The 71,004-nt window shown below is 47.6% G+C and overlaps 3 protein-coding genes across 7 annotated transcripts in view; 2 read left to right on the forward strand and 1 right to left on the reverse strand.

Annotated features, from left to right (window-relative positions):
* Positions 1–251, forward strand: part of dlk2 (delta-like 2 homolog) — a 13,243-nt gene extending 12,992 nt beyond the window's left edge. For both annotated transcript variants that reach the window (XM_031901847.1, XM_031901848.1), the window contains one exon: positions 1–251. This exon is cut by the window's left edge and continues 622 nt beyond it. In XM_031901847.1, coding sequence (XP_031757707.1) covers positions 1–90 — 90 coding nt within the window. In that variant the 3' untranslated portion in view covers positions 91–251.
* A 2,221-nt stretch (positions 252–2,472) lies between these two features.
* Positions 2,473–34,285, reverse strand: abcc10 (ATP binding cassette subfamily C member 10). Of its 2 annotated transcripts, none has more exons than NM_001142122.1 (22): positions 34,105–34,285; positions 22,932–23,127; positions 21,558–22,818; positions 20,836–21,063; positions 20,372–20,528; positions 19,146–19,267; positions 18,731–18,810; positions 18,460–18,631; positions 16,772–16,870; positions 16,424–16,613; positions 16,128–16,217; positions 15,821–16,012; positions 15,570–15,711; positions 14,166–14,355; positions 12,503–12,846; positions 10,884–11,053; positions 8,794–8,954; positions 7,598–7,851; positions 5,674–5,819; positions 5,510–5,607; positions 3,126–3,238; positions 2,473–2,786 (listed from the first exon to the last, which is right to left on the reverse strand). In NM_001142122.1, the coding sequence occupies exons 2-22, from the start codon at positions 23,090–23,092 to the stop codon at positions 2,651–2,653; spliced, it is 4,506 nt and encodes a 1,501-aa protein (NP_001135594.1). In that variant the 5' UTR covers positions 23,093–23,127; positions 34,105–34,285; the 3' UTR covers positions 2,473–2,650. The 2 variants fall into 2 exon arrangements, 1 of the variants encoding a protein (NP_001135594.1); XR_001923682.2 differs by having other exon boundaries at positions 2,693–2,786; positions 7,598–7,847; positions 34,105–34,278.
* A 100-nt stretch (positions 34,286–34,385) lies between these two features.
* znf318 (zinc finger protein 318) lies at positions 34,386–53,005 on the forward strand. 3 transcript variants are annotated; one of them, XM_004914824.4, is made up of 11 exons: positions 34,386–34,828; positions 39,988–40,106; positions 42,567–42,813; positions 45,007–46,527; positions 47,541–47,640; positions 47,826–48,094; positions 48,228–48,713; positions 48,867–48,960; positions 49,049–49,167; positions 49,524–51,768; positions 51,938–53,005. In XM_004914824.4, exons 1-10 carry the CDS (start codon positions 34,412–34,414, stop codon positions 51,753–51,755), a joined length of 5,604 nt encoding a protein of 1,867 aa, XP_004914881.2. In that variant the 5' UTR covers positions 34,386–34,411; the 3' UTR covers positions 51,756–51,768; positions 51,938–53,005. The 3 variants fall into 3 exon arrangements, with proteins under 3 accessions (XP_004914881.2, XP_004914880.2, XP_002943133.3); XM_004914823.4 differs by having other exon boundaries at positions 49,524–53,005; XM_002943087.5 differs by having other exon boundaries at positions 45,010–46,527; positions 49,524–53,005.
* Positions 53,006–71,004: the final 17,999 nt, after the last annotated feature.

Raw genomic sequence — 71,004 nt, forward strand, 5'->3', positions numbered from 1 at the left:
CATCATGGCTACGGTTTATCAGCGGCAAAGACACAATATCAGGAATGCCAGGGCTCCTCCCCCGACCATCGTAAAACCACAGAGTTGTGATGCCAGGAGAGGGAGGGGTGAATATAATGGGGAAAAGTGACCAAGAATCTGTGTGGGTACGGGCTGAGCTGCCTCAGCCCCAATAGGAACCTCCCCCTGGGTAAGTGAATCCAATCTCCCCCAGTACTTACCCAGGTACAGAGCTCTGATTCTCTGTACTTCCTGCTCCTGGGCTGCTCTCTTTCCCATGGTCAGGCAGGAACCTCCCCCTGGGTAAGTGAATCCAATCTCCCCCCAGTACTTACCCAGGTACAGAGCTCTGATTCTCTGTACTTCCTGCTCCTGGGCTGCTCTCTTTCCCATGGTCAGGCAGGAACCTCCCCCTGGGTAAGTGAATCCCCCCCAGTACTTACCCAGGTACAGAGCTCTGATTCTCTGTACTTCCTGCTCCTGGGCTGCTCTCTTTCCCATGGTCAGGCAGGAACCTCCCCCTGGGTAAGTGAATCCCCCCCAGTACTTACCCAGGTACAGAGCTCTGATTCTCTGTACTTCCTGCTCCTGGGCTGCTCTCTTTCCCATGGTCAGGCAGGAACCTCCCCCTAGGTAAGTGAATCCAATCTCCCCCCAGTACTTACCCAGGTACAGAGCTCTGATTCTCTGTACTTCCTGCTCCTGGACTGCTCTCTTTCCCATGGTCAGGCAGGAACCTCCCCCTTGGTAAGTGAATCCCCCCCAGTACTTACCTAGGTACAGAGCTCTGATTCTCTGTACTTCCTGCTCCTGGGCTGCTCTCTTTCCCATGGTCAGACAGGAACCTCCCCCTGGGTAAGTGAATCCAATCTCCCCCCCCCCCCTGTACTTACCCAGGGAAAGAGAGCAGCTTAGGAACAGGAAGTACGAAAAAGCTGAACTCTGCACTTATGTAAATAATAGGGGAGACTTACCCTTCCTGACCATGGGAAAGAGAGCAGCCTAAATAAGACGAGCCAGGTTTTAAGCTAAGAGGATGTCCCCATTAATACCCCCGCACAGGGTAGGTTTCCTGCGTGAAGACGGATGCAGGGATGGGACAGACTGTGGGTTCACTATATACTGTGACACAAAGTGACAGGAGAGGGTCGGTCACAATGTTACGGAGAGACTTTCCCCATGCCCTGGGCCCAACTCTGCCAGTGGAAAGGGCGCCCCCAGCTGGCAGTGCAGAAAAGCAGCCACTAGCACCCCACACTGCCAGGCTGGAATCTTCTGTACAAATACAGACTCGACTGAATCCCGTGGGCATTGGGCAAGTGCATTCCCCGGTTACAGAGCTGGGCGCCCAATGGCAAAAGGACGTTCCAAGTGCAGATGATTTCATATGATACCTGTGTGTGGATCTGTCATGTTTTTATATACCGATACTTGCACTCACACTCACACAGGTATGAGTACTTACTGTAAAGCACAGGACATTTCCTTACAAAATACTGTTTTTCCTCTGCAGGAAATTATTGCATTTTTTTTTAATTACAAAATAAATTTATAAAGGAGAAGGAAAGGTACAAACTCAGTAAGGTCTGTGTAAATACAGCCATAAGCACTCACAACGCTGCACTGAGTCCTCTATCAAAAGAAACAGGATTTCTGGTCTTCCTTTGTGTCACATGTTCTTCTGTGTCAGACTTCCTCTCTCAGAAATATCCTTCATTCCCGGGGGCCAGAGTCTGCGCAGCTCTCTCCTTCTCCCCCTCCCTTAGGAATGTGTATTCTCAGCTATAAGGGCCAGAGCTGCAGCAGGAAGCTATGAAGACCAAGCTAAAATGGCAGCTGCTATCTTAAACAAACAGAGGGAGCTTCTAGGACTGTTACTCAGGCAGGTAAAGCTTTCTGCAGAATAAATATAGGGTTCTAGGTGGCACTAATGTGGCGAATCTATTGGCAGTAAAATGGCAAAATTACTTTCCTTCTCCTTTAACCAGTAGAAGTTGAATCCAGTTCGTACAGCCCACTAACTGGCATGATTATGGGTAACCACAGCTAGTTTGTCTCTACACCCAGTGGAGTGCGCCCTCTACTGTTAAGGGAATATACGGGTTTATCATTGGTAGAATATAACAGGGCAGGGTAACTTACTGTAGCAGCAGGACCCCCTTAGCTCGCCATTTATATTAAATGACAGCCATTTTGCTTTAATCAGCCATGATAAACTCTTCCCAGACACTGTGGCAGCAGCACCCCCCAATGGTGTAGACCCCCAGCACTATAGAGACTGAACCTTAACATATGGCAACTTCGGTTCTTTCATATATAACATGAATCTCCCACAAACATAACAGAGAATATCCTGAGCAACAATCCCCTATGATTTCACCCTACAATAACATTGATACTGCCCAAGGGGAAGTAAACCCAACTCATGAACAGAGGAAATAAAGAGAGTTCTGGGAAATGAGGAGACCCTTATTCACTGGCTGTCAGTTTAAAGGGGAAGATAAAATATGGACCACCTTAAAACAGGCGGATCCTATAGAGAGGGCCAGTGTAGGGGGCCCAGGGGCAGCTGCTCTCTTGTAAACCACGCAAGCTCCACCCCCACTTAATAAAGGCCCCTCCCTCATCACCCTGCTCCCAGGATCTGTACTTATAGCTGCCCGCTGTGTATTAGTCGGTAGAAATTAGAGTCTTCCCTTTTGCTGAGGTTTGCTGGGGAGTCCAGTTCAACCAATTTCCCAGCATGCATCACCAGCACTCGGTCGGAGTCCATTATAGTGTTCAGCCTGTGGGAAGATAAATGGGCCTGTAAATGGCAGTTATATAACATTCTGTGTGGGTTAAAGGGTTAACAAGCCATGGGGAGGAGGTTACCGGATCAACCCACAACATGGTGAATGTGCTCAGAGATGTGTTTGGTGCGGTCATAGGGGAGAGGGCGTGGCTTTCTGTCATGTGGGAGGGACTTAAGCAGAGGAGGAGTTTTCTTATGCCCGGGGTGTACCACTGTGTTAGTGAGGGAGAGACTTAGCACCTAGGCTGTGCCAATGCATTGTGGGTGGTCAGCTACTACAGGGGCATCTGGGTACGGAGGGGCTGGCCCTGCAGAGTAAAGGGAAAGTAACCTGTGTGCAATGGTCAGCACCGTGCGCTCTCGGAACCTCTCCCGGATAGTTCTCTGCAGAAGCTCGTCTGTCTGGTGATCCACACTCGCCGTGGCCTCATCTATGCACAGAATCTGCACCGGGCACAGAGGAGACACAGCATAAAGAGAGAGAAAGGACCCCATGGGGGGGGGGGGGGGGGGGGGAAAGAGGGAGGAAAATAGATAATAAATCTAAATAAAGCCAATTGGGGTGGAGCTACAAATGCTGAGAGGTACCAAATGGGTTCAAGCTTTCCTGATGGGGGTCAGGCTCATGAGTCTGGGTTAAACCAAAGGGGCATACCTGTCATTATTAACCGCCTTCAACACTACTCCTGGATAAGTAACTTTAGAAAACCTTGCTAATTACTCTAATATGCTAATGAGCCATGCAGAAAATGAGTAAAGAACCAGTTATAGCGGTAACTGTACAGTGACTGGCGGGGCAGTAAGGCTTGCTACCCTCCTACAATCAGTTCTATTAACACCCTATTTGTGCTATTGCACTGCAAATGGTGGAAATCCTATGTCCATTAGGGGTTAATATGGCTTAATCAGCCTGCTGTGGCTCTTTGTACCCAGGGCCCAAGTACTAACCTACCCAATTGCTCCATCACTGGCACCCGAGTACTAACCCACCCAATTGCTCCATCACTGGCACCCGAGTACTAACCCACCCAATTGCTCCATCACTGGCACCCGAGTACTAACCCACCCAATTGCTCCATCACTGGTACCCGAGTACTAACCCACCCAATTGCTCCATCACTGGTACCCGAGTACTAACCCACCCAATTGCTCCGTCACTGGTACCCAAGTACTAACCCACCCAATTGCTCCATCACTGGTACCAGAGTACTAACCCACCCAATTGCTCCATCACTGGTACCAGAGTACTAACCCACCCAATTGCTCCATCACTGGTACCCAAGTACTAACCCACCCAATTGCTCCATCACTGGTACCCAAGTACTAACCCACCCAATTGCTCCATCACTGGTACCCAAGTACTAACCCACCCAATTGCTCCATCACTGGTACCCAAGTACTAACCCACCCAATTGCTCCATCACTGGTACCCAAGTACTAACCCACCCAATTGCTCCATCACTGGTACCCAAGTACTAACCCACCCAATTGCTCCATCACTGGTACCCAAGTACTAACCCACCCAATTGCTCCATCACTGGTACCCAAGTACTAACCCACCCAATTGCTCCATCACTGGTACCCGAGTACTAACCCACCCAATTGCTCCATCACTGGTACCCAAGTACTAACCCACCCAATTGCTCCATCACTGGTACCCAAGTACTAACCCACCCAATTGCTCCATCACTGGTACCCAAGTACTAACCCACCCAATTGCTCCATCACTGGTACCCAAGTACTAACCCACCCAATTGCTCCATCACTGGTACCCAAGTACTAACCCACCCAATTGCTCCATCACTGGTACCCAAGTACTAACCCACCCAATTGCTCCATCACTGGTACCCAAGTACTAACCCACCCAATTGCTCCATCACTGGTACCCGAGTACTAACCCACCCAATTGCTCCATCACTGGTACCCAAGTACTAACCCACCCAATTGCTCCGTCACTGGTACCCAAGTACTAACCCACCCAATTGCTCCGTCACTGGTACCCAAGTACTAACCCACCCAATTGCTCCGTCACTGGTACCCAAGTACTAACCCACCCAATTGCTCCATCACTGGTACCCAAGTACTAACCCACCCAATTGCTCCATCACTGGTACCCAAGTACTAACCCACCCAATTGCTCCGTCACTGGTACCCCAAGTACTAACCCACCCAATTGCTCCATCACTGGTACCCAAGTACTAACCCACCCAATTGCTCCGTCACTGGTACCCAAGTACTAACCCACCCAATTGCTCCATCACTGGTACCCAAGTACTAACCCACCCAATTGCTCCATCACTGGTACCAGAGTACTAACCCACCCAATTGCTCCATCACTGGTACCCAAGTACTAACCCACCCAATTGCTCCGTCACTGGTACCCAAGTACTAACCCACCCAATTGCTCCATCACTGGTACCCAAGTACTAACCCACCCCATTGCTCCATCACTGGTACCTGAGTACTAACCCACCCAATTGCTCCATTACTGGTACCCAAGTACTAACCCACCCAATAGCTCCTTCTACGCTAACAAACAGATAACCCACCCACAGCTCCATATCCAGAGCCTAACACACTAATGTCTATCTACAGAAGACAACAGATATCCCACCGAATCCTCCATTATGTTAAACCTCTATAGCATGTAACATACAGAGCACCTCATGTGACTAATCAAACGCATCCTGACGTTTGTTCCCCAGGAGACCTTACCTTGGCATGGGTAAGGAGGGCTCTGGCGAGGCACAGGAGTTGCCTCTGTCCTAGAGAGAAGTTTTTCCCTCTGTCTCCAACGTCAGCATCCAGGCCACCTGCAGGACACACGGATTAGGGATACGTATGGAGCAGTCTAATTCCCTGCCCACACTCACACTCACCAATGCGCCTCACTACATCCTGAAGGTGACACTGATCCAGAACTTTGAGAATTTCCACATCTGTGTGATAAGACAGAGGATCCAGGTTGACGCGGACACTCCCACTGAACAAGAAAGCATCCTGGGGAATAATAGCCAGCCGGGACCTGGAGGGGCAGTGAGCAGAGAGGAATGAAGCAGCAATAACCAGGATATAAGTCACATGTACATTTATATACCTGTATATATTATATACATACAGAGATACCTGCACAATGTATTCAGCTGCTTATGTTACACTGTTACTAGGCAGCACAGTACTAGACTAATGAACGTTCCTGTTTATGGCTTGCTATGACTACTGTACAGTACTAGACTAATGAACGTTCCTGTTTATGGCTTGCTATGACTACTGTACAGTACTAGACTAATGAACGTTCCTGTTTATGGCTTGCTATGACTACTGTACAGTACTAGACTAATGAACGTTCCAGTTTATGGCTCGCTATGACTACTGTACAGTACTAGACTAATGAACGTTCCAGTTTATGGCTTGCTATGACTACTGCACAGTACTACACTAAGGAACTTTCCAGTTTATGGCTCGCTATGACTACTGCACAGTACTAGACTAATGAACGTTCCTGTTTATGGCTTGCTATGACTACTGCACAGTACTAGACTAATGAACGTTCCTGTTTATGGCTTGCTATGACTACTGTACAGTACTAGACTAATGAACGTTCCTGTTTATGGCTTGCTATGACTACTGTACAGTACTAGACTAATGAACGTTCCTGTTTATGGCTTGCTATGACTACTGTACAGTACTAGACTAATGAACGTTCCAGTTTATGGCTTGCTATGACTACTGCACAGTACTACACTAAGGAACTTTCCAGTTTATGGCTCGCTATGACTACTGCACAGTACTAGACTAATGAACGTTCCTGTTTATGGCTTGCTATGACTACTGCACAGTACTAGACTAATGAACGTTCCTGTTTATGGCTTGCTATGACTACTGCACAGTACTAGACTAATGAACGTTCCTGTTTATGGCTTGCTATGACTATTGCACAGTACTAGACTAAGGAACTTTCCAGTTTATGGCTCGCTATGACTACTGCACAGTACTAGACTAATGAACGTTCCAGTTTATGGCTTGCTATGACTTACTGCACAGTACTAGACTAATGAACGTTCCTGTTTATGGCTTGCTATGACTACTGCACAGTACTAGACTAATGAACGTTCCAGTTTATGGCTTGCTATGACTACTGCACAGTACTAGACTAATGAACGTTCCAGTTTATGGCTTGCTATGACTACTGCACAGTACTAGACTAATGAACGTTCCTGTTTATGGCTTGCTATGACTTACTGCACAGTACTAGACTAATGAATGTTCCTGTTTATGGCTTGCTATGACTACTGTACAGTACTAGACGAATGACATTCCTGTTTATGGCTTGCTATGACTACTGCACAGTACTAGACTAATGAACGTTCCAGTTTATGGCTTGCTATGACTACTGCACAGTACTAGACTAATGAATGTTCCAGTTTATGGCTTGCTATGACTACTGCACAGTACTAGACTAATGAATGTTCCAGTTTATGGCTCGCTTTGGCTACTGCACAGTACTAGACTAATGAACGTTCCAGTTTATGGCTCGCTATGGCTACTGCACAGTACTAGACTAATGAACGTTCCAGTTTATGGCTTGCTATGACTACTGCACAGTACTAGACTAATGAACGTTCCAGTTTATGGCTTGCTATGACTACTGCACAGTACTAGACTAATGAACGTTCCAGTTTATGGCTCGCTATGGCTACTACACAGTACTAGACTAATGAACGTTCCAGTTTATGGCTCGCTATGGCTACTGCTCGGGGCAAATACAAAGCCTGGAGCACAAGAGAATGTAGAAGCTCTCACCGCAGCAATTCCAGATTCAGCAGGTGGGAGGGTACGTTGTCAATCAGAATACTCCCCTCCTTCAGCTCCATCATTCGGAACAGCGCCAGGAACAGAGTGGACTTCCCAGAGCCGGTTCTACCCACAATCCCAATCTTTTCCCCTGGAGAGATGGTGAAACTGATACCGTCCAGTGCGTTGGGAAGCCCCAGGCGATAGCACAGAACCACGTTCCTGAACTCAATATGACCGTTAGTGGGCCAGTCCAATTCTACCTGATTAAAAAAGGTCTGTATGTTACATGTACTGGCTTGGACTCATCTGATGTGTGATGTGTGTGAAGTGCCTTTGGTGGTCCAATTGTTATAAGAAAACTGTGAACTTAAATCTCCCCCCAGTACTTACCCAGGTACAGAGCTCTGATTCTCTGTACTTCCTGCTCCTGGGCTGCTCTCTTTCCCATGGTCAGGCAGGAACCTCCCCCTGGGTAAGTGAATCCAATCTCCCCCCAGTACTTACCCAGGTACAGAGCTCTGATTCTCTGTATTTCCTGCTCCTGGGCTGCTCTCTTTCCCATGGTCAGGCAGGAACCCCCCCCTGGGTAAGTGAATCCAATCTCCCCCCAGTACTTACCCAGGTACAGAGCTCTGATTCTCTGTACTTCCTGCTCCTGGGCTGCTCTCTTTCCCATGGTCAGGCAGGAACCTCCCCCTGGGTATGTGAATCCAATCTCCCCCAGTACTTACCCAGGTACAGAGCTCTGATTCTCTGTACTTCCTGCTCCTGGGCTGCTCTCTTTCCCATGGTCAGGCAGGAACCTCCCCCTGGGTATGTGAATCCAATCTCCCCCCAGTACTTACCCAGGTACAGAGCTCTGATTCTCTGTACTTCCTGCTCCTGGGCTGCTCTCTTTCCCATGGTCAGGCAGGAACCTCCCCCTGGGTAAGTGAATCCAATCTCCCCCCAGTACTTACCCAGGTACAGAGCTCTGATTCTCTGTACTTCCTGCTCCTGGGCTGCTCTCTTACCCATGGTCAAATACAGTAAATTCAATCTCAATCTAGATGCTGCTGTACTATGTACAAATGCACAACATTACACAAGACCTGTAGGTGCTGTTTGCCTTCTGAAGAACTAAGCCTTCTGGTCACATGATCCAGTGATGTTAATTCCAGTGATCTTTTATTTTAAATGAAGGGTACAAAGTACTCACTCACCTGCAGGGAACCTTCTGCCGACTCAGAGGGGAGAGTAGTGGAATATTCCTCTGTTCTCTCCACACTCACCATCATGGCTTCTGTTTGGGTGAAGGAGGAAATGAGGCCGGAGAGGATGCCGGTGATAGAGAGAGCATAGGACAGAGCCAGTCCCACCAGACCTGGAGAGAAATATTAGATAAATATATTGGAAATAGGAATTTACTTCCATACAGAGCAGATTGGGTTCCTGTTCCTATTGGAGTTGGCATTAACATTTCAATAATAAACATTCTACCAGTCAGTCTGGCAGCTCCTCTAGTTCTGTAAATCAACTGTAAAACAATTAAGTTAAGAAGGTTGTATAGCTTTGATTGGCTGTGAGCTTTAGCCCTGTGTGCTTGCTAAATCTCTGATTGGCTACAGGCCATTAGAAAAAATGTTTGCCCAATTATCCAAATAAAGAATAGCCAGAACACTACTGCCTGCTTTCAGCTCTATAACCTCTTAGTCAGTCACTGGGGCTCATTTATAAACACTGGGAACATTTGCATTTACCCATAGCAACCAATCAGCGGTTACATTTTTCCAGCCAGCTGCAGGTTAAACACTGAAAGCAATTATCTGATTGGTTGCCATGAGTAACTGGCCGGGTGCAAACTTGCTGAGTGTTTATAAATGACCCCCAGTGACTTTAGAGAGGGCCACATGGGACACAACTGTTAAGCTTCAGTTAGTTTGTGAGCCTGCAGGTAAGATTCAGTAGCAAACTAACTGAACAGTTATGTCCCATATGTCCCCACCTCCCAACAAGTCACAGATTGGTTACTGGCTGCTAACAGCTTAGAGAGCTGTAAAAGGAGAAAGTAGCAATCAGCCAAAGATGTATCAGATAATGTAGAAGGTTCAAATACCTGTGACGGATTGCACCTCAATGGAAGGGGGTCCGCTGTGCTAGTTGAGGGAATGGCTAAAAGAATGGGGGAGTGTTTAAACTAGGCAAGGTGTAGGGGGTGAGCTAGAGTTTTATGGGAAAGCTAGTGTAGAGGGGGCAGTGGGATGAAACATGAAACTGGGTGGGGAATTTAAATGGTTACACCCTGTTTAGGAAGGACAGAGAGATTAAAAAGGGTGGAGGGGTTTGTCTTTATGTAAAGTCAGATTTAAAGCCATGTAATAAAGACATTACCAGGAGATTTCAGTAGGGCTGAAGGTTACAAACAAAATGATCATTGGTGTATGCTATAAGCCACCCCGTATAGATGAGGGGGATGAGACCCAGCTACTGTTGCAAATGGAGGAGGCTTCACAACTGGGTCACGTTGTTATTATGGGGGACTTTAATTATCCGGACATTGACTGGAGTAATGGGGCGGCTAAGTCAGAAACAGCTAGTAGGTTTGTAACTATGCTAAATGGCAACTTTGTATTTCAGGCGGTTCAAGAACCCACTAGGAATGAGTCTATTTTGGATCTGGTGATATCTAATAACACTGAACTCATCTCTAAAATTTGTGTGGGGGGGGGGGGCATTTGGGGAACAGTGATCATTGATATAATGTTGCTTTGCAGGTATACAGGTCAGTATATTCCCCTTGTAAGCAAGGAGAGGCATCGCAAAGCAAAACCTTTATGGCTGAATAAAAGAGTTAGTGTCGGGGTTGGTAAGAAAAAACCTGCTGTTAAAGCATTCAATTTAGCTGGGGCAGCTGGGACTTTCATCCAGTACAAGGGGGGCAAATAAAACAGCAAGATGGAAAGGGGAATTGCAGCTAGGGGTAAAAGGAATCCAAATATGTAAATAGTAAAAAAAAAATGAAGCAAGAAGGGGTGGGAACCTTATTATCACGGGGGGGTAAGTTGGTTGATGAGAACGGGGAAAAAGCAGAAATTTTGAACTCTTATTTCCCATCTGTCTATACATCTGAGGAGCCAGATAATGAAGGCTTCCCCTTTAATATACCCAGTTCTAGTAATTTAGCTACTGACGCGTGGGTCACTCGGGAGGGAATTCAATAGAGACTGGATCATGTAAAGGGAAACAAAGGTCCAGGACCGGATGGGTCTTTTTTCAACCCGATGTAACTATGTAAGATCTGCTCGCTCCTTACCTGGATCCCCTGATTTTCTCTGGTGCTGGATTATAGCAATAACGGAAATAGCTGCCACCACCATGACCCCAATCATCTGCAGACGGATGTCTAACCACTGCACGGCTGCATTACTGGCAAACATGCAGCGCTGATTAACCTCCAGCCGAGACACACACTCAGCCTCAAACCTGCACAGAAATAGGGGAGATTTAAAGCAGCGCACAAACAGCCACAAAAATACACGCGCAGTGTCCATATGTGATAAAATCTAGGTCCCATTTCCTGTAACCAGTATAATCCCCATTACTTACCCATAGCTACTGTAGCAACTAGTACAGAACTCTGACTCTGTGTATTTTCTGCTCCTGGGCTGCTCTCTTTCCCATGGTAAGTCTGTGGTGGAGCATATTAACAAAGAGAAACCACTCGTAAAGAGAGCAGCCCAGGAGCAGGAAGTACAGAGAATCAGAGCTCTGTACCTGGGTAAGTACTGGGGGGAGATTGGATTCACTTACCCAGGGGGAGGTACCTGCCTGACCATGGGAAAGAGAGCAGCCCAGGAGCAGGAAGTACAGAGAATCAGAGCTCTGTACCTGGGTAAGTACTGGGGGGAGATTGGATTCACTTACCCAGGGGGAGGTACCTGCCTGACCATGGGAAAGAGAGCAGCCCAGGAGCAGGAAGTACAGAGAATCAGAGCTCTGTACCTGGGTAAGTACTGGGGGGGATTAGATTCACTTACCCAGGGGGAGGTTCCTGCCTGACCATGGGAAAGAGAGCAGCCCAGGAGCAGGAAGTACAGAGAATCAGAGCTCTGTACCTGGGTAAGTACTGGGGGGAGATTGGATTCACTTACCCAGGGGGAGGTACCTGCCTGACCATGGGAAAGAGAGCAGCCCAGGAGCAGGAAATACAGAGAATCAGAGCTCTGTACCTGGGTAAGTACTGGGGGGAGATTGGATTCACTTACCCAGGGGGAGGTTCTTGCCTGACCATGGGAAAGAGAGCAGCCCAGGAGCAGGAAGTACAGAGAATCAGAGCTCTGTACCTGGGTAAGTACTGGGGGGAGATTGGATTCACTTACCCAGGGGGAGGTTCGTGCCTGACCATGGGAAAGAGAGCATCTCAGGAGCAGGAAGTACAGAGAATCAGAGCTCTGTACCTGGGTAAGTACTGGGGGGTGGTTCCTGCCTGACCATGGGAAAGAGAGCAGCCCAGGAGCAGGAAGTACAGAGAATCAGAGCTCTGTACCTGGGTAAGTACTGGGGGGAGATTGGATTCACTTACCCAGGGGGAGGTTCCTGTCTGACCATGGGAAAGAGAGCAGCCCAGGAGCAGGAAGTACAGAGAATCAGAGCTCTGTACCTTGGTAAGTACTGGGGGAAGATTGGATTCACTTACCCAGGGGGAGGTTCCTGCCTGACCATGGGAAAGAGAGCAGCACAAGAGAAAGAAGTACAGAGAATCTGATCTATGTACCTGGGAATATATAGGTATGAATGACTGGATTACTTTACTAGGGGTATGGGTTGTATCCTTGTAAGAAAAAATTAGCAATAGCTTTATTCCACCTAGAAATACCCTTTAAAATGATTTTCATATTAGTGTATAAGGAGTGACCTATGTGGCCTAATTACCGGTCCGCATGGCGAGTCGCTCGAATTGTGGTAAGTCCAGTCAGCGTCTCAGAGAAATGTGTGTATATGGGAGACAGAGTTATGCTTTGCAGCCTCTTCAGCTCGCGGGAGGAGTGTCTGTAAAAGCGCTGTAGGTAATAGTACAGCAAACAGAGCGGGAGAAGTACCGGCAGGATCCACGGCAGGCCGTAACTGATCATAACCAGCATTCCCAGCAAGCCGAACGTAAAGGCCAGGAATATATTGAGGACAAAAGGCAGAGAGTCATCCACACAGTACAGGTCCGAGGAGAAGCGGTTAATGATCCGGCCTATGGGTGTGCTATCGAAGAAACTAACTGTGGCCTGAAAGGGAAACACATATACATTAAATATGTTACTATTAAAATCTGGTAGTAGTACCATTAAAGGGGAACGGACCCAAAAACACGTCACTGCCATTAGTACAGTTTGGGCCTAGGGGGGACTGACCCATAAACACGTCGGTACCATTAGTACAGTTTGGGCCTAGGGGGGACTGACCCATAAACACGTCGGTGCCATTAGTACAGTTTGGGCCTAGGGGGGACTGACCCATAAACACGTCACTGCCATTAGTACAGTTTGGGCCTAGGGGGGACTGACCCATAAACACGTCGGTGCCATTAGTACAGTTTGGGCCTAGGGGGGACTGACCCATAAACACGTCACTGCCATTAGTACAGTTTGGGCCTAGGGGGGACTGACCCATAAACACGTCACTGCCATTAGTACAGTTTGGGCCTAGGGGGGACCGACCCATAAACACGTCGGTGCCATTGGTACAGTTTGGGCCTAGGGGGGACTGACCCATAAACACGTCGGTACCATTAGTACAGTTTGGGCCTAGGGGGGACTGACCCATAAACACGTCGGTGCCATTGGTACAGTTTGGGCCTAGGGGGGACCGACCCATAAACACGTCGGTGCCATTGGTACAGTTTGGGCCTAGGGGGGACTGACCCATAAACACGTCGGTACCATTAGTACAGTTTGGGCCTAGGGGGGACTGACCCATAAACACGTCGGTGCCATTAGTACAGTTTGGGCCTAGGGGGGACCGACCCATAAACACGTCGGTGCCATTGGTACAGTTTGGGCCTAGGGGGGACTGACCCATAAACACGTCACTGCCATTAGTACAGTTTGGGCCTAGGGGGGACTGACCCATAAACACGTCGGTGCCATTAGTACAGTTTGGGCCTAGGGGGGACTGACCCATAAACACGTCACTGCCATTAGTACAGTTTGGGCCTAGGGGGGACTGACCCATAAACACGTCGGTGCCATTAGTACAGTTTGGGCCTAGGGGGGACTGACCCATAAACACGTCGGTGCCATTAGTACAGTTTGGGCCTAGGGGGGACCGACCCATAAACACGTCGGTACCATTAGTACAGTTTGGGCCTAGGGGGGACTGACCCATAAACACGTCGGTGCCATTAGTACAGTTTGGGCCTAGGGGGGACTGACCCATAAACACGTCGGTGCCATTAGTACAGTTTGGGCCTAGGGGGACTGACCCATAAACACGTCGGTGCCATTAGTACAGTTTGGGCCTAGGGGGGACTGACCCATAAACATGTCACTGCCATTAGTACAGTTTGGGCCTAGGGGGGACTGACCCATAAAGACGTCGGCCTTACCTGTAAGACGCTGCTCAGCAGACGCCTATGGATTACGACAGCTGCATGTACGGTGCCCAAGGCAAAGAGAAAGGCCCGTAAGGCAGTAAAGATGGAGTTCGCTACGGCAATCCCCCCATACACTGAGAGGTAGAAGGTGATATCCAGAGAGCTGTTCTTCTCTGCAGAATGAACTGAGCTGATGGGGGATCTGTAGAAAGAAAGGACAAGTGTGAGACAAGCACAGGCGCTGTTCCAGTCTCAATCCCACACAATCCAGCAACCCAAGCTACGGAGCCACTGGATACAGCACCTTGTAAATGTGTCTCAGCCCCTATCCCTAGCCCATATCTCAGGTCCCTATAACATTCCCATCAGTCCCTGCCCCAGTGAGCTTACAATCTAAGGCCCCTATCCCATTCCCATCAGCCCCTGCCCCAGTGATCTTACAATCTAAGGTCCCTATCACATTCCCATCAGCCCCTGCCCCAGTGAGCTTACAATCTAAGGTCCCTATAACATTCCCATCAGTCCCTGCCCCAGTGAGCTTACAATCTAAGGTCCCTATAACATTCCCATCAGTCCCTGCCCCAGTGAGCTTACAATCTAAGGTCCCTATCCCATTCCCATCAGTCCCTGCCCCAGTGAGCTTACAATCGAAGGTCCCTATAACATTCCCATCAGTCCCTGCCCCAGTGAGCTTACAATCTAAGGTCCCTATAACATTCCCATCAGTCCTTGCCCCAGTGAGCTTACAATCTAAGGTCCCTATCCCATTCCCATCAGCCCCTGCCCCAGTGAGCTTACAATCTAAGGTCCCTATCACATTCCCATCAGCCCCTGCCCCAGTGAGCTTACAATCTAAGGTCCCTATCCCATTCCCATCAGTTCCTGCCCCAGTGAGCTTACAATCTAAGGTCCCTATCACATTCCCATCAGCCCCTGCCCCAGTGAGCTTACAATCTAAGGTCCCTATCCCATTCCCATCAGTCCCTGCCCCAGTGAGCTTACAATCTAAGGTCCCTATAACATTCCCATCAGTCCCTGCCCCAGTGAGCTTACAATCTAAGGTCCCTATAACATTCCCATCAGTCCCTGCCCCAGTGAGCTTACAATCTAAGGTCCCTATAACATTCCCATCAGTCCCTGCCCCAGTGAGCTTACAATCTAAGGTCCCTATCACATTCCCATCAGTCACTGCCCCAGTAAGCTCACAATCTAAGGTCCCTATCACATTCCCATCAGTTCCTGCCCCACTGAGCTTACAATCTAAGGTCCCTATCACATTCCCATCAGTTCCTGCCCCACTGAGCTTACAATCTAAGGTCCCTATCACATTCCCATCAGTCACTGCCCCAGTAAGCTCACAATCTAAGGTCCATATCACATTCCCAGCAACATAAGACTGCAATAAATGGTACTTACACAAGCCCACCCTGGGAGAAGAGAAGCAGTGATGCAGATGGAAAGGAAGAAGGGGTCAGGTTTGTAAGGGACACATTTCTAGGGGAATCCTGTAGACTGGAGATCCAGTGTGACAGCCACCAATCAGATATGTTTCTTGAGGCTGTGGGTAGGAAAGCCATAGTATGCTTAGACAGAGAACTATCTGCAAGTACCATAGACAAGACTAGTCCCAGACTGGCAGCCAGCAGCTGTATGTAGCACTCACTTACCCTGCATCAGAAACAGCGCCAGAAGTACTGAGCCAGCAAGACAACCTCCTACTGCTTTCCAGTATGCCCAGTAAACCTGCAGGGCAACAGCACCTTCTTGCTTCTCCTCCTGGCCCACTTCTGCAGTAATAGGTTGGATGGGGTTACCTTCATTTTCTGCCTCCTCTTCATCTTCCTCCAGGCTCTGTTCAGCTATATATCATTAAATGGACAATGAAAAACAAACTTAGCTATTTTTATCACAGGATCCTGATGAAAAATGTGGTTACAATTCTTCTGTCTGTGTATAATTAGCAGTACACCAAACCTGCTTGAGAGATATGATTCATTTGTGTCTGTCCACGAGACCCTCGGTTTCGGGAGCTTTCCACCAGAGGTAGGATTTTGTCTGGGGTACCTGGAAAATCAAAGTAATAGAGGATGAGAAGTACATACAGAAAGGGACAATGACAAGCAGAGGTAGTGAATGAGTCAGGGAGGCCTGTGATTGATTTCTGGGTCTCCTCCTTGTGACTTGGGGCGAGATACTTGATATAACCTGTGCCCCAATCACTCAGCACTGATGACAAACACAGAATCAATGAAGTCACATGGCTCACTCACCGCTGCCCACCATCTTCCCCCCCTCCATCAGCAACACTATATCTGCTTTGTCCAACAGCTCAGTCCTGTGTGTGCAAAGGATTCTGGTCTTGTTCTTTAGAATACCCAGGATGCATTTCTCCATGAGATGAGCAGCAACATCAGCATCTACGGCGGCCAATGGATCATCAAGGAGATAAATATCCTTGTCCTTAAAGTAAAGTAGTCAGTAAATAAGAATGGAATTGAACAAGATGTATCCTTTCATCAATAAATGGGATACAGCTTTTCCCTGCTAATAAAAAACTAAGGCTGGACATTTCTGAGATTCAGCTTATTGCAAGGTTTCCTGCAATGAAATCCTTCTACCTGGTAAACAGCTCTGGCCAAAGCCAAGCGGGCCTTCTGTCCCCCACTCAGGGTAACACCATTCTCCCCAACTTCGGTCTGATCTCCGGATGGCAGAATCTGGAAGAAGGAATCAGCACACTCTGTTTTTTTAAGCAAAGGGTATAAATAACTTGTTAAATACTCACATCAAAGTAAAACAGCAATTTCAAGTCTGAATATGGGGCCAGGCTAAAGGCCAATTAGGTTTATCTCTAGCTCAGTACGTAGGGCACTGTCTTAAAGGGGTTGTTCACCTTTGAGTGTGATGTAGAGAGATGTTCTGAGCTCTCCAGTTTGGAGTTTCAGCAGTTATTTGGTTGCTAGGGTCCAAGTTACGTTAGAAGCTAGGAAGTGGTTTAGATGAGAGACTATTATGAATAGGAGAAGGCCTGAATAGAAAAAAAAGTTACATCTGTACCACTGGGACAGAATGCTCTGTTATACAGATAGCTAGAATTTCAGACATAAATCTCAGCCATAAAGCAGGGCAGGACTGCTGCTTACAATGGGGGGCAGTCAGATAGGATCTGTGCCACTGTGACAGAATGCTCTGTTATACAGATAGCTAGAATCTCAGCCATAAAGCAGGGCAGGACTGCTGCTTACAATGGGGGGATCAGATAGGATCTGTGCCACTGTGACAGAATGCTCTGTTATTCAGATAGCTAGAATCTCAGCCATAAAGCAGGGCAGGACTGCTGCTTACAATGGGGGGATCAGATAGGATCTGTGCCACTGTGACAGAATGTTCTGTTATACAGATAACTAGAATCTCAGCCATAAAGCAGGGCAGGACTGCTGCTTACAATGGGGGGATCAGATAGGATCTGTGCCACTGTGACAGAATGCTCTGTTATACAGATAGCTAGAATCTCAGCCATAAAGCAGGGCAGGACTGCTGCTTACAATGGGGGGATCAGATAGGATCTGTGCCACTGTGACAGAATGCTCTGTTATACAGATAGCTAGAATCTCAGCCATAAAGCAGGGCAGGACTGCTGCTTACAATGGGGGGATCAGATAGGATCTGTGCCACTGTGACAGAATGCTCTGTTATACAGATAGCTAGAATCTCAGCCATAAAGCAGGGCAGGACTGCTGCTTACAATGGGGGGATCAGATAGGATCTGTGCCACTGTGACAGAATGCTCTGTTATACAGATAGCTAGAATCTCAGCCATAAAGCAGGGCAGGACTGCTGCTTACAATGGGGGGATCAGATAGGATCTGTGCCACTGTGACAGAATGCTCTGTTATACAGATAGCTAGAATCTCAGCCATAAAGCAGGGCAGGACTGCTGCTTACAATGGGGGGATCAGATAGGATCTGTGCCACTGTGACAGAATGCTCTGTTATACAGATAGCTAGAATCTCAGCCATAAAGCAGGGCAGGACTGCTGCTTACAATGGGGGGATCAGATAGGATCTGTGCCACTGTGACAGAATGCTCTGTTATACAGATAGCTAGAATCTCAGCCATAAAGCAGGGCAGGACTGCTGCTTACAATGGGGGGGGGGTCAGATAGGATCTGTGCCACTGTGACAGAATGCTCTAGCAAGAATTTTAGCCATAAAGCAAAAAACTGCTGCTTTGTTATCTCAAACAAAACAAAAAAACACATTTTCATGTGCAAACTTTATTGCTTTGAGGACTTTTCTAACTCACGCTTAGATCATCATTCAGCGCACATGCTTCTAGAACACCTTGATAAAGTTTTCCATTAAATTCTTTCCCAAATAATATGTTCTCCCTAATGGTAGCGAACTGGATCCATGGTTCCTGAGCTGCAAAACCAAAACCCAGTTCCTGATGGGAGGCAAACAGCTCCCCTCCTGATCTGTAAAAAAAAAAAAAAAAAAAGGACAAATTAGGGCACAAGGTGCATGTTATCAAGGGATGATATAGCCTTCAATATAGAGGCACGAGAGGCTCTTACCTGCTCAATTCTCCTGTCAGTGCTGCCAACAACGAGCTTTTACCACAACCAACTTTGCCGACAACACCAACCAGTACACCCTAGGGAGATAATATCTTATATTCCTTTTCTGTATATTGTACATTATATTTTATATATATATATATATATATATATATATATATATATATATATATATATATATATACACACATACACCATTTGGACTGTTGGTGTGCTGAAAACCTACAGATTGTATATGTATATATTATATACACGCACACACATACATACATACATATATATGGGTGCCATTGTGTCTGCATCTGCATTGAGCCAGTCAGATGGTAGTCAACTACAACTCACAGCATTCCACTGGGCAAACTGGTTCAATATGTGAGGGCCAATCAGAACATAAGGGAAAGTCGTTACATACCTTCTGCACAGAAAGGTGTTCGATAAAAAGCTGGAGAGATCCAGAGTCTTCAGATTCTTCTGGCATCCAAGAAAAGGCAGCACTGCGCAGCTCCAGGGCCGAGGATGGGTCTGCAGGGGGCTCTAAGGGGTACATTATGTAGATAATGGTGTTTTAGATTTATGCTTTAAACACATTTATTAGTTAACAAAACACAAATATTATCAAAAAACAGATATTTAGAACAGGAAACCGGCACAGAACAACTGCAACTGTAGGATGGTTTTAGACATCAAGACCAAAGGTCATTGTATTTGCTTGGGTCTTAGGAGACAACAGATGGATTCCTTGTTCTGTGTAAACATTCTGTCACAAGCAATCCTAGTGCAAGGCCAAGAAAGCCACAAATAGTCTCACCAACTGCACAAATACCATTTAGGACACTGTTCTGACGTGGATGCCTTTTACCAGAGAGATACCTTTTTGAGGTATTGTCCTGTGACAGCGAGACAGTTAAATCCAAGGGCGTTACTGCCCCTGAGTCACCTGAGCAAGCTCCTATAATGCCCTCACACTTACCTTTACTGAGCTGAAGGGGGTACGGGGGGCGTATGCATCGCTAGTGTAGAGAGCACAATCGTGCCCTCTGCACTAGCAGAGCCGAATTTCCATTTTAAAAACCAGAACAACGTCTCTTAAATTTACCAAGAGCTCCTTTTTGCCACCCCTGGTAACTTCGGGGGGGCTGCCATCTGAGGCGAGTTTCTCAACGCACTTCATGGTAGCAGCGCCCCTGCTTAAGCCTTTCCTAAAGATGGACAGTGAGACTGGCTGCCATGGGGTCAGCTCTATTTTGGAAGAAATGGTTAAATGGCAGCATTTTGTATTGGAATATTTCCCCTCACGTCCCAGGATGTCTGAGCTTGTATTTAATGCTCAGTATTAATGTATACCTTAACTAAAGCTGTCTGGTTACTATCCTGAGTGAATCTAACTGGTTCCAGCCTGGCCCAGGAGAGAATTAAGGGCCAAGCTTGATTTAAGTACGTATTTATTGAATTCCAAGAGTGACTTACTCACTGTGGGTGAGAATCATATATCCCCAGTGAAGGATCATATGGCAAAACAAGTCCATATAAACCCAACATTTTGGGCATGAATAAGACCTTTAGAACAATGAATATGACACAATATACATGTATAACATACTGAGTAACTGCCCCACTGGTGCCCCTTGCTGCACTTGCCTTGGCTGTAGTAATTCAGGAGGTCCTGCTCAGGCAAATCCATGAACAGCTGGATACGCTCTAAAGAGACTTTGGCCTCCAAAACTCCATTCAGCACCCAGGGGAAGTTATTAAGGGGTAAAATCAGCATCCCGACTAGGGCCAGAGCAGTGAAGACCTGATGGGAAAAAGATTTAAAAAGACATAATAAGATGAGCAAGAGGAACTGAATGGGTACATTGGGTACATGTTGGCTCAAAGTATCATGGGAGCTGGCTAGCTATAGATACAGGATACATGTAGTGTGTAGTGTAGATATAGGATACATGTAGTGTAGGTTTAGGGGCCCAGCAAGCCCAGAACAGGCTAGGTTTGCTGCCATTACAGGGGAGTGGGTTGGGGGTCCTTCTGTTACATAAAGGGCAAGCTAAGAGTTTGATACAGAAATAAGGGCAGTACTATTACATACAGTATTACATACAGACCTTGGCAGCAGTGAGTTGGTGCCCCAGCAGTACGTAAGTGATGAAGGTGATGATAGAGATGAGCACAGGCAGAGCGGCCCACAGGTAGACACACACGGCATCCAGCATTTTGAGGGCACGGAGACTGCGAAGTTCCTTTTCTCGAAGGGAAGTCACAGCCTCAGCGAAGTGCTTCTCCCATGTGTAAAATTTCACCACACGCATCCCTGAGAGGAGCTCAGTCATCAACTAGAGGGATAAACACAAAGCTAGAGGGGCTCAGACCCAATCCCCCCATACACAAAGGGTCTTTATTTCCTTTTAAATATAAACTTGCAAAACAAAAGGGCTAAAGTGAGAACTCTGATTTTAATTGGCCATTGGGGTGCAGAGGAATAGGTGCCTCTAGTAGCCAAATTAATCTCAGTAGGAAAGAGATCCATCACTTCTTTGCACTTTGCACCAACTGAGCACACAGTGGGTAATCTCACTGAATTCTGCTGCCAGTGTAAAGCAAGTTGAAGGAGTTCTGGCCACTAAAGGCAGCTCTTCCTCCATCAGCTTTAGATGCAATGCTGCAGTTAACTATAACAATTAGTGCAACTGCAAATCCCCAACTGGTCTCTTCTTAGGGGCCATAGGAAAGAGCAGCACAGGAGTAAGTAGTACCAGCTAAGTTAATCAATAAAATTTTAATATTTGAGTCAATTAAGAGTTCCCAGAGATTCTCATTCCTTACTTACCTTAACACGAGCATCCTTGTGGTTCAGCAGATCACTGTTGTAGTCAACAATGCGGTTGGCAATAACTTTGTTGATGGGCAGAAGCAGCACAGCCAAGCCCAGTCCCCCAAGGAAGGCAATGCCCACCTGAAGGTAAAGGAGGTAAAGAGTAACAGAGAACTGCAACGGGAGGCTCCACACTTCATGGAAGCTACGACAGAAGTTGGAGATACGGTCTGCGTCGGTACTCATAAAATTCACAATTTCACCCTTCGAGAAGCCGGCCAGGCCTGTGCCAACACCACGTATTGCCTTGCGGTAAACACTTGTGAGCACAGAGGCTCTTACAGCCAGAATCAGCTTATTCACTTCATGTGTGAACTGGTTCTGCAACAAGGCTGCCAGGAAACAACTGGAGAACAGCCCTAAAGTGTAAAGTATGCCCCAACTCAGGGGTTCGTCTGCCGCCTCCATAAAGTTCACCAAGAGATTCAGCAGAAGAGGCCCAAGGAAGGCAAGGGTGACGGCTCCCAGCTTCAGGAGTCCCAGCGCATAATAACGTGCTCCAAAGCTTGCGTGCAAAGTCGGTAAGAGCCTCAGGATAGTTGAGGAACTCTTGGACTGAAAGTGCTGACAGATTCTTGCAGTTCCAAGACAATGAGGTAGGAGCAATACATCCCCAGGATGTTTGAGGCCTCCTCGTGCCCCCTGTCTCAGAAGTGGATTCAACCAGAGGTAGAAGAAACGAGACAGCCAACTCTCACCATCTTCTGCTGGATGCTGTCTTTCTGGGGTGTAGAAGGAGGTGAGAAGAGGAGACTCATCATCATCATCAGCATTGACAGACAGCGACAAAGAGGGTCTGAAGCACCTCAAACCCAACAGAAAGGCTCCTAGATACACAAAAATGCAACAAAGACGAAGGCATAACAGGCAGAAACGACTAAGGAGTATGGGATGTAAAGGTTGGCTGGTTGCCCCGTCTTGCAGGAAGCCCATCAGAGTGATCACCAGGGTTGGAATGAGGAGAAGAACTGGCAGCATAAGGGTGACGGGGCCTCTGGGCTGGCTGCACCATGCCTTTCTGAGGCTGAGAAGTGCCAGGAAATGAGTGATCCATGATAGACAGGCCACTCCCCCACACAACATTTCCACAGTATAAGGGACTTGCCAAGGGAAAAGGCATCCAAGGACCATATCGGTCAAGATAAGCAAACTAGCCGTGAAGGAAACTGCCATTCTACACACCCAGAGAGGGTTCAGGTGGCACTGAGAACTGCGTCTGTAAAGGACATGATACAATAGGATCAGACAATATACACCTTGATATTATACAAAGTTGGCAGTTTAAAGGGGCAATTATACATACAAACTGATAGAGGGTCTGTGACTTACCTGTGGGCACCAGCATGGCAAGCGCTGGTTAGGGCAAAGATCAGGTGTGGTATAGAGCTTAAAACCAGCTGGTTGAAGCAGATGCCAATATGTCCTTTTATCCAGACAGGCATGGGGTCTGCTGGCTGGGACCCACAGAGCTGCGCCACTGCATCCTCCATCTTGGACACTGGACGTTGCACTGATTCTTACGTTCCTACAAGACAAAAGGCAGAACACAGATAAACGGGTGGGCGAAGTCCTCCTTCGGTGACTAGTACAGTTGGGGGCTCTTCTAATGTTCCTTGTTGTACTGACTGGAGCATTATTTTCATAATTAACAGTTTGTTTTTTCATTATGTCGCTTGGTCCTTTGAAATGATAGTGTTGGTGGACCCAAATGAGTATTACCAATCTGACTGGTCTGGCTTAACCATCACAGAACCAAATGGTATAACAAACTAGGAGACAGCTAGCATCTGAAGGGTTTTGGAGACCAAGATACAGACTAGTTCCTGGCATATATTAACTAAGGCATCCGCTCGGGCACCTACTGGTACCTAGACATGACTCTGGATTCCAATGTGGCTAACCAGAAAGGCAGATTGGACTCTATGGAGGCCAAAATGACCATCTGAGCCCCTAAGCAAGAAGGAAGAGAAGAAATAGAATAATAAGGATGAGGGGGGGGGGGGAGAAAGAAAATATTAAATAGGGTAGAAGGAGAAGAGAGAGAATATATTGCACAATCCTCCAGTGCCCCCATTGCATCATACAGAAATCCAGTGCCCATCCTGTACTGCAGACAGTGGTCCCTATGGCAGTGTGCAGACTCCCAGTGCCCATACTGTACTGCAGACAGTGGTGCCTATGGCAGTTTGCAGACTCCCAGTGCCCATACTGTACTGCAGACAGTGGTGCCTATGGCAGTGTGCAGACTCCCAGTGCCCATACTGTACTGCAGACAGACAGTGGTGCCTATGGCAGTGTGCAGACTCCCAGTGCCCATACTGTACTGCAGACAGTGGTGCCTATGGCAGTGTGCAGACTCCCAGTGCCCATACTGTACTGCAGACAGTGGTGCCTATGGCAGTGTGCAGACTCCTAGTGCCCATACTGTACTGCAGACAGTGGTGCCTATGGCAGTGTGCAGACTCCCAGTGCCCATACTGTACTGCAGACAGTGGTCCCTATGGCAGTGTGCAGACTCCCAGTGCCCATACTGTACTGCAGACAGTGGTGCCTATGGCAGTGTGCAGACTCCCAGTGCCCATCCTGTACTGCAGACAGTGGTCCCTATGGCAGTGTGCAGACTCCCAGTGCCCATACTGTACTGCAGACAGTGGTCCCTATGGCAGTGTGCAGACTCCCAGTGCCCATACTGTACTGCAGACAGTGGTCCCTATGGCAGTGTGCAGACTCCCAGTGCCCATACTGTACTGCAGACAGACAGTGGTGCCTATGGCAGTGTGCAGACTCCCAGTGCCCATACCGTACTGCAGACAGACAGTGGTGCCTATGGCAGTGTGCAGACTCCCAGTGCCCATCCTGTACTGCAGACAGTGGTCCCTATGGCAGTGTGCAGACTCCCAGTGCCCATACTGTACTGCAGACAGACAGTGGTGCCTATGGCAGTGTGCAGACTCCCAGTGCCCATACTGTACTGCAGACAGACAGTGGTGCCTATGGCAGTGTGCAGACTCCCAGTGCCCATACTGTACTGCAGACAGTGGTGCCTATGGCAGTGTGCAGACTCCCAGTGCCCATACTGTACTGCAGACAGTGGTCCCTATGGCAGTGTGCAGACTCCCAGTGCCCATACTGTACTGCAGACAGTGGTCCCTATGGCAGTGTGCAGACTCCCAGTGCCCATACTGTACTGCAGACAGTGGTCCCTATGGCAGTTTGCAGACTCCCAGTGCCCATACTGTACTGCAGACAGTGGTGCCTATGGCAGTGTGCAGACTCCCAGTGCCCATACTGTACTGCAGACAGACAGTGGTGCCTATGGCAGTGTGCAGACTCCCAGTGCCCATACTGTACTGCAGACAGTGGTGCCTATGGCAGTGTGCAGACTCCCAGTGCCCATACTGTACTGCAGACAGACAGTGGTGCCTATGGCAGTGTGCAGACTCCCAGTGCCCATACTGTACTGCAGACAGTGGTCCCTATGGCAGTGTGCAGACTCCCAGTGCCCATACTGTACTGCAGACAGTGGTCCCTATGGCAGTGTGCAGACTCCCAGTGCCCATACTGTACTGCAGACAGTGGTGCCTATGGCAGTGTGCAGACTCCCAGTGCCCATACTGTACTGCAGACAGACAGTGGTGCCTATGGCAGTGTGCAGACTCCCAGTGCCCATACTGTACTGCAGACAGTGGTCCCTATGGCAGTGTGCAGACTCCCAGTGCCCATACTGTACTGCAGACAGTGGTCCCTATGGCAGTGTGCAGACTCCCAGTGCCCATACTGTACTGCAGACAGTGGTCCCTATGGCAGTGTGCAGACTCCCAGTGCCCATACTGTACTGCAGACAGTGGTCCCTATGGCAGTGTGCAGACTCCCAGTGCCCATACTGTACTGCAGACAGTGGTCCCTATGGCAGTGTGCAGACTCCCAGTGCCCATACTGTACTGCAGACAGTGGTCCCTATGGCAGTGTGCAGACTCCCAGTGCCCATACTGTACTGCAGACAGTGGTCCCTATGGCAGTGTGCAGACTCCCAGTGCCCTTACTGTACTGCAGACAGTGGTACCTATTGCAGACTTAGTGGTCACACTCCCAGTGCACGTCCCAACCCCGCCACAGCCTATAATATTTTTTTGAGGCCTTCCAAGGACTACGTTACATTGAACATTCAGCCAAGTTCCGGCACTGCCCGGTCACCCCACACACCTACGTTACAGAGAAGCTTACTACAGTCTGCCAAGTGCCAGAGCACATTGTACAGTCACTCACCCTCTAATGTCCAGGTTACATTCCAGTGAACCCCACTGCAAGCATGGCTGCCCCCATCCCTGGTACCATCATCCCAGTCTCACCTTGTTGGATCCAGACCTCTCTCATATACTGCCTGCTCACTGAGAGCTCGCCATTCTTCTTCTCCAGAGCACCTTCAGCATAATGGCAGGAGTTTGCCCTTTGCACCCTAGTATTTTTATAAGCCCCAGATTATTTTGGTATCAGCTGTGACTCATAAACCTAAGGTACAGCCAAATCCTGCTCATACTGTATCCAGCTCCCAAGCTGCCATGGCCAGCCAATGAGATACAGTAGGTACTGACTAACAGGAGCAGTATGGACTGACTTACATGGGCAGCCAATGAGATACAGTAGGTACTGACTAACAGGAGCAGTATGGACTGACTTACATGGGCAGCCAATGAGATACAGTAGGTACTGACTTACATGGGCAGCCAATGAGATACAGTAGGTACTGACTAACAGGAGCAGTATGGACTGACTTACATGGGCAGCCAATGAGATACTGCTCCTGTTAGTACCTACTGTATCTCATTGGCTGCCCATGTAAGTCAGTACCTACTGTATCTCATTGGCTGCCCATGTAAGTCAGTCCATACTGCTCCTGTTAGTCAGTACCTACTGTATCTCATTGGCTGCCCATGTAAGTCAGTCCATACTGCTCCTGTTAGTCAGTACCTACTGTATCTCATTGGCTGCCCATGTAAGTCAGTCCATACTGCTCCTGTTAGTCAGTACCTACTGTATCTCATTGGCTGCCCATGTAAGTCAGTCCATACTGCTCCTGTTAGTCAGTACCTACTGTATCTCATTGGCTGCCCATGTAAGTCAGTCCATACTGCTCCTGTTAGTCAGTACGTACTGTATCTCATTGGCTGCCCATGTAAGTCAGTCCATACTGCTCCTGTTAGTCAGTACGTACTGTATCTCATTGGCTGCCCATGTAAGTCAGTCCATACTGCTCCTGTTAGTCAGTACGTACTGTATCTCATTGGCTGCCCATGTAAGTCAGTCCATACTGCTCCTGTTAGTCAGTACGTACTGTATCTCATTGGCTGCCCATGTAAGTCAGTCCATACTGCTCCTGTTAGTCAGTACCTACTGTATCTCATTGGCTGCCCATGTAAGTCAGTACGTACTGTATCTCATTGGCTGCCCATGTAAGTCAGTCCATACTGCTCCTGTTAGTCAGTACGTACTGTATCTCATTGGCTGCCCATGTAAGTCAGTCCATACTGCTCCTGTTAGTCAGTACCTACTGTATCTCATTGGCTGCCCATGTAAGTCAGTCCATACTGCTCCTGTTAGTCAGTACCTACTGTATCTCATTGGCTGCCCATGTAAGTCAGTCTATACTGCTCCTGTTAGTCAGTACGTACTGTATCTCATTGGCTGCCCATGTAAGTCAGTCCATACTGCTCCTGTTAGTCAGTACCTACTGTATCTCATTGGCTGCCCATGTAAGTCAGTCCATACTGCTCCTGTTAGTCAGTACCTACTGTATCTCATTGGCTGCCCGTGTAAGTCAGTCCATACTGCTCCTGTTAGTCAGTACGTACTGTATCTCATTGGCTGCCCGTGTAAGTCAGTCCATACTGCCCCTGTTAGTCAGTACCTACTGTATCTCATTGGCTGCCCATGTAAGTCAGTCCATACTGCTCCTGTTAGTCAGTACCTACTGTATCTCATTGGCTGCCCATGTAAGTCAGTCCATACTGCTCCTGTTAGTCAGTACGTACTGTATCTCATTGGCTGCCCATGTAAGTCAGTCCATACTGCTCCTGTTAGTCAGTACGTACTGTATCTCATTGGCTGCCCATGTAAGTCAGTCCATACCGCTCCTGTTAGTCAGTACCTACTGTATCTCATTGGCTGCCCATGTAAGTCAGTCCATACCGCTCCTGTTAGTCAGTACCTACTGTATCTCATTGGCTGCCCATGTAAGTCAGTCCATACTGCTCCTGTTAGTCAGTACGTACTGTATCTCATTGGCTGCCCATGTAAGTCAGTCCATACTGCTCCTGTTAGTCAGTACGTACTGTATCTCATTGGCTGCCCATGTAAGTCAGTCCATACTGCTCCTGTTAGTCAGTACGTACTGTATCTCATTGGCTGCCCATGTAAGTCAGTCCATACTGCTCCTGTTAGTCAGTACGTACTGTATCTCATTGGCTGCCCATGTAAGTCAGTCCATACTGCTCCTGTTAGTCAGTACGTACTGTATCTCATTGGCTGCCCATGTAAGTCAGTCCATACTGCTCCTGTTAGTCAGTACGTACTGTATCTCATTGGCTGCCCATGTAAGTCAGTCCATACTGCTCCTGTTAGTCAGTACCTACTGTATCTCATTGGCTGCCCATGTAAGTCAGTCCATACTGCTCCTGTTAGTCAGTACCTACTGTATCTCATTGGCTGCCCATGTAAGTCAGTCCATACTGCTCCTGTTAGTCAGTACGTACTGTATCTCATTGGCTGCCCATGTAGGTCAGTCCATACTGCTCCTGTTAGTCAGTACCTACTGTATCTCATTGGCTGCCCATGTAAGTCAGTCCATACTGCTCCTGTTAGTCAGTACGTACTGTATCTCATTGGCTGCCCGTGTAAGTCAGTCCATACTGCTCCTGTTAGTCAGTACCTACTGTATCTCATTGGCTGCCCATGTAAGTCAGTCCATACTGCTCCTGTTAGTCAGTACCTACTGTATCTCATTGGCTGCCCATGTAAGTCAGTACGTACTGTATCTCATTGGCTGCCCATGTAAGTCAGTCCATACTGCTCCTGTTAGTCAGTACGTACTGTATCTCATTGGCTGCCCATGTAAGTCAGTCCATACTGCTCCTGTTAGTCAGTACCTACTGTATCTCATTGGCTGCCCATGTAAGTCAGTCCATACTGCTCCTGTTAGTCAGTACCTACTGTATCTCATTGGCTGCCCATGTAAGTCAGTCCATACCGCTCCTGTTAGTCAGTACCTACTGTATCTCATTGGCTGCCCATGTAAGTCAGTCCATACTGCTCCTGTTAGTCAGTACGTACTGTATCTCATTGGCTGCCCATGTAAGTCAGTCCATACTGCTCCTGTTAGTCAGTACGTACTGTATCTCATTGGCTGCCCATGTAAGTCAGTCCATACTGCTCCTGTTAGTCAGTACGTACTGTATCTCATTGGCTGCCCATGTAAGTCAGTCCATACTGCTCCTGTTAGTCAGTACGTACTGTATCTCATTGGCTGCCCATGTAAGTCAGTCCATACTGCTCCTGTTAGTCAGTACGTACTGTATCTCATTGGCTGCCCATGTAAGTCAGTCCATACTGCTCCTGTTAGTCAGTACGTACTGTATCTCATTGGCTGCCCATGTAAGTCAGTCCATACTGCTCCTGTTAGTCAGTACCTACTGTATCTCATTGGCTGCCCATGTAAGTCAGTCCATACTGCTCCTGTTAGTCAGTACCTACTGTATCTCATTGGCTGCCCATGTAAGTCAGTCCATACTGCTCCTGTTAGTCAGTACGTACTGTATCTCATTGGCTGCCCATGTAGGTCAGTCCATACTGCTCCTGTTAGTCAGTACCTACTGTATCTCATTGGCTGCCCATGTAAGTCAGTCCATACTGCTCCTGTTAGTCAGTACGTACTGTATCTCATTGGCTGCCCGTGTAAGTCAGTCCATACTGCTCCTGTTAGTCAGTACCTACTGTATCTCATTGGCTGCCCATGTAAGTCAGTCCATACTGCTCCTGTTAGTCAGTACCTACTGTATCTCATTGGCTGCCCATGTAAGTCAGTACGTACTGTATCTCATTGGCTGCCCATGTAAGTCAGTCCATACTGCTCCTGTTAGTCAGTACGTACTGTATCTCATTGGCTGCCCATGTAAGTCAGTCCATACTGCTCCTGTTAGTCAGTACCTACTGTATCTCATTGGCTGCCCATGTAAGTCAGTCCATACTGCTCCTGTTAGTCAGTACCTACTGTATCTCATTGGCTGCCCATGTAAGTCAGTCTATACTGCTCCTGTTAGTCAGTACGTACTGTATCTCATTGGCTGCCCATGTAAGTCAGTCCATACTGCTCCTGTTAGTCAGTACCTACTGTATCTCATTGGCTGCCCATGTAAGTCAGTCCATACTGCTCCTGTTAGTCAGTACCTACTGTATCTCATTGGCTGCCCGTGTAAGTCAGTCCATACTGCTCCTGTTAGTCAGTACGTACTGTATCTCATTGGCTGCCCGTGTAAGTCAGTCCATACTGCCCCTGTTAGTCAGTACCTACTGTATCTCATTGGCTGCCCATGTAAGTCAGTCCATACTGCTCCTGTTAGTCAGTACCTACTGTATCTCATTGGCTGCCCATGTAAGTCAGTCCATACTGCTCCTGTTAGTCAGTACGTACTGTATCTCATTGGCTGCCCATGTAAGTCAGTCCATACTGCTCCTGTTAGTCAGTACGTACTGTATCTCATTGGCTGCCCATGTAAGTCAGTCCATACCGCTCCTGTTAGTCAGTACCTACTGTATCTCATTGGCTGCCCATGTAAGTCAGTCCATACCGCTCCTGTTAGTCAGTACCTACTGTATCTCATTGGCTGCCCATGTAAGTCAGTCCATACTGCTCCTGTTAGTCAGTACGTACTGTATCTCATTGGCTGCCCATGTAAGTCAGTCCATACTGCTCCTGTTAGTCAGTACGTACTGTATCTCATTGGCTGCCCATGTAAGTCAGTCCATACTGCTCCTGTTAGTCAGTACCTACTGTATCTCATTGGCTGCCCATGTAAGTCAGTCCATACTGCTCCTGTTAGTCAGTACCTACTGTATCTCATTGGCTGCCCATGTAAGTCAGTCCATACTGCTCCTGTTAGTCAGTACGTACTGTATCTCATTGGCTGCCCATGTAAGTCAGTCCATACTGCTCCTGTTAGTCAGTACGTACTGTATCTCATTGGCTGCCCATGTAAGTCAGTCCATACTGCTCCTGTTAGTCAGTACCTACTGTATCTCATTGGCTGCCCATGTAAGTCAGTCCATACTGCTCCTGTTAGTCAGTACGTACTGTATCTCATTGGCTGCCCATGTAAGTCAGTCCATACTGCTCCTGTTAGTCAGTACGTACTGTATCTCATTGGCTGCCCATGTAAGTCAGTCCATACTGCTCCTGTTAGTCAGTACGTACTGTATCTCATTGGCTGCCCATGTAAGTCAGTCCATACTGCTCCTGTTAGTCAGTACCTACTGTATCTCATTGGCTGCCCATGTAAGTCAGTCCATACTGCTCCTGTTAGTCAGTACGTACTGTATCTCATTGGCTGCCCATGTAAGTCAGTCCATACTGCTCCTGTTAGTCAGTACGTACTGTATCTCATTGGCTGCCCATGTAAGTCAGTCCATACTGCTCCTGTTAGTCAGTACCTACTGTATCTCATTGGCTGCCCATGTAAGTCAGTCCATACTGCTCCTGTTAGTCAGTACCTACTGTATCTCATTGGCTGCCCATGTAAGTCAGTCCATACTGCTCCTGTTAGTCAGTACGTACTGTATCTCATTGGCTGCCCATGTAAGTCAGTCCATACTGCTCCTGTTAGTCAGTACGTACTGTATCTCATTGGCTGCCCATGTAAGTCAGTCCATACTGCTCCTGTTAGTCAGTACCTACTGTATCTCATTGGCTGCCCATGTAAGTCAGTCCATACTGCTCCTGTTAGTCAGTACGTACTGTATCTCATTGGCTGCCCATGTAAGTCAGTCCATACTGCTCCTGTTAGTCAGTACCTACTGTATCTCATTGGCTGCCCATGTAAGTCAGTCCATACTGCTCCTGTTAGTCAGTACGTACTGTATCTCATTGGCTGCCCATGTAAGTCAGTCCATACTGCTCCTGTTAGTCAGTACCTACTGTATCTCATTGGCTGCCCATGTAAGTCAGTCCATACTGCTCCTGTTAGTCAGTACCTACTGTATCTCATTGGCTGCCCATGTAAGTCAGTCCATACTGCTCCTGTTAGTCAGTACGTACTGTATCTCATTGGCTGCCCATGTAAGTCAGTCCATACTGCTCCTGTTAGTCAGTACCTACTGTATCTCATTGGCTGCCCATGTAAGTCAGTCCATACTGCTCCTGTTAGTCAGTACGTACTGTATCTCATTGGCTGCCCATGTAAGTCAGTCCATACTGCTCCTGTTAGTCAGTACGTACTGTATCTCATTGGCTGCCCATGTAAGTCAGTCCATACTGCTCCTGTTAGTCAGTACGTACTGTATCTCATTGGCTGCCCATGTAAGTCAGTCCATACTGCTCCTGTTAGTCAGTACGTACTGTATCTCATTGGCTGCCCATGTAAGTCAGTCCATACTGCTCCTGTTAGTCAGTACGTACTGTATCTCATTGGCTGCCCATGTAAGTCAGTCCATACTGCTCCTGTTAGTCAGTACCTACTGTATCTCATTGGCTGCCCATGTAAGTCAGTCCATACTGCTCCTGTTAGTCAGTACCTACTGTATCTCATTGGCTGCCCATGTAAGTCAGTCCATACTGCTCCTGTTAGTCAGTACGTACTGTATCTCATTGGCTGCCCATGTAAGTCAGTCCATACTGCTCCTGTTAGTCAGTACGTACTGTATCTCATTGGCTGCCCATGTAAGTCAGTCCATACTGCTCCTGTTAGTCAGTACGTACTGTATCTCATTGGCTGCCCATGTAAGTCAGTCCATACTGCTCCTGTTAGTCAGTACCTACTGTATCTCATTGGCTGCCCATGTAAGTCAGTCCATACTGCTCCTGTTAGTCAGTACCTACTGTATCTCATTGGCTGCCCATGTAAGTCAGTCCATACTGCTCCTGTTAGTCAGTACGTACTGTATCTCATTGGCTGCCCATGTAAGTCAGTCCATACTGCTCCTGTTAGTCAGTACGTACTGTATCTCATTGGCTGCCCATGTAAGTCAGTCCATACTGCTCCTGTTAGTCAGTACCTACTGTATCTCATTGGCTGCCCATGTAAGTCAGTCCATACTGCTCCTGTTAGTCAGTACGTACTGTATCTCATTGGCTGCCCATGTAAGTCAGTCCATACTGCTCCTGTTAGTCAGTACCTACTGTATCTCATTGGCTGCCCATGTAAGTCAGTCCATACTGCTCCTGTTAGTCAGTACCTACTGTATCTCATTGGCTGCCCATGTAAGTCAGTCCATACTGCTCCTGTTAGTCAGTACCTACTGTATCTCATTGGCTGCCCATGTAAGTCAGTCCATACTGCTCCTGTTAGTCAGTACCTACTGTATCTCATTGGCTGCCCATGTAAGTCAGTCCATACTGCTCCTGTTAGTCAGTACGTACTGTATCTCATTGGCTGCCCATGTAAGTCAGTCCATACTGCTCCTGTTAGTCAGTACGTACTGTATCTCATTGGCTGCCCATGTAAGTCAGTCCATACTGCTCCTGTTAGTCAGTACGTACTGTATCTCATTGGCTGCCCATGTAAGTCAGTCCATACTGCTCCTGTTAGTCAGTACCTACTGTATCTCATTGGCTGCCCATGTAAGTCAGTCCATACTGCTCCTGTTAGTCAGTACCTACTGTATCTCATTGGCTGCCCATGTAAGTCAGTCCATACTGCTCCTGTTAGTCAGTACGTACTGTATCTCATTGGCTGCCCATGTAAGTCAGTCCATACTGCTCCTGTTAGTCAGTACCTACTGTATCTCATTGGCTGCCCGTGTAAGTCAGTCCATACTGCTCCTGTTAGTCAGTACGTACTGTATCTCATTGGCTGCCCATGTAAGTCAGTCCATACTGCTCCTGTTAGTCAGTACGTACTGTATCTCATTGGCTGCCCATGTAAGTCAGTCCATACTGCTCCTGTTAGTCAGTACCTACTGTATACCAGTGAGATACATTAGGCACTGACTTCCAGTGAAACCCAAAGGAAAGCAATGTAAACAACATAGCAAAGTTTGAAAATGATCTAGTAACCCATAGCAACCAAAAAGCCAGTAGAATTTTCTGGTCACATGTTTGATACTAGACAGGTGATTGGCTGTTATGGGTTACAAGTGGAGCAAATGTTGCATTTATTAAATACATTACCTGCTAATCGCCATACCTCCATTTATACCCCCCCCCCCCGCCTCAAATCCCAAAACTTAGAGTTATAAGTGAAGGGCCAAGGTGTACAAACTGCTCCGCATCTATAAGCAAAGCGCTGGAGGCTCTCACCTGTGCCACAAAGCAGCACCGCGGGGTCGCTAACTAAATGGATAGCAGGTCACGTCTATGTGGAACTTGCCGAGGGCTCCGCTCAGGCGGCTCAGGGCACCAACCACTTTCCTGACAGGAATAGAATATTTCACTAACGATACGAGCCCCATTTTCTCGCAGCCATTCACTTCGGCTCGCCTTATATGAAGCGGCGGGGAGTAAGCCCCCGAAACACGGCCGAATTGAAGCTTCGGAAGTTCCCCCCAGGGTGTACAAAGATGGCGGCTCTATAGCCCGCTGTCAGTCCGTTGGACGCGCACTAGTGATGTCATCACGCAAGCGGAAGTCCGAGAAGCGATCGCTGGAGAGAAGCAGGGCCGTAACCATGTACCGGACTCCGATGCGGCCCAGACTTTCCCCGGATTTATCCCCGGAAATAGACACCCCTCGGCGGGAGAGTTCGCCTGACAGGTCCAGCCGCTCCTGGTCCCGGGGTCGTTCCCCCGGAAGGCGCCGCTCTAGGTCCCGGGGTCGCTCTCGTTCTAGACCGCGTCGATCCAGGTCCAGATCTAGATCCCGGTCCCGGGGCCGCTCGCACCGCTCTGGACGTTCTCGTTCCCGGCCCCGCCGGTCCCGCTCCCGGTCCCCTTACTCCCGCCGCCGCAGCCCCTCCCCCTACTCCCGCCGCGGCCACGAATCGCAGTCCCACAGCTACAAGTATGAACGGGAAAGCAGCGACTTGGTGAGTGTGTGTAGGCCGTACTGTGAGAGGGTTATAGCCCCGCCCATGCGTTACTGTGCAGCATTGTGTATATGGAGCTGTAGCCCCGCCCATGCGTTACTGTGCAGCATTGTGTATATGGAGCTTTAGCCCCGCCCATGCGTTACTGTGCAGCATTGTGTATATGGAGCTGTGGCCCCGCCCATGCGTTACTGTGCAGCATTGTGTATATGGAGCTTTAGCCCCGCCCATGCGTTACTGTGCAGCATTGTGTATATGGAGCTGTAGCCCCGCCCATGCTTTACTGTGCAGCATTGTCTTTATGGAGCTTTAGCCCCGCCCATGCGTTACTGTGCAGCATTGTGTATATGGAGCTTTAGCCCCGCCCATGCGTTACTGTGCAGCATTGTGTATATGGAGCTGTAGCCCCGCCCATGCGTTACTGTGCAGCATTGTGTATATGGAGCTGTGGCCCCGCCCATGCGTTACTGTGCAGCATTGTGTATATGGAGCTTTAGCCCCGCCCATGCGTTACTGTGCAGCATTGTGTATATGGAGCTGTGGCCCCGCCCATGCTTTACTGTGCAGCATTGTCTTTATGGAGCTTTAGCCCCGCCCATGCTTTACTGTGCAGCATTGTGTATATGGAGCTTTAGCCCCGCCCATGCGTTACTGTGCAGCATTGTGTATATGGAGCTGTAGCCCCGCCCATGCGTTACTGTGCAGCATTGTGTATATGGAGCTGTGGCCCCGCCCATGCGTTACTGTGCAGCATTGTGTATATGGAGCTTTAGCCCCGCCCATGCGTTACTGTGCAGCATTGTGTATATGGAGCTGTGGCCCCGCCCATGCTTTACTGTGCAGCATTGTCTTTATGGAGCTTTAGCCCCGCCCATGCATTACTGTGCAGCATTGTGTATATGGAGGTTTAGCCCCGCCCATGTGTTACTGTGCAGCATTGTGTATATGGAGCTTTAGCCCCGCCCATGTGTTACTGTGCAGCATTGTGTATATGGAGCTTTAGCCCCGCCCATGCGTTACTGTGCAGCATTGTGTATATGGAGCTTTAGCCCCGCCCATGCGTTACTGTGCAGCATTGTGTATATGGAGCTTTAGCCCCGCCCATGCGTTACTGTGCAGCATTGTCCTTATGGAGCTGTAGCCCCGCCCATGTGTTACTGTACAGCATTGTATATATAGAGCTGTGGCCCCGCCCATGCGTTACTGTGCAGCATTGTCTTTATGGAGCTTTAGCCCCGCCCATGTGTTACTGTGCAGCATTGTGTATATGGAGCTGTAGCCCCGCCCATGCGTTACTGTGCAGCATTGTGTATATGGAGCTGTGGCCCCGCCCATGCGTTACTGTGCAGCATTGTCTTTATGGAGCTTTAGCCCCGCCCATGTGTTATTGTGCAGCATTGTGTATATGGAGCTGTGGCTCCGCCCCTGCGTTACTGTGCAGCATTGTGTATATGGAGCTGTGGCTCCGCCCCTGCGTTACTGTGCAGCATTGTGTATATGGAGCTTTAGCCCCGCCCATGCGTTACTGTGCAGCATTGTGTATATGGAGCTTTAGCCCCGCCCATGCGTTACTGTGCAGCATTGTGTATATGGAGCTTTAGCCCCGCCCATGCGTTATTGTGCAGCATTGTGTATATGGAGCTTTAGCCCCGCCCATGCGTTATTGTGCAGCATTGTGTATATGGAGCTGTGGCCCCGCCCATGCTTTACTGTGCTGCATTGTATATGTGGAGCTGTGGCCCCGCCCATGCGTTACTGTGCAGCATTGTGTATATAGAGCTGTGGCCCCGCCCATGCGATACTGTGCAGCATTGTGTATATGGAGCTGTGGCCCCGCCCATGTGTTACTGTGTAGCATTGTATATATGGAGCTGTGGCCCCGCCCATGCGATACTGTGCAGCATTGTGTATATGGAGCTGTGGCCCCGCCCATGCGTTACTGTGCAGCTTTGTCCTTATGGAGCTGTAGCCCCACCCATGCGTTACTGTGCAGCTTTGTCCTTATGGAGCTGTAGCCCCGCCCATACGTTACTGTGCAGCATTGTATATATGGAGCTGTAGCCCCACCCATGCGTTACTGTGCAGCATTGTCCTTATGGAGCTGTAGCCCCACCCATGCATTACTGTGCAGCATTGTCCTTATGGAGCTGTAGCCCCACCCATGCATTACTGTGCAGCATTGTCCTTATGGAGCTGTAGCCCCGCCCATGCGTTACTGTGCAGCATTGTATATATGGAGCTGTAGCCCCGCCCATGCATTACTGTGCAGCATTGTCTATATGGAGCTGTAGCCCCACCCATGCATTACTTTGCAGCATTGTATATATGGAGCTGTAGCCCCACCCATGCATTACTGTGCAGCATTGTCCTTATGGAGCTGTAGCCCCGCCCATACGTTACTGTGCAGCATTGTATATATGGAGCTGTAGCCCCGCCCATGCATTACTGTGCAGCATTGTCCTTATGGAGCTGTATCCCCACCCATGCATTACTGTGCAGCATTGTCCTTATGGTGCTGTAGCCCCGCCCATGCGTTACTGTTCAGCATTGTCCTTATGGAGCTGTAGCCCCGCCCATGCGTTACTGTGCAGCATTGTGTATATGGAGCTTTAGCCCCGCCCATGCGTTATTGTGCAGCATTGTGTATATGGAGCTTTAGCCCCGCCCATGCGTTATTGTGCAGCATTGTGTATATGGAGCTGTGGCCCCGCCCATGCTTTACTGTGCTGCATTGTATATGTGGAGCTGTGGCCCCGCCCATGCGTTACTGTGCAGCATTGTGTATATAGAGCTGTGGCCCCGCCCATGCGATACTGTGCAGCATTGTGTATATGGAGCTGTGGCCCCGCCCATGTGTTACTGTGTAGCATTGTATATATGGAGCTGTGGCCCGCCCATGCGATACTGTGCAGCATTGTGTATATGGAGCTGTGGCCCCGCCCATGTGTTACTGTGCAGCATTGTGTATATGGAGCTGTGGCCCCGCCCATGCGTTACTGTGCAGCTTTGTCCTTATGGAGCTGTAGCCCCACCCATGCGTTACTGTGCAGCTTTGTCCTTATGGAGCTGTAGCCCCGCCCATACGTTACTGTGCAGCATTGTATATATGGAGCTGTAGCCCCACCCATGCGTTACTGTGCAGCATTGTCCTTATGGAGCTGTAGCCCCACCCATGCATTACTGTGCAGCATTGTCCTTATGGAGCTGTAGCCCCACCCATGCATTACTGTGCAGCATTGTCCTTATGGAGCTGTAGCCCCGCCCATACGTTACTGTGCAGCATTGTATATATGGAGCTGTAGCCCCGCCCATGCATTACTGTGCAGCATTGTCTATATGGAGCTTTAGCCCCACCCATGCATTACTGTGCAGCATTGTATATATGGAGCTGTAGCCCCACCCATGCATTACTGTGCAGCATTGTCCTTATGGAGCTGTAGCCCCGCCCATACGTTACTGTGCAGCATTGTATATATGGAGCTGTAGCCCCGCCCATGCATTACTGTGCAGCATTGTCCTTATGGAGCTGTAGCCCCGCCCATGCATTACTGTGCAGCATTGTCCTTATGGAGCTGTAGCCCCACCCATGCATTACTGTGCAGCATTGTCCTTATGGTGCTGTAGCCCCGCCCATGCGTTACTGTTCAGCATTGTCCTTATGGAGCTGTAGCCCCACCCATGCATTACTGTGCAGCATTGTCCTTATGGAGCTGTAGCCCCGCCCATACGTTACTGTGCAGCATTGTATATATGGAGCTTTAGCCCCGCCCATGCATTACTGTGCAGCATTGTCTATATGGAGCTTTAGCCCCACCCATGCATTACTGTGCAGCATTGTATATATGGAGCTGTAGCCCCACCCATGCATTACTGTGCAGCATTGTCCTTATGGAGCTGTAGCCCCGCCCATACGTTACTGTGCAGCATTGTATATATGGAGCTGTAGCCCCGCCCATGCATTACTGTGCAGCATTGTCCTTATGGAGCTGTAGCCCCGCCCATGCATTACTGTGCAGCATTGTCCTTATGGAGCTGTAGCCCCACCCATGCATTACTGTGCAGCATTGTCCTTATGGTGCTGTAGCCCCGCCCATGCGTTACTGTTCAGCATTGTCCTTATGGAGCTGTAGCCCCGCCCATGTGTTACTGTGCAGCATTGTCCTTATGGAGCTGTGGGTAAAAAGGGTGAATGTGAGGTTTTTTTTTTTTATGGTGTTGATTTTAAGAATTTACCAAAAAGACAATTGCCCGGATCCTGCCCAGCCAGCCTGACCCATAAATACAGTTGTAGGGTCCAGACGTGCCATTCAGGGCAATAAAAGGGCAATCAGTTACTCAGCTCCTCCCGTTGCTCCTCCCATGTACTGGCATCATGCCCCTCCCCCTACATACAGTGTGCCCATTGTTCTCCTGGCCAACTTAGCTCCTTCCATTGTTCTTTTTATCTAAAAGCCTCTCCAACTGCCCCCGCCGTGCCGGTGTTACTGCCCCCGCCGTGCCGGTGTTGCTGCCCCCGCCGTGCCGGTGTTGCTGCCCCCGCCGTGCCGGTGTTACTGCCCCCGCCGTGCCGGTGTTACTGCCCCCGCCGTCCCCTATTACTGTCAGGCTTCCCAGGTAGAGCCCCAGCCGCTGATTCTCATAATAGCCCCTTCAGTTGCAATTGGTAAGTCCATTTACTATTAGGGTGAAGACACACAGAGCTACTTAGTAGCAGCTACTTGTCACGGCTACTAAACGCCAGAAAATCCCCTGCCATAGACAATATTGACAATTGCCCCTGCTAAACACACAAACTTGCCTTATTCATCTGCCCCTGGCTTCCTGATATAAAATTACCCCCAGGTCGGGCACATTTATAGGGGTCGGTGCAGAGGGGGGCCAGTTATTATAGGGGTGTCAGGGCAGGTGTGTGGGAGCTGCACGTTGCACGGACCCCCCAATTATAACTGCATCTGGTATGATTAACCCCACGCTGAGGGATACGGTTCCGGTGCTGGAATTAGAACCGGATCCGACCAGGTGCATTTCAGAACAAGTAATTTGCTTACGGGGGGGCGGGGTTGTGCTTACGGGGGGGCGGGGTTGTGTTTCGCTCTTACCCTGATCTGATTGGATATTGCAGTACGGTTGCCACTAAATGTTCCTTTGATTCCCCGCAGCGCCGCTACTCGCCCAGTTACCGTTCCGATAAAGGGGCCGATATCCCTTCGTCCCGAGCGGACCCCCTACAGCTGCCCCCTGAGCACCCCTCCCTGACAAGTCTCAGAGCTACTGAAGGGTAAGTGTGTGGGAAATGTTTGCGTGGCCATGTTGGTGTAGTGCAACTGCAACTCACTCACCGTGCCGGATGCTGGGGAGGGCGCGGGGCCCACCAGCAATAAATCCCAAATCCTTCAAAGATTCTGTCAGACTAATTAAACTGCCTTTTATGAGGAGGTGAGCAGGTTTGGCCCCCACTGGTTTGGCCCCCACTGGCTGGCAGTGTAAAGTCATGGGGTGGGGAGAGGAGGTGAAGGAGCTTAAAGGAACAGTAACACCAAAAAATGAAAGAGCTTTAAAGTAATAAAAATATAATGCACTGGTAAAACTGGTGTGTTTGCTACAGTAACACTACTATAATTTATATAATAAGCTGCTGTGTAGCCCCGGGGGCAGCCATTCCTGCACCGGTACAGCTGGGGTGTTTGCTACAGAAACCCTACTATAGTTTATATAAATACCCCGCTGTGTAGCCCCGGGGGCAGCCATTCAAGCTGGAAAAAAGGAGAAAAGGCACAGGTTACATAGCAGATAGCAGATAAGTTCTGTAGAATACAATAGTGTTTTATCTGTTATCTGCTATGTGCCTGTGCCTTTTCTCCTTTGAATGGCTGCCCCCGGGGCTACACAGCGGGGTATTTATATAAACTATAGTAGGGTTTCTGTAGCAAACACCCCAGCTGTACCAGTGCAGGAATGGCTGCCCCCGGGGCTACACAGCGGGGTATTTATATAAACTATAGTAGGGTTTCTGTAGCAAACACCCCAGCTGTACCGGTGCAGGAATGGCTGCCCCCGGGGCTACACAGCGGGGTATTTATATAAACTATAGTAGGGTTTCTGTAGCAAACACCCCAGCTGTACCAGTGCAGGAACGGCTGCCCCCGGGGCTACACAGCGGGGTATTTATATAAACTATAGTAGGGTTTCTGTAGCAAACACCCCAGCTGTACCAGTGCAGGAATGGCTGCCCCCGGGGCTACACAGCGGGGTATTTATATAAACTATAGTAGGGTTTCTGTAGCAAACACCCCAGCTGTACCAGTGCAGGAACGGCTGCCCCCGGGGCTACACAGCGGGGTATTTATATAAACTATAGTAGGGTTTCTGTAGCAAACACCCCAGCTGTACCAGTGCAGGAATGGCTGCCCCCGGGGCTACACAGCGGGGTATTTATATAAACTATAGTAGGGTTTCTGTAGCAAACACCCCAGCTGTACCGGTGCAGGAATGGCTGCCCCCGGGGCTACACAGCGGGGTATTTATATAAACTATAGTAGGGTTTCTGTAGCAAACACCCCAGCTGTACCAGTGCAGGAATGGCTGCCCCCGGGGCTACACAGCGGGGTATTTATATAAACTATAGTAGGGTTTCTGTAGCAAACACCCCAGCTGTACCAGTGCAGGAACGGCTGCCCCCGGGGCTACACAGCGGGGTATTTATATAAACTATAGTAGGGTTTCTGTAGCAAACACCCCAGCTGTACCAGTGCAGGAACGGCTGCCCCCATGGCTACATAGCAGCTTATTTATATAAATTATAGTAGACTTTCTGAAGTAAACACACAACTTTTACCAGTGCAGGCAGCAGCACATTATATTTTAGTTACTTTTATACACTTTCATTTTTTGATGTTACTGTTCCTTTAACCTGAACCCGCCCGCTACCCACAAGCGTTGTGCCGAGGATAAACGGGTATGGGGCCGGCCCACTCCTACTCCATTTCCAATTGGCTGCTGATCCAAGCTTTGCAGAGAGAAGGGCACCGAATGTTTAGTGATGCCAATGAATTGCACTCTTCTAAATACAGAAGGAATGGGCTTTAAACAGTAGAGTTTCAGGCTGATTTATTGAAAATTTCCCCCCAAACCCCACTAGCCCCGCCCATCTGTGCCACTTCCTGCTGCCTCCTTTCCCAGGATGTGCAGGGGGGGGTGGTGCCACTGTAGGTTGGAACCAATCAGCAGCTAGGCTGACCCGATAGGGAACTGAAGCCTGTCTGTGCTAGTGTGAGTGCAGGGCTGTGATTGGCTCTCCCCCTCCTACAGGGAACGTTAGGACACGCCCACCCCCCATATGAAACCCAGACAAGGACCTGAGAGGATCTATAGGGAGCTCCAATAAAGGGGCCATTGTTACAGATAGGGTTAAAGTTTTTTTTTTTTAAACACTGGGCACATTTGCACCTGGACAGTAACCCATAGCAACCAATCAGTGGTTAGATTTTTTGAGCCAGCTGCAGGTTGAACAATGAAAGCAATCATCTGATTGGTTGCCGTGAGTTACTGCCCAGGTGTAAATTTGCCCAAATGAAACCTAGTAATAACACACAGTGGGTTTAGAACACCAATCACACTGGGCATTTGGGCAATAAAACACTTTTTAGGAAGAAAAATTTTGCATTGACTTTTTTTGACAGAAGAATAACATGAAACGTTGTATCTTCCCCCGTTGTATCTGTTTTTTTGGCTGTTTTAGGAGGCGGAGCTCCGCAGAGCGATCCCCTGATATAAGGGGACTGGGTTCCGGCAATGTTCCTGATAATAAGATGGGCATTTACCAGGGCACTACTGACTCCCAGCTTCGGCCTGGTTATGCCCAAACAATACCGGGCCTTCAGGAAGAACTGAGTGAGTTGAGACGCCCCCTAGAGGAACCACTGCCAATGCCCAAGTCCATCCTGAAAAAGCGTGCTGATCCTGAACAGGCGACTGGGGACCCTAAGGTATGTCCCAATAATATCTGTATGTAGCCAGTACAGTATGGGGGTACAGCTTATTGTGTGCCCAGAACATTCCTTCTCTGTATATTTGTATTTATACATATGGGTAGGGGGTGCCATAGTGTTTCCCTTAGACAGTGCCGTATGGGGGTACAGCTTATTGTGTGCCCAGAACATTCCTTCTCTGTATATTTGTATTTATACATATGGGTAGGGGGTGCCATAGTGTTTCCCTTAGACAGTACAGTATGGGGGTACAGCTTATTGTGTGCCCAGAACATTCCTTCTCTGTATATTTGTATTTATACATATGGGTAGGGGGTGCCATAGTGTTTCCCTTAGACAGTACAGTATGGGGGGTACAGCTTATTGTGTGCCCAGAACATTCCATCTCTGTATATTTGTATTTATACATATGGGTAGGAGGTGCCATAGTGTTTCCCTTAGACAGTACAGTATGGGGGTACAGCTTATTGTGTGCCCAGATCATTCCCTCTCTGTATATTTGTGTTTATACATATGGGTATGGGGTGCCATAGTGTTTCCCTTAGACAGTACAGTATGGGGGTACAGCTTATTGTGTGCCCAGAACATTCCCTCTCTGTATATTTGTATTTATACAAATGGGTAGGAGGTGCCATAGTGTTTCCCTTAGACAGTACAGTATGGGGGTACAGCTTATTGTGTGCCCAGAACATTCCTTCTCTGTATATTTGTATTTATACATATGGGTAGGGGGTGCCATAGTGTTTCCTTTAGACAGTACAGTGTGGGGGTACAGCTTATTGTGTGCCCAGAACATTCCTTCTCTGTATATTTGTATTTATACATATGGGTAGGAGGTGCCATAGTGTTTCCCTTAGACAGTACAGTATGGGGGTACAGCTTATTGTGTGCCCAGAACATTCCTTCTCTGTATATTTGTATTTATACATATGGGAAGGGGGTGCCATAGTGTTTCCCTTAGACAGTACAGTATGGGGGTACAGCTTATTGTGTGCCCAGAACATTCCCTCTCTGTATATTTGTATTTATACATATGGGTAGGGGGTGCCATAGTGTTTCCCTTAGACAGTACAGTATGGGGGTACAGCTTATTGTGTGCCCAGAACATTCCTTCTCTGTATATTTGTATTTATACATATGGGTAGGGGGTGCCATAGTGTTTCCCTTAGACAGTACAGTATGGGGGTACAGCTTATTGTGTGCCCAGAACATTCCTTCTCTGTATATTTGTATTTATACATATGGGTAGGGGGTGCCATAGTGTTTCCCTTAGACAGTACAGTATGGGGGTACAGCTTATTGTGCGCCCAGAACATTCCCTCTCTGTATATTTGTATTTATACATATGGGTAGGGGGTGTTTCCCTTAGACAGTACAGTATGGGGGTACAGCTTATTGTGTGCCCAGAACATTCCTTCTCTGTATATTTGTATTTATACATATGGGAAGGGGGTGCCATAGTGTTTCCCTTAGACAGTACAGTATGGGGGTACAGCTTATTGTGTGCCCAGAACATTCCCTCTCTGTATATTTGTATTTATACATATGGGTAGGGGGTGCCATAGTGTTTCCCTTAGACAGTACAGTATGGGGGTACAGCTTATTGTGTGCCCAGAACATTCCTTCTCTGTATATTTGTATTTATACATATGGGTAGGGGGTGCCATAGTGTTTCCCTTAGACAGTACAGTATGGGGGTACAGCTTATTGTGTGCCCAGAACATTCCCTCTCTGTATATTTGTATTTATACATATGGGTAGGAGGTGCCATAGTGTTTCCCTTAGACAGTACAGTATGGGGGTACAGCTTATTGTGTGCCCAGAACATTCCCTCTCTGTATATTTGTATTTATACATATGGGTAGGGGGTGCCATAGTGTTTCCCTTAGACAGTACAGTATGGGGGTACAGCTTATTGTGTGCCCAGAACATTCCCTCTCTGTATATTTGTATTTATACATATGGGTAGGAGGTGCCATAGTGTTTCCCTTAGACAGTACAGTATGGGGGTACAGCTTATTGTGTGCCCAGAACATTCCCTCTCTGTATATTTGTATTTATACATATGGGTAGGAGGTGCCATATTGATTCCATTGAGCTTCACAAAGGGGCATATAATTTTTTAAAATACATTTTCTTTATTGGAATTGTGTTTTTGAACCCTAAACTCACTTTGTTTGTTTTTGGCAGCAGGCGGCTGGCTATTTAAATAACAAGGATATTCCAATGCTGGGGAGTTTTAGCTCTTCGGAACCCTCTGGGGATTCTGCCGGCAGACCGGTTGTGCCACAGGGAGCGATCGGCAAACCTATCCAGTCGGACAGTTTGAGCACCAACAGGATGAACATCCCGACTGTGGCCCCAACGGGCAGCAATTCCGGCCCCTCGTTGTCGGAGAATAAAGCCTCTGGGTTAGGAAATAAAAATGGCAGCCAGTTGTCACATGGTCACAAAATGGAGGATTTCCTGTTCAGCAGCGACGCCATGAAACTCTTTTCAGACGCTGCCAATTCTTACAAAACAGCTGAAAGAAAAGATTCTTTTTTGCCGTACGAACCGCCTAAAGACCAGGCCAAAACCTTATTCCCTGTCCCTGATAAAGTGAAAGAACCCATGGCCGGCCCGAAGAACCAAAGGAACCTTTCAGAAGTAGACGATGAAGAGTTGTTCCTTTACGGTGATGAAGAGGTGAAAAAACCAAACGAAGTATCGTCAAAAACTGCCCCTGCCAAAACCCCTCCCACCCCACCGGCAAACAACTCCAATACCCAGGAGTTTGAGAAGATCCATGATTTACTGAAAACCATTGGTTTGGATATTGGTGTGGCAGAAATTGGCAAACTTGCTGTTCGAACCCAGGAGCGGCTTCATGGTAAGAAACCGGCTCCGCCGTCTGCCCAACCGGTGTCCAAACAGCCTCCCCAGGGTGCATCTAAGCAGCTTCCCCAAGCAGCATCCAAACAGTCGCCCGTAGCAACATCCAATCAACCGCCCCAGACAGCTTCCCAGCAGCCACTGCAACCAGTGCCCAGTCAACCTTCTAAACAACCCCCAGTGTCTCACCAATTGGCCCAGAAGCCATCTCTTCCAGCGCCTCCACAGAAACCTGAGCTCCAGCATAGCGCCTTCGCAGATTCGGGGTCCAAAACTGCTGTATCTGTGCCCGGAGCAAAGGTTAATGAAAGAGAGCCTCAGTCGCCCAGAAAAACCAACCAGGTGCCAATGCCCATTCCAGTTGTTAAAGAGAAGGCCCCCCCTGTTCCTGCACCCAAAGTAGAAATACCGGTGCCTGCAACCACAGCCAATCTTCAGCCAGAGCCAGCACCTCCCCCTATCAGTCCTTCTCCTATTACCATGTATTCGCCCTACCCACCCCCAGCTCAGATGGTACCAGGATATGGCATGCCGCCCTCAGTACCTCCCCCCAACTACAACCCCTACAGCCCCTACGTGGCCTACCCAACATCCAGCTGGTCAATGTACGGCCAAATTCACGCCCCTGCTCACATACCACCTCCGAGCCACATGGTGGTGCCACCTGTTATTCCAAATCTTACCCGCGGCAATCTCCGTATTATCGAAACAAAAGGAGACATAAAGGTTCCTGGCAAAAGTGAGGCTTCTCCTTCTTCAAGTGCACCAGCAACGTTAACCCCCACCCTTGTAAAACCGGATAAGGATCGCAGAAACAAGGAGGCTGAAAAGATGAAGGTGAGCTATACGTCGCTTCTAGGCTGCATTTTATTTCATTCATATCTTCGGAGACCACCGTAGTTCAACTGTTTTTATGTAATGGGCCAACTGGCCCTCGAACATCTGTTCTGGACTTGCGAGCCACCTGTTGGACAGTCCAAAGAGCTATAATAACCAGGAATGATGGTACAGAGCAGGGACATACAGCTCTATTGAGAGGTCCTGTTATGGGGCAGGAAGGGTAAAGTAGACTGGGCCTCCATTTGTATATCTTAGAATTTCTGATTTAGTCGGCACATTGGCAGATCCTCTTCACTTCAGGCGGATCTGATCAGTTGGCCCAAACAACCGAACACTAGAAAGGCGGACATACTTTGTATGGCCAGTTCTACAGTATCTGGCTTCGGCCAGCCAGTCACAATTGAAGAATATTAGCCAGTGCGGCATAGTTACCTTAATATATAGCTGTAACCGTTGGCAGCCAAGTTACTGAGCAGTAACCCGTAGCTGTTATTCCTAGGGATCATGATACGGAGCAGTAACGTATAAGCCCCTGGCACATGGGACAGATTCTTGGCCTGCGGATAAATGAAGGCTGAGAATTGATGCGCCTCCACTCGCAGCCGTTGCATTGACCTGGGTGCCGGTATATGCAGAGGATTTGGGTGAGAAACTGTAAACTCAAGCAGTTTTGTGCCTAAATCCTTTCTATGTGCCTGCAACCCGGGCCGACACAGTGGTTCCCAGTACAGGCACACCAATAAGCTTTTCGAAGGCCGATAATCCGCCCCATGGGGCAGGGGCCATAACTGTTTCCTAGGGATCACGTTAGCGAGCATTAACCTATAAGCAGCCATTTTTGCACTGTTTGTACTGCAGAGAAAGTCCAGGAAAGATGTTGTGCACTTTGGTCTACTCCGCTGTACAAATAACACTTTAAATTGCTATTGTGGTATCCTTCCTCCGTTTATAAGTGATTACTGTGCATTCACTTTACTAAAATGTAAAAGAGACCCTTGTATCTCTTGAAGGTGCTGGATGAGCTGGAGGCTATAAAGAAAGAACAGAGCAAACGGAAGGAGAGTCTGAACACTCTGGTTGCAAAGGTAGAGCAGCTTCGACTCCAGCAAGGTGAGCCGGGTACCTGGGATTAAAGCCAGGCGGGTTTTATGATTCCTTTATTATAGCCGGGGGTATACAGTCTGCAGGGGTGAGACAGGGTTTCTCCGGAGAGACATTGATATTTATTTATATATACACATAAATACACTGCATGTTTGGTTACACCCAGTAATGGTTTCTTTTACCCACCGCAGGGGTCCTTCTAAGAAAAAAGCAACGGGAGAAATACGGGCACAAGGATCCTCTCCTGGAGGAGCTGAACTCCGTACTAGATAGCGCACAGAAGCAGATAAAGGCCCTGGATTTGGAAATAGCCGAGGCCAATAAGAAGCAGCAGCAGCTTTCTAAAGTGGCAGAGATCCTGGGTATCAAACCACCCGATCTGGCTGAAAAACATTCCTCTGAAAAGACTTTTACAAAGAAGGAAAAATCCCGCAGTCCTCCTAGTCCTGCGCGCTCCAAGGTAAGTGGAAGACGCCAGATCTTCCATCTTTTCCAGTAATGGCCCTCGCTTAGGGGCCAGTGAGAGAGAGTCCTATTGTGTGCAGGTTTCATTGGAAATGATCCTTGTCTAAAACGTGCTTATTTTGATATAGGGCTCTGACTCCGACCCGAAATCCACCTCTGACTCTAAGGGATCCTCCTCCAAGACCAGCAGTGACCCACCGACTAAGGATTGGGAGAAACACAGCAGTGACGTTGGAGTCAAGTACAAAGATGTTAAACATAGCAGCGAGTCGAGGTCCAGGGGTTCTTCGAGCTCCTCGAGCAGCAGCGGAAAGGCTGACAGACATTCTAAGCACAGAAGCTCTTCCCCCAGGTCTTCCTCTGACCGACATGGCTCGGAGTCAAAGAAGTCTAGTTCTCAGAGGTCAAGGGGTGAAAAGTCAAAGTCCAAAAGCCCTCGACCCAGTCAGTCGTCCGCTAGTACTGCGTACCAAATCGACGAGAAGCATTCCTTTGATCTCTCCGAATTGTTTGAGTATTACGATGGTGGAAGCCATTGGTGCGAGAAATGCAGCTCTGTCCATATAACGCTGGTTGATTTCTTGTTGCACTTGCATGGCACAAAGCACGCGGAGGTGAGGAAACGAGGGAATTTACCGAATGTTTCCTTAGGTTAAACCTGATGCTGGCAGTCCACCTTGGGGTGCAAGCGCAGGAAATCTATAAACGTGTGTATGCACAAAAGTTGTTTTATTGTGGCTGAAATTATTATTTCTTTGTGCAAACAGGCAAGTGGTAAGAAAGAAAAACGTCCCTGGGCCAAGGATAGCGCCCCCAAGAGGAAGCAGCGTGGAAAACAGACCATTTCTCTTCCGTTCAGAGGTAGGTTTTAAGCCTACATTGTACTTGGGACTGGTTTTCCTCTGTAGTATATTTCTAACATGGATCCGTTATTCCTTTTGCATTACAGGCACAGAGTTTCTGCTTCCTACCAATGCCTACTACTGTGAGCTGTGCGATGAGCTGTTTGCAGATCAAGGCGCCGTAGAGGGCCATATAAAATCATTTGGTCACAATAATAAATATAAGGTTTGTCTGGGCAGTATCTGTCACTAAGGAGATGACCTCTGCTAATAATGTTATGGCTCCTTCGGAAAGACAGATGATTAAACGTTTCCCTTTCCGTAATACTGCATTTTATTTAGATACATACTTGTATCCAGATTACTGGATAGCTAAATACCGTGAGAGAGGGAGCAGCATATGGCAAGTTTGCAGATTGTTGTATAGTTGGTATCACTCTGTTCATGGTAAGGGTTCTTTATGCAGTATTGTGGGTTTTTTGTCAGATGTTGGGCAGGTTTACATGGATCTTAGTTAGACCCCTTTAGTCATTGCTACGTAGTTTGGTACTAAACTAAGGACTTGTAATATTTTTTCTACAGAAACATACGGAGGACAACCCGACCTATGAACGAGTTAGACAGGAAATGAAGAAAACTAGTCTGGCGAGTTTGGCTGCCATTCAAGAGACCGAACGGAAGCAACAGATAGAGCCAAAGCGGAAAGTAGAGGAGATTGGAAATGATATTAACCAAGAGAATAAATCCAAAAAGTCCAAAAAAGACGAGGAAGAGAGTCATAAACGAAAGCCCAACGAACCAGTTAAATCAGAGCCCAAGCAAAGTGCTAAACCAGAGAAAGAGATTCCTGCTAAAACCCCGACGTTTGGCAAGTTCACCTGGAAGGCACCTGAGTGCAAAAGCCAGACAAGTACGGCTTCGGCTAGTGCTTCTACCGCATCGAAAGTTGAAAGCCCTGTTATTATTCAGGAGAAGCCTAAAGAGGAGGAGAGTAACGGTCCTCCAGCTAAGCAAAAGGCAATTGAAATAAAACTATTGGGTAAACCTGCTACTTCACAAGGAAGCGGCTGGCCCTCTTCATCTAGTAAATTGGTAACTTCTACTTCACCGACGTCTATTACACCGGGGTCACTGCGACCCAACTTGCCCATTCCTATGGCAGTTCTTAGGAAGACCAGTAGTACAGCTCCTGTAAGCAAGCCGGCCCCTCTCAACACCTTTTTATCAATAAAATCTTCAAGTTCTTCTTCAAAACCGCTGCCAGTTTTGAAATCGAAACCTGAGGGAGTGTTACCACAGGAAGTGATTTCCAAAGCATTCGGAGGCCAACAGGTTATCCTGAAGGAAACAGACAATAAGCAGGAGGAGAACCCAAATAAATCTGAGCCTGAGACTAAAAAGGCAAGTGAAATTATTCCAGATAAGAATGCTGAGAATGTGAAGACCCCTACATCAAGCAATGAAAAAGAAACTCCTAATTTGTATGATGTATTTTCCAATAAACCTGAGCCAAATCCTAGCAAAAAGTTGGTTCCGTATTCTCCAGACAGAATAGATCTTAAATCAATCGGTCCAAGCAATGAACAGAAAAAGGTGGAATGTCCTCCTGAGAGTTCGAAGACTCCGCTGGTACCAGAGAAAGCTACTGGCACTTCCATCGGCAAGACGGTCCCTCTTTCAAGCAGTACATCCAAGGATCAAAATGATCCAAAAATGAAAGATATCTCTCTAGGTTCTAGCGGAAAGCCCCTTGTTCAAGTGCCCAGTTCCGTGGCAGCTCCTAGTACAACAGGTTCTAACAGTAATACTGGTAAAACTGAATATAAATCGGTGTCGGGAAGCTCTTCTGCAGCTAAAAAGGCCGACACGCCTTCTGCGGCTTCAAAAGAAAAAGATGTGACTGTCCCTAAGCCTTCAGAATCCAAGCAAAGTACCCCTGTTCCTAAGAGTTCTACCAACCCCTCAAAACCTTCAGATACTAAGCCAAGTTCCGCAACGGTAACATCTAAGTCCCCAAGTGCTTCTAAGGCTCAGCCAAAGTCTATAGCTTTCCCTATATCTACTGCCCCAAAGATGCTTCCTGCTAAACCAGGGTCCAGTTACAGCAGTACCACCCAGCTGAATCAGAAGTTTAAACGGGCTCCTCTCTCCCTACCGACGTCTTTGTTCGGACATGTGTCAGATTTTGCCCGTAATGAAATCAAAATAACCTCTACGGTAGCTCAACATTCAAGTGCAATGAAAGAGAGAGATTCTGTGAAACCCCCAGAACCACCGACCCAAGTTAAAAAGCAACCAATCGCGGCGGCTAAACCCGAGGTTAGTAAAAAGCTGCAGGATGAACTGGATTCGTACTATAAATTAATATCGACCGAAGATGACCCCGAAGATTTGACAACTTCTGAAGACCAAGACATGGTGGCTATGGAGGAAGCAACGGTGACTCCTACACCTGTAAAAGTAGAAGCCCCAGCAAAGAGGGTTGTTTCAGAAATTCCAAAACTGACTGTACCCACGGTAACGCCAGCGGCAGAAGATGTTGATGATTCAGATATGGGTTGTGAGGATGCCCCAGAAGCCCCTGATTCATCCTCGTATCCAAGTTCCTCCATTCCCAATCCCGTTTATGGACATGGGTTTTCTTCATTTTCTTACGGAGCCCGTAAGCCACTAATGACTGCAACCAAGTACTCTCCTAAACCGTTCTATGCGACGGGACAGCTGGACAAGGTTCCTTCAAACAAAGTGGATTTACCAGTAGTCGATTGTACCACGGAGGAGGACTTGTTAACTACCTGCGACGAGTCGGATTAAACCATTAAAAGGGGTAAAATGCATTGTGTTGATATTAAGAGTTGAATAGTGTTTCCTTACTCAAGGTAAAGTCGGTATTTCACGAGGTTTGGGTAGTTTGTATATAGCGTTACAGTTTGGTCCTTAGAAATTCAGTAGATCGGTAAACGGTATATGGCTGTCTTTTCCATCTTTTCTCACAGGCATCGACATGTCGAAGATCAGCAGTGAATCGGGTCGTTCTCAACCTTTCAAGAACAAGGGAAGACCGTTCTCATGAAGGAAGTGTTTTGTTTGATGGTGTTTGTGCTACTCACCAAGCTTTGTATATATTGCAGTATATAATTGTTTGTATTGGTATCATTGTGCCCCGAGATGGTCTGATCCACGGCATATGGGTAGATACCTGCCCCGAGATGGTCTGATCCACGGCATATGGGTAGATACCTGCCCCGAGATGGTCTGATCCACGGCATATGGGTAGATACCTGCCCCGAGATGGTCTGATCCACGGCATATGGGCCAAGACACAATGCCCTGAAGCCTCGTTGATGTTTAATGTGTGCCTAAAGTTCACCCTTAATGTGCTGTTCCAAGTGTATAACTCATTTTTGCTTCTATTGTTAAATCGTTTTTACTTTGATCTAACACTTCTTTTAACTTCTGTTCACCTTTTTGTTTTCACAATTATTATTGTATTTAATAGAAAGTTGGCCTGCAAATATTGTTACTTTAGGTCTAGTAGTAAAAATGGCTTCATTTCTGCTTGAAGAATTTCATGATGTTTGCAATGAGTTCACTTTCCAGCGGCCGCGTACGGACGTGCACCGAAGAGCTTAGTTTGTGCCGGAATGTTCCGATTTCTTGTTGTAATAATGTAAATATGTTGATTCTGATCTCCTTACACTTCATGCGCACCTTCATGTTTCTTGTTCTCATTCTTATCAAACTATTTTTTTTCTCTTTATATGTGTATCATTTCAACGACTGGTTACGACCCGTCATGGATGTCACGGGGCAGTTGCATTGTCAGAAATTCTGTTTATTAAATGTGGACTTGCGGCACCTACGGAGGTTTCCTTTACTCGCAGTTCTGTGATTGGACGCTGACGTAAATGACATCATTCGCTGTCCCGTTGGACTGCGCTCGCTTTTTGTTTAATTGATGTGCCCTGAATGGTAGTTTAGTTCATTGCATCTGTTGGAAATGATCGCTGCCCCTGAATGTGATGTTCGGTATATTATTTTTAATAAAATTAGGTGATCCAAAATATGCTGCTTTCCATTTTTCTGAGAGGGAAATAAGTGGTTATTTGTACTGGGAAATGTATGAGACATTATTGTGTGAAAATCAATATTGTGCCAGTGAATTGTACTCCTCTTGATATAGAAGGAATGGGCTTTAAAAAGACTTCGGGCTGATTTATTGACATTTTCTCTAAAAACCTCACTAGTCCCGCCCATCTGTGCCACTTCCTGCTGCCTCCTTTCCGGCGGCACTCACTGCACTGTAGGATAGGAACCAATCAGCAACTATGCTGACCTGATAGGGAACTGAAGCCTGTCTGTGATTGGCTCTCCCCCCTCCTACTGTGCTTCTGGCAGGGACCATTAGGACACGCCCACCCCTCATTTGAAACACAGACAGGGACCTGAAAGGATCTATAGGGAGCTCCAAATAACAGCTTTCTGCTGGGAATGAAGCTGCCATGATGTCTATAGAATGTAGATTGTTGCCGCCATATTGTGGAGTAATTATGAGATGGTTTCAGTCTCACTTTTACTGGTGTGTTTAGATTATCTGTCCCCCCCCCCCCTCAGTGTAGGTTTATTGTAACATTCCTACAAGTGGCTGAACGGCTGAACGTCAGTAAGATTCTGGTGAGTCTTATATTAGGGCAGTGGTACACGGGGGGGGGGGTTAGTCGCCCCCCGACAAATCTCCGTTGTCACAGGCGACTAATCTTCCTGCAATGCCGTCCCACGAGCTAGAATGTAAATCGTCGGTGGGATGGCATACGCGTCAATGTGATGTCCCGCAGTTGCCCCAAGTTTCCTCTCAAGACAACTTTGGCAAATCGCGGCGCCACATATGCCATCCCACTGGCGATTTACATTCTAGCCGGTAGGACGCCATTGCAGGGAGATGTCGGGGGGGGGGGCTAATCTCCCCGTGTACCCCTGCCCTTAATCAGCAGGACCTTATCAGCTGTCGGAACTAAGCTCTATAGTACTTACATGCTGATGCAGAACCCAGGTTTCAGGCCCAAATAGCCCCCCTCCCACAGGTCTCTATAAATAGTAACTTAAAAAATGCCCCTCTGGCATTTGCAATAGTCTACAGATTGCTAATCGGAGCCTGTGTTCAACCTTTATAGGTAAAATAAATATTAGTGAATTATCTACAACACAAAGCCACTAGTGTTCCCTGTTTGAGGGAATTGTACGTTATACAGGTTAGATCAGGGGTGGCCAGATTTTTTTTCATGCGCAATCGACCGGGGAATGCGGAAGTGCGGCGTGAATGCGTATGTACGTGACACATTTTGAGAATATGTTTTGTTACAAGATGTCCAAAACCACCCACAGTGCTGTAGTCCTCTGTGAAAATAAACACAGTGTTCCTTTCCTTCTATTGTGTACACATGGACTTCAGTATCAGATTTCCTTTTCTCAGCTCAAGCAGTGGTTCTCAACCTTCCTAATGCCGCGACCCTTTAATACAGTTCCTCATGTTGTGGTGACCCCCAACCATAAAATTATTCCTAAGACCATCGGACATATGTGTTTTCTGATGTCATAGGCAACCCCTGAGGGGTTCTGACCCACAGGCTGAAAACCGCTGATTTACAGTCTCCTTTTACTGCTATCTGTAGCCTATTTTGCCATTATCGTCTTGCTGTTTTTGGCAAGACCTGAAAATCGAGATCATGTTGCTTAAGCTGCCCATACACTTTCAAATTTTAGTCTTCTTCCGAGGAACGTTCGAATATCAAACAAACGTTTAGATGCAACGATCTAAAACTCACATTCAGCCTGAAATTGTAGGATAAAGCCCTACAAATAACCAATGGGAGGAGGTTCTGCACATGAAATAGTTACAGGCACCAGTCGTATGAAAGTGACTCCCATTGTAGATCCCCCAAGGGTATCGGCAGGGCATCTACACAATGTACGACAGGGGTGGCCAGACTTTTTTCAGTCGCGATGGACGATGACCGGGGAATGCCAAAGTGCGTATGCTTTCTTGGCACACTTTCACATCCTCGGTCCACCAGAAATCCCGGGGGATCGACTGGTGAATCGCGATTGATGTATTGGCCACCCTTGATGTACACAATATTGCACAGATTTTATCCTTATCCCACCGACGTTTTCTAACCTGTCTAATCGACGGCAGTCGCCATGGTACGAGAATTTGGACCTTACACATGGTCCAAAAAAACAATTACTTTTGTACGATTATATATGTGTGGGTATGTATGGGAGCAGCTTTAGTACTAAAAAGAGCTTATTCAGCTCAAAGCATCTGTGATGAACGCTAAGGGGCTGATTTACTAATCCACGAATCTGAATGGGAAAAATTCGGATTGGAAAACGAACATTTTGCGACTTTTTCGTATTTTTTGCGACTTTTTCGTAGCCGTTACGACTTGTGCGAATTGTCGCGGCTTTTTCATAGCCATTACAAATTTTGTGAATTGTCGCGACTTTTTCATAGCTATTTTTCGTATTGACCGCTCGAAAAAGTCACAAAATACCGATCATTACGAAAAAAACGCATTCGGACGCTTTTCGGACGTTCGTGGATTAGTAAATGTGCCCCTAAATCTAGAACGGTAATTTTTTAAAGAGAGACGTAAAAAATATCAAAAACATTCCAAAATAGTAGAGTAGAGTAGAAATCCGACCAACCATTGAGCACTTTGGTCAGTTCGATTGCTGGGCACTATGATAGGGAATAACGGCTTCTGGTGCTGAATTGGCAAAGACGTCGGACTGGTGCCAAACACCAATGGGAACCTGTGGTTGGATGCCGCTGCTGCGTTATTTGAAAACATGATTTTTTTCGTCATCACTTTCATTGATGAATGCTTGTGGTTAACTCATTCTATTTTGAATAAAAGTTGCAGTAATATTGCCTGTTTTCATATTTTGTCTGATTTAATCTTTTTTAGGTACACAATTGATTAACAAGAGAAGGTACAACACCCACAAATAGTTACCTTGAACTTCGACAGTGAAGAAAATCTGCCCAGACCAACTGAGTTAGACCATCAGGCTAGAATCTCCGAACCTACCGAGGGTCCTATCCATATCGCTCTGCTCTTGCCAAATACAAACCAATATAAAGGCAGCTTTACCCAGAGATACACAGTTACACATTGTCAGGGAAAGACAAAATGCTCCACTACATTTGGTGAATCCAAACCTTGAAGATTCAGTTTTAAGGGGAAATATGCATTCATTTTCAGTTGTCCAGAACTTTAAAGTGCATGACTATAGGGGGCTCATTTTAGGGATGCACCGAATCACTGATTCGGTTCGGGATTTGGCTGAACCTTGTTTTTTTTTTTTAAGGATTTGGTTTTGGCTGAATCTGTGGTCCCAGCCGAACCGAATCCTAATTAGCATAAATAAGCATATGCTAATTAGAATTCAGAAAGGGTTAAATGGGCAGTGAAAATTGTTTTTAACCCCTTCAGATCCCAATCAGCATATGCTAATTAGGATTCGGTTCGGGATTCGGCCGAATCCTGCTGGGTGGGTTCGGGGGTTCGGCGCATCCCTAGCCCATTTATCAATGTACGATTTAGTCCGAATACAAAAAATTTGCATTTTTTCTAACTTTTCGAATTGCATATTTTCTGCAATTTTTTTCCGTTCATTTCTGCGACTTTTTCGTACTTTGCAACAAAATCGTATTGTTGCAGCGAGTGCGAAATTTTCGTTATTCATTCAAGCTTCGGTATGGTGACTTTCCTTGGGCCAGGTTGGAGCTGCAGAGTACGATTTTAATAATAATACGATTTTTTACCACGCATATTCGGACTTTGATAAGTCAGCCCCTAAGCGTTTGGATTCAGTTCAGCTAAGTATTTAGGGTGCAGCCAAATTGGAACTCTGCAAAAAGTACTAAGATTTGGACAAATTCCCCAATTGAAAGATCATTTACGAGTGGCGAACGCGGGGCGCAACTATGGTATTGTGTAAGTATCCGTAATGCAGCAAACCCAATGCTTTGTTAATCCAGATTGAAGGAGTGAGGGCCGTAGTACCTGAGAAGAAACGGATTTGAATTATGGAGAGGAAACGTTACATCACAAAGCACTGAAACTGTTAATAAAATGGTAAAATATGAAATAATGGCCATTTTTGTTTAAGAATATTTCAACGATACCTAAATCCAGTGTATTTCTAAATCTAATCATTGCAGCGTATTAATAAAGGCGTTTCTTCCAAAATGTCTCCACTTTGTGTTGGTGAAGCTCATTTGTCCTGTGTTTTATTGGCAAAAATGATTGCAGAATCATCATCATCAAATAATATACACAGGATTTACTCAATATTATTAGGGGTTTGGTTTCGGCCGAACCGAATCCTAATTAGTGCACATTAGCATATGCTAATTAGCATTCGGAAATGGTCCGGGAATTTTTTTAAACCCCTTCTGGTCCTAATTAGCATATGTTAATGGTGATTCGCCCAAATCCTTCAGGGTGGGTTTGGGGGTTTGGCCGAACCCAAAAAAGTGGGTTTGGTACATCCCTAAATATTATACAATTTTAAAGACAATTCTGTTCCACCCAAATTGTCAAAAAGCTTCAAAATAGCATTCCACGCTGATTCAATATATTTTTAAACAAAATAAGGCTTGAATGTTGGAGACTGAGGGATAGAATAATCACAGCAGAAGAAACTTGTAAAGGAAGTGAAAAAGTTCTAGATGTAGACGTGCGGCCATACAGGAGCAGACAAACTGCCAACTCAGCCCTTATAGACCAAGGGGCTGATTTACTAATCCACGAATCCGAATCCGGAATGGGAAAAAATCGGATTGGAAACGAACATTTTGCGACTTTTTCGTATTTTTTGTGATTTTTTCGTGAATTGTTGCGGCTTTTTCGTAGCCGTTACGATTTGCGCGAATTGTCGCGACTTTTTCATAGCCATTACAAATTTCGTGAATTGTCGTGACTTTTTCATAGCCATTATGACTTTCGTGAATTGTCATGACTTTTGTGAATTGTCGCGACTTTTTCATAGCCATTATGACTTTCGTGAATTGTCGCAACTTTTTCATAGCCATTATGACTTTTGTGAATTGTCGCAACTTTTTCATAGCTATTATGACTTTCGTGAATTGTCGCAACTTTTTCATAGCTATTGTGACTTTTGTGAATTGTCGCGACTTTTTCATAGATATTGTGACTTTTGCGAATTGTCGCGACTTTTTCATAGCTATTATGACTTTCGTGAATTGTCGCGACTTTTTCATAGCTATTATGACTTTTGTGTATTGTCGTGACTTTTGCATAGCCATTACGACTTTGGCAAATTGTCGCGACTTTTTCGTATTGAGCGCTCTAAAAATTCGCGACAAAAAAGGAAAAAAAGCATTCGGACGTTCGTGGATTAGTAAATGTGCCCCCAAGTCTGCAATTTATTGGCCAAGTATGGGGCCCACCAACATGACCTCCCGACAGATACCAATTGTACTTATGTCTAAAAAAGAGGCGGAGGCCTGGAATGTAGAGACATGTTTAATAAAATTTGAAATTTTGAATTAGAAAATCTTGACTGTGCATTTAAGAAAAAAACTTAAAAATATGATAAAAAATTACAAAATCGAAAAAAGTTTAAAAAACACAGTGAATTCTATGCAATGAGACAAAAAACTTGAATTTTAAAACAACAATTTCCATTGACTTCTACATGATCTTGCCAGCTTTTAAAGGAGAAGTAAAGTTATTTTGGCATTTTACTGCCAATAGATTAGCCACATTAGTGCCAACTAGAACCCTATATTTATTCTGCAGAAAGCTTTACCTGCCTGAGTAACAGCCCTAGAAACTCCCTCTGTTTGTTTAAGATAGCAGCTGCCATTTTAGCTCGGTCTCAGTAGCTTCCTGCTGCAGCTCTGGCTGCTGGTAGCTCAGACTGGGAGGGGGAGCGACAGATGATGGCAGGGGAAGTAGGAGAAGGGTGGAGGAGAGAGGGACAAACTGAGCAGACTCATGCCGTGCCCTGAAGGATATTTCTGAGACAGGAAGTCTGACACAGAAGAACATGTGACACAAAGGAAGACAAAAAATCCTGTGTTTCTTTTGATAGAGGACTCAGTGCAGCTGTGAGTGCTTATGGCTGTATTTATATAGACCTTTCTGATAAAGCTACTGAGTTTGTACCTTTCCTTCTCCTTTAATATGACATTTTGTGTGCCGGGGGGGAAAAGTCAACATGGCAATCTCTAATTGGGACATTCACTCAACAGGGAAGTTGTTAGGCTCCTCGTACCGCTGTTTCCTGGTTCAGCTTTTGATCATTCAAACCGAAGAGAATGAACTAAAGGATCAATTCACAACAACTGGAAATTCTGTCTCTGCAGTCACTTGGTTTTGACCTATTGCCAAACGACCATTTAAACGACTTTTAGACAAACGTCCGTGATGCAACAATAACTACCCAGTCGTTACTGTCAATTTGGGGAAATTTGTAATCACCGTTTTGAAGAAGAAAAGGTAAAATCAGTGGGAGGGGTGCCAGTTTGTTGGCTACTGTCTAGCGACCAATCATTTAGCTCCTACCCAGGGTCCCCCCCCCCATGCAGGGCGTGCGCCTCCATCATTCTCAGTGATCCCAGGTACCCGAGGGGCAGCCCTGAGTGGGCACGGGGCCAGTACGGATGTGCCCAGCTGGGACACAAAAAGAAAGTGAGTAGGGATGCGCCAAATTGTAACTTTTTGGATTTACTCCATACTAAAAATACCAAACCAGATGTAAATTTTATGTTTGCTAGGGATGCGCCGAATCCAGCCTTTTTTGGATGGTTTTGGTCGAATCCCCACGGTCCTGACTGAGCTGAATCCGTATACTAATTAGCAAATGCTAATAAGCATTTGGAAAGGGTTAAATTTTTTGCACGCGCAGCATATTAACATATGCTAATTTCGGTTCGGGGTTCGGCAGAATCCATCAGGGTGGGTTTGGGGGTTCAGCCGAACCCAAAAAAGTGGTTTTGGTGTATCCCTAATATTTGCATAGTCAAATTTGAGCAGAAAAAAAATCACTTTTATAAAATATTTTTTTATTAAACAGCTTTATTTACATGTAACACCTTGAAAATAGGCGACACGATACGTTTTTAAAGAGCCTTGTAATGTTCAGAGTTATAGTTTAACCAACTACAGACTGTAACCTGCAGATGAGCATATTTCTAGGGATGCACCGAATCCTGGCTTTTTTTGAAGGTTTCGGCTGAATCCACGGTCCCGGCTGAACAAAATCCTAAGTAGCATAAATTAGCATATGTTAATTAGCATTTGGAAAAGATTCATTGGACAAGGAAAAAAAATTGACGCATGCTGCGCGCGCCCCGACTTTTAACCCCTTCCGATCGTAATTAACATGTTAATTAGGATTTGGTTCGGGATTCGCCTGAACCCCTCAGGGTGGGTTTGGGGGTTCGGCCGAACCCAAAAAAGTGGGTTCGGTGCATCCCTAATATTTGCATATTCAAATTTGATCAGAAAAAAACTCACTTTTATAAAATATTTTTTCATTAAAAAGCTTTATTTACATACAACACCTTGAAAATAGGCTACATGAATATGTTTTTAAAGAGCCTTGTAATGTTTAGAGTTATAGTTTTACCAACTACAGACTGTAACCTGCAGATGAACACATTTCCCTTGCAAGTCAGGAACTTTAATGGCAAGAATAAATTAAACTAAACACTAAGGGGCACATTTACTAATCCACGAACGTCCGAAAAGCGTCCGAATGCGGTTTTTTCGTAATGATCAGTATTTTGCGACTTGTCGCAAATTTTTCGAGCGCTCAATACGAAAAAATCGCGACAATTCGCGAAAGTCATAATGGCTATGAAAAAGTCGCGACAATTCGCACAAGTCGTAATGGCTACGAAAAAGTCGCGACGGTGACGAAAAAATCGCAAAAAATACAAAAAAGTTGCAAAATGTTTGTTTCCAATCCGATTTTTTCCCATTCGGGATTCGGATTCGTGGATTAGTAAATCAGCCCCTAAAAGTATGGGATTTGGGGTTTGAGCCAACCCAATAGTCTGAATCCCTCCGATCCCTCGATAATATGTGACTATGCAATTCAGGCTTCTGATTTAGTCCCATATTCGGTCAAATCTAGAAATAATGGATTGCACCCCTAGAAAAAAAATAAAGTGCCGCTGTTATTTCATGTGCTCTCTAACTGTCATCCTGTAGCATCGTATCATTGGTGCCAACATTGGTGAACTGTCATCCGAATTTGGCAACATCCGAGCAACTGAACCGATTGACTTTTTTCGTTTGATTTTGTTTCCCAATGACAAAATCTCTTTAGGGGTCGAACATTCTAGGGCTTCATTGGAAATGTATTTTTGTTAATAAACGATTAAACTTTTTCACTTTTGGAGAGCGCTATCCGTCCCACCGCTATACACAGCACACATTGCCGGACCGTGTTGCTTATGGTACATCTGGTACTTTATTACTATTGTGGGTCATTTCCTGTGCTCCCCTAAACCTGCTGCATTTACCTGTTCTAGACTCGCTGGGGGAAGAAGAAATCTGTACCCCGTGTGTTCTTATCTTGCTCCTCGGGGGCTCGACCATCTCTGATTCGGCTCCTCGAAAAATCATCTGAACTTTATTGTATGTATAAGTATGGGATGGAGAGGACTCAAGTGCATCCACTGAATTAAGAGGGTGCAGGGGACAATTAATTTACCCTTTATTTTGTTTAATTCAAGCAAGAGTGCCCATTCTGTGATATAGAGTGTGTTTGTATATAAAATGTGTGTTTATGTACAGAATGCTCAGAACTATACTTTGGTATAAAAATTATTTTTCTCCCGTTCTTGTTATTTTTTTCTTCCTATGAACTTCTCACTAATAGATTGCTAACACTTTGGCTGTGTAAGCTGAGAGCTAACGGATATGATTGGAGCAAGATTCCAGGGTATTTATCTCCAGAAAGATCTTTGTATTATTATTATTAACATTTATTTATAAAGCGCCAACATATCCCGCAGCGCTGTACAATAAGTGGGTTACATACATTGGACATACAGAGTAACATATACAGCAATCAGTAACTGATACAAGAGGGGAAGGGAGCCCTGCCCCAAAGAGCTTACACTCTACAAGGAGTAACATATACAGCAATCAGTAACCGATACAGGAGGGGAAGAGAGCCCTGCCCAAAAGAGCTTACACTCTACAAGGAGTAACATATAAAGCAATCAATAACTGATACAAGAGGGGAAGAGAGCCCTGCCCCAAAGAGCTTACAATCTACAAGGAGTAACATATAAAGCAATCAATAACCGATACAAGAGGGGAAGGGAGCCCTGCCCCAAAGAGCTTACACTCTACAAGGAGTAACATATAAAGCAATCAATAACCGATACAAGAGGGGAAGGGAGCCCTGCCCCAAAGAGCTTACAATCTACAAGGAGTAACATATAAAGCAATCAATAACCGATACAAGAGGGGAAGGGAGCCCTGCACAAAGAGCTTACACTCTACAAGGAGTAACATATAAAGCAGTCAATAACCGATACAAGAGGGGAAGGGAGCCCTGCCCCAAAGAGCTTACAATCTACAAGGAGTAACATATAAAGCAATCAATAACCGATACAAGAGGTGAAGAGAGCCCTGCCCAAAAGAGCTTACAATCTAGTCAAGGTGGCCAAACGTGCACCAATATTGTCATACGATTGGGGGGTGTGTATGGTGGGAGACAAGGTGACCGATATCAGTAACAGCCTTGGATGGTGGTCTCCTTGTTGATAGGGCAGGACTAAAAATGTTGGTGTTAATGCTGAATTGTAACAGGGGTAAAGAATTCCTGTTTTTACTTGTGTATCTGATGACTTAGCCACATTAGTGCCACCTAGAACCCTATATTTATTCTGCAGAAAGCTTTACCTGCCTGAGTAACAGCCCTAGAAGCTCCCTCTGTTTGTTTAAGATAGCAACTGCCATTTTAGCTCGGTCTCAGTAGCTTCCTGCTGCAGCTCTGACTGCTGGGAGCTCAGATTACACAGCAGACATGGGAGGGGGAGCGACATGATGGGAGGGGGACGAGGAACAAACTGAGCAGACTCGTGCCCCTGCCCTGAAGGATATTTTGGAGAGAGGAAGTCTGACACAGAAGAAAATGTGACACAAAAGGAGACAAGAAATCCTGTGTTTCTTTTGATAGAGGACTTATGGCTGTATTTAAATAGACCGTTCTGATAAAGCTACTGAGTTTGTACCTTTCCTTCTCCTTTAACATTAGTAAAGTGGACGAATGATTTTTAATAAAACCAATGGAAAGATTATAATGGTAGCATGTACGGCCGCCTTTATTCTGAACTGGGAAAGCCAGTCGGGTGATTAGGGAAAAAAATACAGCAAGTCCAGTTGATCTGAATTATTAGTATAAATATGCCATGACCTGAATGACTGAGAACTAGGGGTGCACCAATTCCATTATTTTGGGTGTCCGGCCGAACCCCCAAATTCGTAGTGAAAGATTTCACAAATCCAACCCCAAAGGCGAGCAGTGAAAAATGTTCAACTTCTGTGTTTGTGTGACAAAAAGTAGCGATTTTATGGATTCCAGTTTGGTTCGGCCAGGAGTGTGTATTCATCTGAGTCTGTGCATCCCTGGAGCGATTTAGTCGCCCACAATAGATCTCTGAAAGCCCAAATGACATTTACACATAACTATTAACCCAGTGAGAATGGTCATTTAATATCTAAAATAATACAACAATGGGATTGACCAGGACCTTGTCTGCATGCTAACCAGGCGTATCTGATGGCAGGGGCTTATCAGGTTAATTTTACGGGAAACATAAAGGGGTAGTTCCCCTTTAAATTAACTTTTACTATGATGTAGACATTGATATTCTAAGACAATTTGCCATTGGTCTTAATTTTTTATGGCTCTTCAGTTATTTGACTTTTTGTTTTGCAGCTCTCCAGTTAGGTATTTAAGCAGCTATCTGGTTACTATGGTCTTATTTACCCTAGCAACCAAGCAGTTGTTTAAATAGGAGACGGCTATATGAATAGGAGAGGGGCTGAATAGAAACTTTAAACACCCACAATGGTCTTGCAATAGGTAGTCAGAAATCAGGAAAAATTAGCATTACCCAGAATTCCCTTGCTGCTTTAATGGTGTATGCCATACCCAGGATACCATGATATTTGCTCACAGCTTCCCTTTCAGAGAAACCAGAAAACTACAAGTTCCAAAGAAGAAAAAGGCGAAGAAAAACACAATAAATTAAATACAAAAACATTAATAAGGCAAGAAACACATTTATTCTATATATTCACCACTAGAGGGCGACAGATACAGCAAACTGGCACCAACAGTAGAAGAAAAACTTAAACAGGTATGGGACCTGTTATCCAGAATGCTTGGTTTCTAGGATAAGGGCTCTTTCTGTAATTTGGATCTCCATACCTTACGTCTACTAAAAAATAATTTAAACATTAAATAAACCCAATAGGATTGATTATATTTTAGGATTAAGTAGAAGATACTGTTTTAGGAAATAATTTTTAAAAATTAGAATGATTTGCTTTAATGGAGTCTATGGGAATGTTCCGTAATCTAACCGGCCCCATCATGCAGACAGTTATATATAATATACGGTGCTGGATTTCCATTTGGGTTCAATAGAATTGTTACATTAAATAACGACACCTTTATTAGACCTCCTTATAGATCATCTCCGGCCCTTGTTAGTGACTCCTCCCTGGGAAACAGCGTTGGATATGGCTAGCCAATCATATATCAGGGAAAGAATGGCAGTTCCCTGTCAGGTCTGCTTAGCAGTAGATATAAACATTGGCCCAAAGCCCGGTCTGGGGTCGGCTGGGAAACAGTGGTGCAACAAGGGGAAGAAGGCCCCACGGGGCAGGGGGGTATTTAGTTCCAGTGCTGCCCTGGGCCCCGGGCTTAAATATGACCCTATGTGGTGCCCATGATGCCACAGAGCGGCCCTACCCCCTACCCCTCCTCCTAGGGTTGCCACCTGGCCGGTTTTCGGAAGGGCTGCCCGGGTCAAAACCTCCTGCCATTTCCCAAATTAGGAAAACCGGGCAATCGGAGATCGCCACATCATAGCCACGCCCCCATGAGGTCACTGCCCCGCTACCCCCCCATCTTGCGACGTCACGGACTGGCTTCTCCCTGCCCCCTCCGGCGTCACCCCACCCCTTGCCCGGCTAAGAATGCTGGGACAGGTGGCAACCCTACCCCGCCCCCCCATCTTGTGACGTCACGGACTGGCTTCTCCCTGCCCCCTCCGACGTCACTCCACTCCCTGTCCGACTAAGAATGCTGGGAGAGGTGGCAACCCTACCCCCGCCCCCCCCCCATCTTGTGACGTCACAGACTGGCTTCTCCCCGCCCCCTCTGATGTCACCCCACCCCCTGCCCGGCTAAGAATGCTGGGAGAGGTGGCAACCTTACCCCTGCCCCCCCCCCAGCTCTGTTCCTGGATTTCCTTAATTAAAAAAAAAGAAAATACATGCTCCCCCCCTAAGGCTTCCAAGCTAGGTACAGGCCTCATTATAAATATGGCCCTGCGCAGGGGGAGGGGGGGGGCCCAGAGTATGGGGTCTGCTTCCTCCATTTTACATGTAAATCCCCCATCTGTGCCGGGTCCAAGGTAGGAAAGTGAGTGGGGCTGGGGGGGCGCGTTGGAGAAGGAGAGTAGTTATGACATTGCTTGGGGGCTACCTGTGGCCATCTTGTGTGTGTGTGGGACCAATAGAAGAGGGCTATGTGCTACAATAGTGACTGGTGTTTGGGATATGTTTATGGTATATAGCAATATAATATGTAACACACTGGGCAAAGCATTTCGCCTTTAACTGTGAGAAAATACCAGTAAAGTATTTCCCCAACATCCAAAGCAGCTTATTTGATAGGGCAGATCCAGCTGTTTGGCTGCTCTCCAAGCTCCACCCCCGAGGAACCATGAGCCGGTATTTTTCACTAAGAAGAACTGAAGACACTGGAACGGGCTGCCTGTAAGTTTATGGCTCTGAATCATTGGGCTGTATCGGTGCTTCGGTTCTGGATGCAGAACTATGTGCGTAGCAAGAGGCTACGGTTTCACCGGCACAGGCACCATCTGGCACCGGCAGTAGAACCAGCACACAGAATGATGTGATAGAACTCATGAGAGTCCAGAGTGGAAGAACAAACCTAGGGGCCACAGGAATAATGACTCTGCCCTAATCATGGGCCTTCATTTAGAACTTGGCCTTGTGGCCGGGGTGTTGGGGGACTTACATTGCCCTCGCTGCAGTAACCCCCCTGTTAATCTGTAATTCAGCCCCGACACCCCCCCCCCCTCACGCTCCAGGCAGGTTCAGATGGGCCACATTGCTATTGCGCTCTCTGCACTAGCAGAGCCAAATTTCCATTTTCAAAAATAAATATTTGGTTCTTAAATTACCGGCGTTTTGCCGCCCACGGTAACTGGTCGCTCCCTGCCGAATGAGGCAAAGTTCTCACTGCGCTTTATGGTAGGAGCAGCTCTGTTTGGGGGTTATAAACCCAGAGGAATGGGCGTGACAATGATGACATCATTAGGCAAGCTGCTGATGTCATCGTGTGACATCATCATGTGATATTTCTGGCTGTGTGATGACATTGGGAATTGACATTCAGAATCTTGAAAACCAGGCAGAAGGTTTTGGCCCAGACAGCATCTTTAAAAACTGGACAGGTGGGCAACCCCACTGGGAGGGTAAATAGCCAGGTAATTCTAAGCCTGGTCCTACTCACTCCTTTTCTATCTCTATTGATGGCACCCTCATCAACCCTGTCGATTCGGCGCGTTGTTTGGGAGTGATCTTTGACTCCAGTCTCTCCTTCTCTGACCATACTAACACCACTGTCAAAACCTGTCACTTTTTCTTACGCAATATTGCCAAAATCCGGCCCTTTCTTTCTACTGCAACAGCTAGGCTGCTCATGCATGCCCTCATCCTATCCCGACTGGACTACTGTAACCTGCTGCTAATCGGCCTCCCTAACTCCCATCTTTCCCCCCTACAGTCTATATTAAATACTGCTGCCAGAATTCTCCTCCCCTCATCCAGGAGAGTTCAGGCCCTTCCCCTGCTAAAGTCCTTATCGTGGCTCCTGTTAAACAAAGAATATCCTACAAACTCCTTCTCTTAACCTTCCCCCCATCCCTCTGCTCCTCACTCCATCTCTTCCCTTGTGTCTCTGTACGTTCCTGGCCGACTCCTCTGCTCCTCACTCCATCTCTTCCCTTGTGTCTCTGTACGTTCCTGGCCGACTCCTCTGCTCCTCACTCCATCTCTTCCCTTGTGTCTCCATACATTCCTGGCCGACTCCTCTGCTCCTCACTCCATCTCTTCTCTTGTGTCTCCGTACGTTCCTGGCCGACTCCTCTGCTCCTCACTCCATCTCTTCCCTTGTGTCTCCGTACGTTCCTGGCCGACTCCTCTGCTCCTCACTACATCTCTTCCCTTGTGTCTCCGTACGTTCCTGGCCGACTCCTCTGCCCCTCACTCCATCTCTTCCCTTGTGTCTCTGTACGTTCCTGGCTGACTCCTCTGCCCCTCACTCCATCTCTTCCCTTGTGTCTCTGTACGTTCCTGGCCGACTCCTCTGCCCCTCACTCCATCTCTTCCCTTGTGTCTCTGTACGTTCCTGGCCGACTCCTCTGCCCCTCACTCCATCTCTTCCCTTGTGTCTCTGTACGTTCCTGGCCGACTCCTCTGCCCCTCACTCCATCTCTTCCCTTGTGTCTCTGGTACGTTCCTGGCCGACTCCTCTGCCCCTCACTCCATCTCTTCCCTTGTGTCTCTGTACGTTCCTGGCTGACTCCTCTGCCCCTCACTCCATCTCTTCCCTTGTGTCTCTGTACGTTCCTGGCCGACTCCTCTGCCCCTCACTCCATCTCTTCCCTTGTGTCTCTGTACGTTCCTGGCCGACTCCTCTGCCCCTCACTCCATCTCTTCCCTTGTGTCTCTGTACGTTCTTGGCCGACTCCTCTGCTCCTCACTCCATCTCTTCCCTTGTGTCTCCGTACGTTCCTGGCCGACTCCTCTGCCCCTCACTACATCTCTTCCCTTGTGTCTCCGTACGTTCCTGGCCGACTCCTCTGCTCCTCACTCCATCTCTTCCCTTGTGTCTCTGTACGTTCTTGGCCGACTCCTCTGCTCCTCACTCCATCTCTTCCCTTGTGTCTCCGTACGTTCCTGGCCGACTCCTCTGCCCCTCACTACATCTCTTCCCTTGTGTCTCCGTACGTTCCTGGCCGACTCCTCTGCTCCTCACTACATCTCTTCCCTTGTGTCTCCGTACGTTCCTGGCCGACTCCTCTGCTCCTCACTCCATCTCTTCCCTTGTGTCTCCGTACGTTCCTGGCCGACTCCTCTGCTCCTCACTACATCTCTTCCCTTGTGTCTCTGTACGTTCCTGGCCGACCCCTCTGCTCCTCACTCCATCTCTTCCCTTGTGTCTCTGTACGTTCCTGGCTGACTCCTCTGCCCCTCACTCCATCTCTTCCCTTGTGTCTCTGTACGTTCCTGGCTGACTCCTCTGCCCCTCACTCCATCTCTTCCCTTGTGTCTCTGTACGTTCCTGGCTGACTCCTCTGCCCCTCACTCCATCTCTTCCCTTGTGTCTCTGTACGTTCCTGGCCGACTCCTCTGCTCCTCACTCCATCTCTTCCCTTGTGTCTCCGTACGTTCCTGGCCGACTCCTCTGCTCCTCACTCCATCTCTTCCCTTGTGTCTCCGTACGTTCCTGGCCGACTCCTCTGCTCCTCACTACATCTCTTCCCTTGTGTCTCCGTACGTTCCTGGCCGACTCCTCTGCCCCTCACTACATCTCTTCCCTTGTGTCTCCGTACGTTCCTGGCCGACTCCTCTGCCCCTCACTCCATCTCTTCCCTTGTGTCTCCGTACGTTCCTGGCCGACTCCTCTGCTCCTCACTCCATCTCTTCCCTTGTGTCTCCGTACGTTCCTGGCCGACTCCTCTGCTCCTCACTCCATCTCTTCCCTTGTGTCTCCGTACGTTCCTGGCCGACTCCTCTGCTCCTCACTCCATCTCTTCCCTTGTGTCTCCGTACGTTCCTGGCCGACTCCTCTGCCCCTCACTACATCTCTTCCCTTGTGTCTCCGTACGTTCCTGGCCGACTCCTCTGCCCCTCACTACATCTCTTCCCTTGTGTCTCCGTACGTTCCTGGCCGACTCCTCTGCTCCTCACTCCATCTCTTCCCTTGTGTCTCTGTACGTTCCTGGCTGACTCCTCTGCCCCTCACTCCATCTCTTCCCTTGTGTCTCTGTACGTTCCTGGCTGACTCCTCTGCCCCTCACTCCATCTCTTCCCTTGTGTCTCTGTACGTTCCTGGCCGACTCCTCTGCCCCTCACTCCATCTCTTCCCTTGTGTCTCCGTACGTTCCTGGCCGACTCCTCTGCTCCTCACTACATCTCTTCCCTTGTGTCTCCGTACGTTCCTGGCCGACTCCTCTGCCCCTCACTACATCTCTTCCCTTGTGTCTCCGTACGTTCCTGGCCGACTCCTCTGCCCCTCACTACATCTCTTCCCTTGTGTCTCCGTACGTTCCTGGCCGACTCCTCTGCTCCTCACTCCATCTCTTCCCTTGTGTCTCCGTACGTTCCTGGCCGACTCCTCTGCTCCTCACTCCATCTCTTCCCTTGTGTCTCTGTACGTTCCTGGCCAACTCCTCTGCCCCTCACTCCATCTCTTCCCTTGTGTCTCTGTACGTTCCTGGCTGACTCCTCTGCCCCTCACTCCATCTCTTCCCTTGTGTCTCTGTACGTTCCTGGCTGACTCCTCTGCCCCTCACTCCATCTCTTCCCTTGTGTCTCTGTACGTTCCTGGCCGACTCCTCTGCCCCCTCACTCCATCTCTTCCCTTGTGTCTCTGTACGTTCCTGGCCGACTCCTCTGCCCCTCACTCCATCTCTTCCCTGGTGTCTCCGTACGTTCCTGGCTGACTCCTCTGCCCCTCACTCCATCTCTTCCCTTGTGTCTCTGTACGTTCCTGGCTGACTCCTCTGCCCCTCACTCCATCTCTTCCCTTGTGTCTCTGTACGTTCCTGGCCGACTCCTCTGCCCCTCACTCCATCTCTTCCCTTGTGTCTCTGTACGTTCCTGGCCGACTCCTCTGCTCCTCACTACATCTCTTCCCTTGTGTCTCTGTACGTTCCTGGCCGACCCCTCTGCTCCTCACTCCATCTCTTCCCTTGTGTCTCTGTACGTTCCTGGCCGACTCCTCTGCTCCTCACTACATCTCTTCCCTGGTGTCTCCGTATGTTCCTGGCCGACTCCTCTGCCCCTCACTCCATCTCTTCCCTTGTGTCTCTGTACGTTCCTGGCCGACTCCTCTGCCCCTCACTCCATCTCTTCCCTTGTGTCTCCGTACGTTCCTGGCCGACTCCTCTGCTCCTCACTCCATCTCTTCCCTTGTGTCTCCATACGTTCCTGGCCGACTCCTCTGCTCCTCACTACATCTCTTCCCTTGTGTCTCTGTACGTTCCTGGCCGACCCCTCTGCTCCTCACTCCATCTCTTCCCTTGTGTCTCTGTACGTTCCTGGCCGACTCCTCTGCCCCATACTCCATCTCTTCCCTTGTGTCTCTGTACGTTCCTGGCTGACTCCTCTGCCCCTCACTCCATCTCTTCCCTTGTGTCTCTGTACGTTCCTGGCTGACTCCTCTGCCCCTCACTCCATCTCTTCCCTTGTGTCTCTGTACGTTCCTGGCCGACTCCTCTGCCCCTCACTCCATCTCTTCCCTTGTGTCTCTGTACGTTCCTGGCCGACTCCTCTGCCCCTCACTCCATCTCTTCCCTTGTGTCTCTGTACGTTCCTGGCCAACCCCTCTGCTCCTCACTCCATCTCTTCCCTTGTGTCTCTGTACGTTCCTGGCCGACTCCTCTGCTCCTCACTACATCTCTTCCCTGGTGTCTCCGTACGTTCCTGGCCGACTCCTCTGCTCCTCACTCCAT

Source organism: Xenopus tropicalis, chromosome 5 (genome assembly GCF_000004195.4).
Source record: "Xenopus tropicalis strain Nigerian chromosome 5, UCB_Xtro_10.0, whole genome shotgun sequence".
Lineage (NCBI taxonomy): Eukaryota > Metazoa > Chordata > Amphibia > Anura > Pipidae > Xenopus > Xenopus tropicalis.

Coding starts and splice junctions, on each gene's coding strand:
- abcc10 (NM_001142122.1), bottom strand. CDS start 23,092: ATGGAGGATGCAGTGGCGCAGCTCTGTGGGTCCCAGCCAGCAGACCCC. Junction 15,712..15,820: donor GGCGCTGTTTCTGATGCAGG/GTAAGTGAGTGC, acceptor TCCTACCCACAG/CCTCAAGAAACATATCTGAT. Junction 11,054..12,502: donor GCGACTCGCCATGCGGACCG/GTAATTAGGCCA, acceptor ATTTCTGTGCAG/GTTTGAGGCTGAGTGTGTGT.
- znf318 (XM_004914823.4), top strand. CDS start 34,412: ATGTCATCACGCAAGCGGAAGTCCGAGAAGCGATCGCTGGAGAGAAGC. Junction 48,961..49,048: donor CATTTCTCTTCCGTTCAGAG/GTAGGTTTTAAG, acceptor TTTGCATTACAG/GCACAGAGTTTCTGCTTCCT. Junction 49,168..49,523: donor GTCACAATAATAAATATAAG/GTTTGTCTGGGC, acceptor TTTTTTCTACAG/AAACATACGGAGGACAACCC.